Below are 72,089 nucleotides of genomic sequence, written 5' to 3'. Positions count from 1 at the left end.
AGCAATGAGCATGTGTATGGTTTCTCTGTCATAACGTAGAGGGAGCGCACAAGTCTGAGCACGCAAAAAAAATGCATGAAATTAAATTAAATGTATGCATTAACTACTGTAAGTCACTCTGGATAAGAGCGTCTGCTAAATGACTAAAATGTCAAATGTATACAATGTTGCACTTCACTAGCGATAGCTCAAGTCAAGACAGATAGAAAGGGAGGCAGACAGGAAGAGTAGAGAGATTAATGCGATTGAAAAACCAGAGTTTTCATCAGGATATTTTCTACTGTTTTCATTTGTTTTCGGCCTATTTTACTTAGTTGACGATGGAAGTTATAGGCATATATTGCTGCATTGGCCTATAAGCTATCTCTAAGTTCCATGTTCTAATTTCTTTAGCTGCCAATGGATCACAATGTATCAAGGTGTCCATGTGGCAAAGGCTGGTACTCTTGCATTAATTGAAATGTTTATTAACCACGTGATAGTAATTTTGAGAAACGAAAACCTTATCATTTAAATGAAGCTGTTCCACGAAAAATAACTGGCACGCAGATAGGTAGAAACGATAGGATAAATTGTAAGCCTCCCCAAACTTGAAACTCACGAGCTGCCTATGATCTTTATTATAACACACCAGAGGTCCCGTGAAAACTGATTCGTTCATGCTTCATAAACAACAGATGTAGATTAACAGTGAAATGGTTTCATACGGCCCTTCCCAACAATACAGAGAGAAATAATAGAAAAGTAATAACATCGTTATCAATTGATGGAAAGATATACACAAAGAAGTTCACTTTCACCTACAACTTCACAGTAAATTCAGTGAGCAATATTATAAAACCATGGGAAAAGTGGGTCAAATCTGTGTTGGCAAACAGGCAATCAGTGCAGCATAGTTGAACTTTGACCCCGAATCCCCCTGCTGTTTCTTCCCTCTCTAGGTGGTGTACTTCACAGCCACTTTCCCCTACCTGGTCCTCATCATCTACCTCATCCGTGGGGTCACCCTTCATGGAGCCATCAACGGTGTGAAGTACATGTTCACGCCCAAGGTATGAATGATTATATGAATGAAAGAATGTTATTGGTCAAATCTTATAGGTCACATACACATGGTTAGCAGATGTTATTGCGAGTGTAGCGAAATGCTTGTGCTTCTAGTACCGACAGTGCAGCAATATCTAACAAGTAATCTGAAATTCCACAACAACTACCTAATACACACAAATGTAAGTAAAGGGAGGGAATAAGAATATGTACATATAAATATATGGATGAGCAAAGAGAGAGCGTCATAGACGAGATGCAATAGATCTACGTTTTCACAGCCACGGTATGGTAGCTCACGTACATTGTTCTGTTCTGTTCAATCCTGCTCTACACGTGTGTGTGCCATTACTAATGTGTGTGTGTTTGCTGTCTCAGATGGAACAGCTGGCTAAGCCCACTACGTGGATCAACGCGGCCACTCAGATCTTCTTCTCTCTGGGCCTGGGCTTTGGATCCCTCATCGCCTTTGCCAGCTACAACCAGTACAACAACAACTTTGAGAAGCAGGCCATCGTTGTGTCCATGGTCAACAGTAGCACCTCCATCTTCGCCAGTATCGTCACCTTCTCCATCTATGGCTTTAAGGCCACCTTCAACTACGAGAGCTGCCTGGAGAGGTGAGGCCCTGGGTGGGGTCACGGTCTGGTTGGTTGTCTCAATGACTTTGGCATTGAACTTTCAACTCAGAGAAGTAGGTAACACCAGTCAGCAGCACTCATCCAGTACAAACGTAAACAATTCTAGGTCAAACATATACAATTAATTTAACGTCTGTAGACTGTAGCAGTTTCTGCAGACATACAGATGGAAGAGATGACAGGTGCTTGGACTGGGGAAAGCATTGGAATCTAGATCAGCAATGATAGGAATTATATAGGGGGCTAGATATACTGTATGATTCAGATCAGAAATGTCCTTTCCAGTGGCGTAGCATGCAGCCCCACTAGGCGGGGAGGACCCAACCAAAAAATGTCATAAGCCATGGCAAAATGTTTAGAATTACAGGAAATTAGCTATAAAACGGCTAAATCTTCTCTCAACCTCATGGCAAAATGCATAGAATTGGCCCCCCACCCCACTTTAAAAAAACTGTTTTCAGAGAAACTACGCTACACCACTTGTCTTTTTCATGACACTGACATTTCTCTTCTTCTCCCAGGGTGCGACTGCTGCTCCTGAACACCTTTGATCTAGCAGAGGACACCATCAGTCTGGAGAATGTCAACCACTGGATCGCTGAGCTGAACAGGACACACCCAGAACAGTTTGCCAGTCTGGGAAGTAGGCTGGAGACCTGTGACCTAGAGGCTGAACTAGACACGGTAGGTCCTAATAACACACAACTCAAATGAACTAGTAAACTCAAAAGGAAAACTTGTGCAAAATACTGATAAGACAACTTCATTTACTACTTCTCTTAATGCTCGATTCAATCTGAATCGCAGAAGTTCTGCGATAGAGCGAGATTGCCTTTAAATATCAATGTTCCCGCGTTCACGGTGACTGCATTCAGGGTAAATGCTGCATAAATCAGCTCAATCCGATCTTACCTTAAAATGTTTGCACTATAGCACAGAACTTCTGCAATATGGATGGAATCAAGCCCTTAATCTAACAAAATACCTCTGGTTTCCTGACAATATGTTATCATGTAGCAACAAAATAAATTAATTTCACTGTGAGGCAATAAAAACTTTACTCACCATTCTATAAATCTTTAATCTTTTAGTCATAGTTCAATGTCACCTATACAACTTTATTTGACTCTGTGGTGGTGGTAGTAAGATGTGGCAAATATCATTGGTTGTTGCAGTTACAATTAATGTTAATATTTAATTTAACGCTCTCCTGGATTTTCCATTTTGTCTTTAATAAACCATCCCACTTAAGTTTCCAATGGAGGAAAGCAAAACATGAAATACTGACTTTAGCCACTTTTGCACTATGCAGGACTGAATATCCACTAAGCTCTCTCTCTCTCTCTCCCCCTCCTCCCAGGCTGTTGAGGGTACAGGCCTGGCCTTCATAGTGTACAGTGAGGCCATTAAGAACATGCCCGTGTCTCAGCTGTGGTCTGTGCTCTACTTCATCATGCTGCTGCTGCTGGGCATGGGCAGTATGCTGGGCAACGTCATCGCCGTCATCACCCCCCTCAGTGACTTGAAGATCATCAGTCACTACATGAGCACCAAAACACTCAATGGTGAGAGAGAAGGGGTGATGAGGGTAAGGGTGGAAGGGGGGTTAGGGTTGAGCTAAGGTGTGGTCGTGAAGCTAGGTGTAGGGTTGTGGTTGAGGGTAAGAATTGAGCTAAGGTGTGAACATGAAGCTAGGGTTAGGGTTGACCCTTGACCTTTAGGTTGGTGTGTCTGTTCTGCCTGCTGCTTGAGTTAGGTGTGTGTGTGTGTGTCTACATATCACAGTCGTAGTAAATAAATGTTTTCTTAATAAAGAAGTTATCAGCAAAGTCAGTGCTAGTAGGAAAAGACAAGTGAAGTTTTTTTTGAATGTGTTATTTATTATCTTATTTAAGATATTATTTGATGAGATAGGTTTTCAGACATTTTCAGAAGATGGGCAGGGATTCTGCTGTCCTAACATCGAGGGAAGCTCCAATGGCAACCATTGGATTGCCAGGACAGAGATAAGCTTGGACTAGGCTGAGTGGGCCAATCCTCTAGGTTTGGTGTGTGTGTGTGTGTGACTAACAGGTGTGTTGTCATATCCTGTACGTCTGGTGTGTGTGACTAACAGGTGTGTTGTCATATCCTGTAGGTCTGGTGTGTGTGACTAACAGGTGTGTTGTCATATCCTGTAGGTCTGGTGTGTGTGACTAACAGGTGTGTTGTCATATCCTGTAGGTCTGGTGTGTCTATTCTGCCTGCTGCTTGGCCTGGGCTTCACCACCCGCTCTGGGAACTACTGGTTCACCATGTTCAACGACTATGGAGCCACCTTCTCTCTGCTCTTCATCGTGCTTATCGAAGTTATCACCGTCTGCTACATATATGGCATCAAAAGGTGTGTGTGTGTGCACAATATTGACAATGAAGAATGACTAATTTCAGAAGCTGTCTAAGCATCATCACCTTTGCTGTGTGAAATCAGAAAAACTAGCACATCTCGTCATATAGTACCTTATCTCAAAGAAACAATAGTTGAGCTGACATTATTTGAAACAGTTTCTACTTGAGAATGTGTAGCCCTACTGCAGTTGTGTTAGCAGCCAGTAGAGTTAAATCTTTAAAGTACCTCATAAAAGCTGTATTGTGTCCAGTAATGCCAAACAACACTTAGCATAATAATCATCCACAAATACCTCACATTCCTTTCACTCTTCTCTCAGGCTTTTAACTTGGCTGTACTGTAGTTTAAGTTGGGCTTGTACTGTTTATTAAAAGCAAAATGGCTTATGAAGCATATAAGCAATTTCTGATGAATGTTGAATGAATGTTTAAACTAAAATACCAAGGTTGTCTTTTGCCCATACAAAATATATGAAAGTATTTTAGGGAAGGGAAAGGGGATACCTAGTGAGTTGCACAACTGAATGCATGTATCTTCTGCATTCAACCCAACCCCTCTGAATCAGAGCGGTGCGGGGGGCTGCCTTAATGGACATAGTCATCATGTCAATGCTCCTGCAACCTTTCCCTCTCCAGGTTTGAGAAGGATGTAGAAGACATGTTAGGTCATCGTCTTAACTGGTACTGGAAGATCATGTTGGCAGGAGTCAGTCCCATGCTCCTCATTACACTGTTCATCTTCTACATCGTCAACTATATCCAGGGAGGAACGCCCACATACCAGGCCTGGAACAAAGAACTGGTAAGGCCTCTATCTCCAATATCTTATCAATACCCCTGTCATTACACTAACAAGCACTCGGCCCAAAAAAACTGGTAAGATAAGATAGTACTTTATTAATCCCCAAAGGGGGATTTGATTGTACCAGTCATACATGAATGAAAGAAAAGTACTGGAACAGAATATGCTGCTTCGGGTTTTATTCATGCACCCAGATACAATGTTGATCTCTGCCTGTCCTATTGTCTTCCCTCTCTTCCAGGGGAAGTCTGTGGTGACGGAGTATCCTCCCTACGCCCAAGCCTTCATCGGCCTCCTCCTAGCTTCCTCTGTCTGCTGTATCCCTTTGACAGCTCTCTACACCTACTGGAAGAAGAGGAACCTGGCCAGTGGGAAGAGAGAGCGCACTGTCAGCACTGTGTCAGCGTAAAGACCGACGTATTGGTTGACAGACGGAGTGACACAAGGCAGAGCTGCTACATTACAGCTCTGAGACTGACTGGACCCGCTAGTTATAGGATCGACTGATCGACAGCCTACCGTATGTATCATGGCTGTCTTAACAGAACCTCACTCTCCTGGTGCAGTGGTTCATGCCACACCACAAACCAAAGGCCCTGTTTCTCCCCCCGGCGCAGGCTGGCTCTGCCGCTGTGCTGCTGGTGGACAGACTGCCAGATCTGTACCTAGCATTAGGCCTAGTCGTCCTTTGGCAACTAACACTTACTGGGTGATAATAACTTTTGTTTTTTGTAGTTGTGGTTCTGAGCAGGGCTTAGAACTACATCCAAAATATTTCAGAAGTGAAGAACGAACAAATACAGTGAGGGAAAAGTATTTGATCCCCTGCTGATTTTGTACGTTTGCCTACTGACAAAGAAATGATCAGTCTATAATTTTAATGGTAGGTTTATTTGAACAGTGAGAGACAGAATAACAACAACAAAATCCAGAAAAACGCATGTCAAAAATGTTATAAAATGATTTACATTTTAATGAGGGAAATAAGTATTTGACCCCTCTGCAAAACATGACTTAGTACTTGGTGGCAAAACCCTTGTTGGCAATCACAGAGGTCAGACGTTTCTTGTAGTTGGCCACCAGGTTTGCACACATCTCAGGAGGGATTTTTTCCCATTCCTCTTTGCAGATCTTCTCCAAGTCATTAAGGTTTCGAGGCTGACATTTGGCAACTCAAACCTTCAGCTCCCTCCACAGATTTTCTATGGGATTAAGGTCTGGAGACTGGCTAGGCCACTCCAGGACCTTAATGTGCTTCTTCTTGAGCCACTCCTTTGTTGCCTTGGCCGTGTGTTTTGGGTCATTGTCACGCTGGAATCCACGACCCATTTTCAATGCCCTGGCTGAGGGAAGGAGGTTCTCGCCCAAGATTTGACGGTACATGGCCCCGTCCATTGTCCCTTTGATGCGGTGAAGTTGTCCTATCCCCTTAGCAGAAAAACACCCCCAAAGCTTCCACCTCCATGTTTGACGGTGGGGTTGGTGTTCTTGGGGTCATAGGCAGCATTCCTCCTCCTCCAAACACGGCAAGTTGAGTTGATGCCAAAGAGCTCCATTTTGGTCTCATCTGACCACAACACTTTCACCCAGTTGTCCTCTGAATCATTCAGATGTTCATTGGCAAACTTCAGACGGGCATGTATATGTGCTTTCTTGAGCAGGGGGACCTTGCGGGCGCTGCAGGATTTCAGTCCTTCACGGCGTAGTGTGTTACCAATTGTTTTCTTGGTGACCATGGTCCCAGCTGCCTTGAGATCATTGACAAGATCCTCCCGTGTAGTTCTGGGCTGATTCCTCACTGTTCTCATGATGATTGCAACTCCACAAGGTGAGATCTTGCATGGAGCCCCAGGCTGAGGGAGATTGACAGTTCTTTTGTGTTTCTTCCATTTGCGAATAATCGCACCAACTGTTGTCACCTTCTCACCAAGCTGCTTGGCGATGGTCTTGTAGCCCATTCTATCCTTGTGTAGGTCTACAATCTTGTCCCTGACATCCTTGAAGAGCTCTTTGGTCTTGGCCATGGTGGAGAGTTTGGAATCTGATGGATTGCTTCTGTGGACAGGTGTCTTTTATACAGGTAACAAACTGAGATTAGGAGCATTCCCTTTAAGAGTGTGCTCCTAATCTCAGCTCGTTACCTGTATAAAAGACACCTGATTGAGAGGGGGTCAAATACTTATTTCCCCTCATTAAAATGTAAATAATTTTATAACATTTTTGACATGTGTTTTTCTGGATATTTTTGTTATTATTCTGTCTCTCACTGTTCAAATAAACCTACCATTAAAATTATAGACTGATCATTTCTTTGTCAGTGGGCAAACGTACAAAATCAGCAGGGGATCAAATATCTTTATCCCTCACTGTACTCTTGTCAATGGCTTATTGTATTGTTTAAAGGCCCAGTGCAGTAAAAAATGTGATTTCCTGTGTTTTATACATATTTCCAGGCTATGAGGTTGGAATAGTACTGTGAAATTGGGAAAATTATTAATTATTATAATCCCCTTTTAGTGTAAGAGCTGTTTGCTGGGATGGAGCGTGGTTAATTAGTTAATAGACCAATAAGAAAGAGAGATCCAAACCTCTGCATATAACAGCTTAGTTTTCTGTTTTCCCCTCCCCACTCAGACCACTCCAAGACAGTCCTAGCAAAATTCTTGCTTGAGAAATTTCTCTTTGCTAAGAAGCTATTTTGGTTTCTTTTTGACCATTTTAAATGAAAACAATCACAGTAAGGTACTTAATTGTAACCCATAAATTATTTGATATTGAGATAAAAACGTCTGCATTGGACCTTTAATGTTTAGCTTTCAGTAGCAGATTTTTGAGACACAGTGTGTCAACCCTCTTTATTTAAAGCTCCACAAAATGTTTAAATGTTTTTTCCCTTAAATGTCAGTATGGTGAAGTATTTTGTATGCCATTAGTTTACTGTAGATATTCTGTAGATTACTCAATGAGTTGTGAGATATGTTGAGTGCCTGGATGTACAAGCAGACCTTCGTCTGACTCTGTTATGACTGAATACAGTCTGACTGGTGTCAAATGACCAAGAACAACTTGTAGCAATAGCTGTATGTGATAGTGTTTGCAAACATGCTGATAATTTCACATATAACAAACAAATCTCGATGACCAAGACCATATGGGCTTTGTTGTCAATCCACCATCAGTGACTTCTAACCAGGATCATACTCAGTGGGGTGCAATGTAACGGAATGTTCAGATAGATATATATTCTGTAGAACATACACTATTCTCTCTCTAATGGAATTGAAAATCATGTCACCTCTATAGGAAGCATTTCTTTCTGCAACATTCACAGAACTTTTCCCCTCCTGAATGCGTGAAAGTTTCTGTGCTCTTCTAAATAGAAAGTATTGTAGTGTTGCACTGCTGTCATAGAATACATATCAACTGGACTGAGGATACAGCCCAATGGCTATGCACCAATGTGCTGTGCATATTCACAAACAAAAACACAATGTAGGCCTACTCTTTTTACAGTCAAATGTATGGGTTTGCACAGAAACAATTGCCAAACATGTTGTGATACTGTGAGCATTTTTAATGGGAACAATTTGAAACAACTTTCACTGGGGACGGGGTGACATGCCCCCCCACATTCTGAAATTGCATTTATGTCCCCTGCCGGTTTTGTCATTGGAATGTGATACAAAATGAGGCAACTGTGTGCTTTAGGACCATGCAGAGACCTCCGAGCGGTCGGGTAGGCTGTTTGGAGTGTTTATTATGTTGAAAACAGGTTGGTGTTACTGTGAACCAAGTATTGGTGTGAACAATTATTATTTTAACTGTTGTACCACAATGATGTGTTTATGTTTTATAAGTAGTATTTTCTATGGTGAAATTATTAAAGACATGAAGACATTTTAACCATTGGTATGACTGAACAAGATACACATACAGCAGCCAGCCTGTTGCAAACCAGGCATTTCATTCAGTCCTACTTGCTAGTATCCAGCAAGGATGACACATTTCAATGGCATGAAATCTGGATTTTTTAAGTGCCTGGTTTGACAAACTATGTACTTTATAATACCATTGGATGTATAGACCACAGAACTATACTGAACAAAAATATAAATGCAACATGCAACAATTTCAAAGATTTTACTGAGTTACAGTTCATATAAGGAAATCAGTCAATTGAAATAAATAAATTAGGCCCTAATCTATGGATTTCATATGAATGGGCAAGGACACAGCCATTGGTGAGCCTGGGAGGGTATAGGCTCACCACTTGGGAGCCAGGCCCAGCCAATCAGAATGAGTTTTTCCCACAAAAGGGCTTTATTACAGACAGAAATTATCCTCAGCACCGCCTCAGACGATCCCGCAAGTGAAGAGGCCGGATGTGGTCCTGGGCTGGCGTGGTTACACGTGGCCTGCGGTTGTGAGGCCCATTGGACCTACTGCCAAATTCTATAAAATGACGTTGGATGTGGCTTATGGTAGAGAAATGGACATTAAATTCTCTGGCAACAGCTCTGGTGGACATTCCTGCAGTCAGCATACCAATTGCATGCTCCCTCAAAACTTGAGACATCTGTGACATTGTGTTGTGAGACAAAACTGCACATTTTTGAGTGGCTTTTTATTGTCCCCAGCAAAAGGTCCACCTGTGTAATGATCATGCTGTTTAATCAGCTTATTGATATGCCACACCTATCAGGTGGATGGATTATCTTGGCAAAGGAGAAATTCTCACTAACAGTGATGTAAACAAATTTGAGCACAACATTTGTGAGAAATAAGCTTTTTTTACATATGGAAAATATCTGGGATCTTTTATTTCAGCTCATGAAACATGGGACCAACACTTTACATGTTGTGTTTATATTTTTGTCCAGTATAGCATGAGATTATATTTCTATGGGATAGACATGGGCCATCCGAGAACCACCTGCATTAAATAGTGTGTTTGTCTGAAGTTAAGCACTTTTTTTCCTCTGTCAAAGACTGGAATGTAGTCTTGTCTTCAGCATAGTGAGCTGAGGTTTAGGGCTGAATATAACAGGGTCATTCTACAAATAGAGTGCCTTTTGCGTCTCTTTGATATTTTAAGTAGACATTTTAAAGCCTGCTATTTTAAACGAAGTGGCCTTTAATACAAACCACATGGAAAATGTAATATATCCTATTTTCTATATGAATAAATACTCGCTGAGGTGCCAAAAATCGTCATTTTGCCTTGCGCCACGTCATGTTTTTCTGACTTTGAAGATTTTAACACACTTAACCCCAAACTCTCTCCCCCATGTCACTGTAAAGCCCTAGATATTTTCTTGCATTAGTGATTCATTTACATTTGTCTCACATTTTAAGGTCAACCCTGTTATGTAAACTAGACACATTTTAATATGCTGAAAGTATTTCTATTAAAAGATATATTTTTTAATATTTTAATATTTTTACTGACACAAGCTATGGAAATGTACTGCATATGCTATGGAAATATACTGACAAGCTATGGAAATGTACTGCATATGCTATGGAAATATACTGACAAGCTATGGAAATGTACTGCATATGCTATGGAAATGTACTGGAGTGCTGACTGACATGCAGTTCACTTTCCCTTTGTATCGCTCCCTGTCTCTCTTCCTCCTCAAATATTGATTCCTCACATCACTGGAAGTTGTGAAGTGAGTGAGGACATGATCCAGCCATATCATGCAAGTTTCATATTGGCTGCAGATTCAACAGAGGAATAGCTGAGTATGCTAAAAAAATTTTTTGCTGAATATGGTCCAATAAGATATTTATTTATTAGGGCTCGATTCAAATCAGTAGCGCTGAAGAATTTCAATAGCACTATGGAGCTGAACTTTAGCGTTATGGGTTAAATCGAGCCCTTAATTAAGTTAATATTACCTGAAGAAATTTGATTCTTAACATAATTGTATACCAACTGGCCAATCACATCCAGGCCTGTTGTAAGGCAGACCCTCACCAGACATCAATGGCAACAACGTCGCCTATGGACACAAACCCACCGACGCTGGACCAGACAAGACTGGCAAAAAGTGCTCTTCACTGACAAGTCGCGGTTTTGTCTCGCCAGAGGTGATGGTCGGATTCACATTTATTGTTGAAGGAATGAGCGTTACACCGAGGCCTGTACTCTGGAGCGGGATCGATTTGGAGGTGGACGGTCCGTCATGGTCTGGGGCGGTGTGTCACAGCATCATCGGACTGAGCTTGTTGTCATTGCAGGCAATCTCAACCCTGTGTGTTACAGGGAAGACATCCTCCTCCCTCATGTGGTACCCTGCCTGCAGGCTCATCCTGACATGACCCTCCAGCATGACAATGCCACCAGCCATACTGCTCATTCTGTGCGTGATTTCCTGCAAGGCAGGAATGTCATTGTTCTGCCATGGCCAGCAAAGAGCCCGGATCTCAATCCCTTTGAGCAGGTCTGGGACCTGTTGGATGAGGGCTAGGGCCATTCCCCCAAGAAATGTCTGGGAACTTGCAGGTGCCTTGGTGGAAGAGTGGGGTAACATCTCACTGCAAGAACTGTCAAATCTGGTGCCGTCCATGAGGAGGAGATGCACTGCAGTACTTAATGCAGCTGGTGGCCACACCAGATACTGACTGTTACTTTTGATTTTGACCCCGCCTTTGTTCAGGGACACATTATTCAATTTCTGTTAGTCACATATCTGTGGAACTTGTTCAGTTTGTCACAGTTGAATCTTTTTATGTTCATACAAATATTTACACATGTTAAGTTTGCTGAAAATAAACGCAGTTGACAGTGAGAGGACATTTCTTTTTTTGCTGAGTTTAATATGACTAATACTACAGTAGAACAGTAGTCTGATAACTAACATAAAGCTGAGAGGGAATCTAATTTATGCCATTTTTACAAAATGTGCTCTCCAGCCATATTTCTGGAGTAAAAAAAACATATCAATCATAAATAATAATCTTGAATACTCCACAAGATGATTCAATAGATCTCTCAGTGTCTCTTTAGCCACCACACATTCCTTCTTTAATAATCCCACTTAAATTACACCAATAGAACAGTCTTAATGAGACAACCTCCAGCTGCTTGTACTCACCCCCCAGGCCCCTCAACCCACCATCTCAGCGCGTCAGCCCCCCAGTCGCCTTAGCCCCATCGCTCTGTTCAGCTGCCTCCTCAGCCTAATGTGGAGTGGCATTTGAAGCTTGTTTTTCCACCTACAATCTGAGAACTTGCTTACTGAACCCAAAGCCAACAAAAATGTCCATGAGGAATGGGGAAGAGTATAAATATAAACTTAACGAGTCACCAATCAATCATAATAGAAATTGTTTCATTAAAAACATTAATTGAGAGAGATAGGTGTTAAAGGAATATTTTGGGATTTTGGCAGAGGCCCTTTATCTAATTCTGTGTGCAGTTTGAAGGAAGTTGCTAACTTGCGCTAGCGCAATTGCTAACTAGTGTTAGCATAATGACCAGAAGTCTATGGTACAGTATCTACTAATGCTAGCAGATACCATAGACTTCCAGTCATTGCGCTAAAGCTAGTTAGCATTGGCTCACAAAACTACCTCCAACTTCCTGCATACTGGACAAGGAGACATAAAAATGGTATCTGCAAGTTAATCTGACTCTGGGGAAGATGATCATTGCCAAAATCCTGAAGTATCCCTTTAATTCTTAATTACGACAACTGTTGTGAAACACAAATTAAGGGAAGAGCTGTGTCTACTACCTAACTACCTACAGGGAAGGGAACACGAGTGGTTCTAAGGTACACTACCGTTCAAACGTTTGGGGTCACTTAGAAATGTCCTTGTTTTTGAAAGAAAATCACTTTTTTTGTAAAATAACATGAAATTGATTAGAAATACAGTGTAGACATTGTTATTGTAGTAAATGACTATTTTATGTCAATGACATGTTTACTTCGGATCAGCCTCACAGAATAGCACTAAAAACAAACAAGCAACCCAGAAAAGGACAAAACATAGCCATATTAACATATGTAGCCTGAGAAACAAGGTTCATAAAATTGACAACTTACTAACATTAGAAAACATTAATATTCTGTCCATCTCTGAAACAGACTTAGATAATCCCTTTGATGATCCAGTAAAAGCTATAGATGGTTATAGCATATACAGGAAAGATATGAATGCAAATGGTGAAGGTGTTGCTACAGTGCATTCAGACCCCTTGACTTTTTCAAAATGTTCTTATGTTACAGCCTTATTCTAAAATGGAATTTAAAAAAAATTCTCATCAATCTACACACAATACCCCATAATGACAAAGTGAAAAAAGTTTTTTTTAGACATTTTTGCTAATTTATTAAAAATAAAAAACAGAAATACCTTATTTACATAAGTATTTAGACACTTTGCTATGAGAATTGAAATTGAGATCAGGTACATCCTGTTTTCATTTATCATGATTTGGAAAGGGACACACCACTCTATATAAGGTCCCACAGTTGACAATGCAAAAACCAAGCCATGAGTTTGAAGGTATTGTCTGTAGAGCTCTGAGACAGGATTGTGTCAAGACACAGATCTGGGGATGGGTACCAAAATATTTCTGCAGCATTGAAGGTCCCCAAGAACACAGTGGCCTCCATCATTCTTAAATGGAAGAAGTTTGGAACCACCAACACTATTCCTAGAGCTGGCTGCCTGGCCCTTCTCCCCCAAAGCAATCGGGGGAGAAGGGCCTTGGTCAGGGAGGTGACTGTGATGGTCACTCTGACAGAGCTCCAGAGTTCTTCTGTGGAGATGGGAGAACCTTCCAGAAGGACAACCATCTCTGCAGCACTCCACCAATCAGGCCTTTATGGTAGAGTGGCCAGAAGGAAGCCACTCCTCAGTAAAAGGCACATGACAGCCAACTCGGAGTTTGCCAAAAGGCACCTAAAGGACTCTCAGAGCATGAGAAACAAGATGATCTGGTCTGATGAAAGCAAGATGGAGCTCTTTGTCCTGAATGCCAAGCGTCACATCTGGAGGAAACCAGGCACCATCTCTACGGTGAAGCATGGTGGTGGCAGCAACATTTACATTTGAGTCATTTAGCAGACGCTCTTATCCAGAGCGACTTAATGTATGTGAATGCATACATTTCATTTAAAAAAAATCCCCATATTGGTCCCCCGTGGGAATCGAACCCACAACCTGCTGTAGGGATTTTTTTCAGCGGCAGGGACGGGGAGACTAGCCAGGATCGAGGGAATGATGACCAGAGCAAAGTACAGAAGGATCCTTGGTGAAAACCTGCTCCAGAGCGCTCTGGACCTCAGACTAGGGCTGAAGGTTCACCTTTCAACAGGACAATGACCCTAAGCCCACAGCCAAAACAACTTAGGAGTGGCTTCAGTATATGTCTCTGAATGTCCTTGAATGGCCCAGCCAGAGCCCGGACTTGAACCCAATCGAACATCTCTGAAGAGACCTGTAAATAGCTGTGCAGCGACGCTCTCCATCCAACCTGACAGAGCTTAAGAGGATCTGCAGAAAAGAATGGGAGAAACTCCCCAAATACAGGTGTGTCAAGCTTATAGGGTCATACCCAGGAAGACTCGAGGCTGTAATTTCTGCCAAAGGTGCTTCAACAATGTAAAGGGTCTGAATACTTTGTAAATATGATATTTCAGTTAATAAAATAGATACATTTGCTAACATTTCCAAAAAACGGTTTTTGCTTGGTCATTATAGGGTATTGTGTGTATATTGATGAGGGGGAAAAAAATTGAATACATTTTAGAATAAGGCTGTAACGTAACAAAATGTGGAAAAAGTGACTGGTGTGAATACTTTACGAATGCACTGTAAACTAAAGTTAGCTAGCTAGGTGGCTTGCAGGAAAAATAACTTACTTAGCCACTGTATTTCAAATCAAATCTAATTTTATTGGTCACATACACATATTTAGCAGATGTTATTGTGGGTGTAGCGAAATGCTTGTGTTCTTAGCAGATTTGTCATCTGCCCTGTTGGTGCTGGCATCAGCTGTAGCCAAGCTTCTTCGTTTTGAATCCTCTTCACAATACTCCGGTTGAAACATGTATGGTTGAATGTTTCCATGTAGCTAATAGAACATAAAAAAATGCTTCATCGTCGAATTCGTGTTGATGAGAGGAATCACTTGAAGCCATTGCGGTCTTGTCAGTTCTTTCAGTTTTTCCCAAAGGATTGTGTCGTTAGTGTCCGCCTCCCTTTCAAAGAATTCCTCCGTGGGGGAGAGACAGTGCCAGAACACAAAGCACCTGTCCCACACCAGTTGTAGTCTTTCAGAGACTGAAAAAAAGGCGTCAGCTTGTATATTTAGCAATGAATCCACTGTTAGGAGCATCGCTGCAAGATATCCAACGGCTTTATCGAACAAGGACAACCATATCTATACACACAAAAACGTATAGTGCGATTAATATATTACACAGAGCCTTCGCGAAACGCCACAAAACAACATTACATTTATTTTCAGATCATCAATACACCGGAAGCCGTCTCCTGACCACCACTGCTCTAAGCCAGTTATTCACCATATTCACATAACGCTTTGTATTCAGGACATAAAGCTAATTTATTTGACACATTTTGGGCAGTTTAATTTTAGTGCCTTATTGCAAACAGTATGCATGTTTTGGAATATTTTTTTTCTGTACAAGCTTCCATCTTTTCACTCTGTCAATTAGGTTAGTATTGTAGAGTTTTCTCAGTTTTCTCGAATCACAGCCATTAACCTTTTACTACAGTGGGTTAAACCAGGGTCACACAGAGTTTCTTGGTAGTTTAAACAAATCTATTTTGAAACGAAAGTATACATCTCACACATGTTACGGGCTTAAAAAAGAAGACACCTGTACCATGTCAGATATAGAGTTGACATGTAATAAATGCTGAGTTTGCATCCCAATATTACACTTTGAATACATCACGGAAGACTGAAATAAGACAAAACCATTTCACATGGAAACACTGGATTTTCTGACAAAAAAAAGTTTATTCATTATGAAATTATGAAAAATATTAATAACATTCCCCCCCATGAGACCACTAGGTTATTTGACTGCAGTAAAGTGATACACTCTGTAACTGTTCCAAAGTCACCATTTGCCTCATGGTGAAATCCCTGCGCGGTTTCCTTCCTCTACGGCATATGAGTTAGGAAGGACGCCAGCATCTTTGTAGTCACTGGGTGTACATCTATCCTACCCTGCCTTTCTAAGGTCTTCGAAAGCCAAGTCAACAAACAGATTACCGACCATTTCGAATCCCACCGCACCTTCTCCGCTATGCAATCTGGTTTCAGAGCTGGTCATGGGTGCACCTCAGCCACGCTCAAGGTCCTAAACGATATCGTAACTGCCATCGATAAGAAACAATACTGTGCTGCCGTATTCATTGACCTGGCCAAGGCTTTCGACTCTGTCAATCACCACATCCTCATCGGCACACTCAACAGCCTTGGTTTCTCAAATGATTGCCCTGCCTGGTTCACCAACTACATCTGTGACAGAGTTCAATGTGTCAAATCGGATGGCCTGTTGTCCGGGCCTCTGGCAGTCTCTATGGGGGTGCCACAGGGTTCAATTCTTGGGCCAACTCTTTTTTCTGTATACATCAATGATGTCGCTCTTGCTGCTGTTGAGTCTGATCCACCTCTACGCAGACGACACCATTCTGTATACTTCTGGCCCTTCTTTGGACACTGTGTTAACAACCCTCCAGACGAGCTTCAATGCCATACAACTCTCCATCCGTGTCCTCCAACTGCTCTTAAATACAAGTAGAACTAAATGCATGCTCTTCAACCGATCGCTGCCTGCACCTGCCCGCCCGTCCAGCATCCCTACTCTGGACGGTTCTGACTTAGAATATGTGGACAACTACAAATACCTAGGTGTCTGGTTAGACTGTAAACTCTCCTTCCAGACTCACATCAAACATCTCCAATCCAAAGTTAAATCTAGAATTGGCTTCCTATTTCGCAACAAAGCATCCTTCACTCATGCTGCCAAATATACCCTCGTAAAACTGACCATCCTACAGATCCTCGACTTCGGCAATGTCATTTACAAAATATCCTCCAATACCCTACTCAATAAACTGGATGCAGTCTATCACAGTGCCATCCGTTTTGTCACCAAAGCCCCATATACTACCCACCACTGCGACCTGTACGCTCTCGTTGGCTGGCCCTTGCTTCATACTCGTCGCCAAACCCACTGGCTCTACAAGACCCTGCTAGGTAAAGTCCCCCCTTATCTCAGCTCACTGGTCACCATAGCAGGACCCACCTATAGCACGCGCTCCAGCAGGTATATCTCTCTGGTCACCCCCAAAGCCAATTCCTCCTTTGGCCGTCTCGCCTTCCAGTTCTCTGCTGCCAATGACTGGAACGAACTACAAAAATCTCTGAAACTCGAAACACTTATCTCCCTCACTAGCTTTAAGCACCAGCTGTCAGAGCAGCTCACAGATCATTGCACCTGTACATAGCCCATCTATAATTTAGCCCAAACAACTACCTCTTCCCTTACTGTATTTATTTATTTAGCTCCTTTGCACCCCATTATTTCTATTTCTACTTTGCACTTTCTTCCACTACAAATCTACCATTCCAGTGTTTTACTTGCTATATTGTATTTACTTTGCCACCATGGCCTTTTTTGCCTTTAGCTCCCTTATCTCTCCTCATTTGCTCACATTGTATATAGACTTATTGTTCTACTGTATTATTGACTAAGTTTGTTTTACTCCATGTGTAACTCTGTGTTGTTGTATGTGTCGAACTGCTTTGCTTTATCTTGGCCAGGTCGTAATTCTAAATGAGAACTTGTTCTCAACTTGCCTACCTGGTTAAATAAAGGTGAAATAAAAATAAATAACAATAAACCCGTCCGTTGGGCCCTACCCAGGTCAGGGCCTACTAGGGACACCAGGTGCCATAGACCTACACAGAATGCAAAGATCCAAAAAAACAGAAAGGTCCAATGAAATGTGTTAGGTGAATAAATATGACTCAGTTCTGTCAATAGGGCTGAAAGTTCCAACAGAATCACCTACAGTATATTGACAACTGCCCTTAATGAGTATATCATTATTCAAAACTATTTTCTTGACAGTTTTTCCCTAGGTGGCATAGTGCCACAAAGCGGCACCCGCCCGTACTAGTGCTGGCACACACAACAGAAAGTACTTGCATTTTTTTTTACAAAATGTGCATACTTTAGTTTGTAGGATGTGCATGTACAGACTGCTCTTGTGGTTATTCTCACCATCTATGATGCCTTGAGGCTCATACCTGAAAGGTGACGTTTAACAGTCAATTATATTCAGTGATCAGTATCCAGTCATATGGTCAATCTCATTAGATTGTTTTCTTGAATATACTTTTCCCCTGGGAAATGTCAACCAACTATCAAAGTATTTTTGAAATACACAGGACAAAGTTTTTTTAAATGGTGTCCAGCAAACAATTTTGTATTCAGTGCATTTCAGTCACAGAAAAAGACAGGTTTAATTTTTTCATGTGACTATTACACATTTTGAGTAAATAATTTGCATCTATTAAATAATAATCTGTAATAGTGTGTGGCAGAGTCAATAGTGTGTGATTGCGGCCCGCAACTCGAGTCGTTCCTGCATGTTGGCATTCCTGAATCTGCTCCCCGTTGAGCATCCCATTGGTTCCTGCACGTGACTTTTGTATAAGTAACCCTTTTTTATATTCTGGATTTCCCCTGACCATCTATGTGATTAAAATGTGGGTCAAAATGGAAATAAAATTATATATTTTTTTTAGGCTATGCCATCATGGTAGTATAATTAAAAGGTTAAAGGTAGACAGCGAAATTACTTTGCCATTACCAGAACCGCAGATATTGAGAAGAGTTTGATGCAAGACTTCGCTCTTACACAGTCACACAGTATCTGCACGGGTTCCCTTCACAGCATAGAAGTTGAGCCTTGCGTTTCAACACTCTTAGCTATCGTGGAAATTGACCCACTATGCTGTTTATTTTCTGCATCCATGTCACTTTGCTGAGTCGACCTTTAATGTGTAATGTTTTATCTGTTGATGTGTTGGATCGCAGATGTAACAGATATACCAGCCACCCCACCCCTCTTCATCCAAGCTGTGATGAAAACTGTGATAAACAGACGCCCTCGCTGGAACATTACTGGAGTACTAGCTAGCTCACAGTGTCATTTGCTCCCGCCTGCCGAGCACCTGCCCTGGCCGTAACGTTAACAGAACTGCTGTTTAGCAGTGTTCGGCAGGCGGGGGTGAAGGACACTCCCTTTGTCTTACACGGAACCCAAACCGCGTCGCTATCGTGCATAAATGTATTTTGTCCCCCTAAACCAAACGCGATCAGGACAGGCAGGTATCAAAACAAACTCTGAACCAATTACGTTAATTTGGGGACAGGTCGAAAAGCATTAAACATGTATGGCTAGTTAGCTTGCACTTGCTAGCTAATTTGTCCTATTTAGCTAGCTTGCTGTTGCTAGCTAATTTGTCCTGGGATATAAACATTGAGTTGTTATTTTACCTGAAATGCACAAGCTCCTCTACTTCGCCAATTAATCTACACATAAAACGACCAACTGAATCGTTTCTAGTCATCTCTCCTCCTTCCAGGCTTTTTCATCTTTGTATTTATATGGGGATTGGCATCTACATTTTCATAGTATTACCACGACTACCGGCAAAACAGTTCTACTTTCAATCACCCACGTGGGTATAACCAATGAGGAGATGCAACGTGGATACCTGCTTCTATAAACCAATGAGAAGATGGGAGAGGCAGGACTTTCAGCGCGATCTGCGTCAGAAACAGAAATTAGTTCTATTTTAGCCCAACGCTCGTTGGGGTCCGAGAGCAGTGTGGGTGCAATAATTGAATAACATGGATTTCAAAATTTATTTTGCGATGCTTGCGCATGCGACGTGTCCGGTCTAGTCAGCATCTGAGCTGTTGGCTTCTGAGCCCTCACCCGCTGATTCTACTTTGGTCTGACCCACTACAAGCGGTCCGGCAAGAACCAGGCAGATTTGTCCATATCCAGAGTTTTATTATCTTAGTCACCACCTCACAGTTGCACAGACACACACAGATTTGCATCAGCAGCAAGAGCGACATCATTGATGTATACAGAGAAAAGAGTTGGCCCAAGAATTGAACCCTGTGGCACCCCCATAGAGACTGCCAGAGGCCTGGACAACAGGCCATCCGATTTGACACATTGAACTCTGTCAGAGAAGTAGTTGGTGAACCAGGCGAGGCAATCATTTGAGAAACCAAGGCTATTGAGTCTGCCGATGAGGATGTGGTGATTGACAGAGTCGAAAGCCTTGGCCAGGTCAATGAATACGGCAGCACAGTATTGTTTCTTATCGATGGCGGTTACGATATCGTTTAGGACTTTGAGCGTGGCTGAGGTGCACCCATGACCAGCTCTGAAACCAGATTGCATAGCGGAGAAGGTGCGGTGGGATTCGAAATGGTCGGTAATCTGTTTGTTGACTTGGCTTTCGAAGACCTTAGAAAGGCAGGGTAGGATAGATATAGGTCTGTAGCAGTTTGGGTCAAGAGTGTCCCCTCCTTTGAAGAGGGGGATGACAGCAGCTGCTTTCCAATCTTTTGGAATCTCAGACAACACAAAAGAGAAGTTGAACAGGCTAGTAATAGGGGTTGCAACAATTTCGGCAGATCATTTTAGAAAGAAAGGGTCCAGATTGTCTAGCCCGGCTGATTTGTAGGTGTCCAGATTTTGCAGCTCTTTCAGAACATCAGCTGACTGGATTTGGGAGAAGGAGAAATGGGGAAGGCTTGGGCGAGTAGCTGTGGGGGGTGCAGTGCTGTTGACCGCGGTAGGGGTAGCCAGATGGAAAGCATGGCCAGCCGTAGAAAAATGCTTATTGAAATTCTCAATTATTATCAATTATGGATTTATCGGAGGTGACAGAGTTTCCTATCCTCAGTGCAGTGGGCAGCTGGGAGGAGGTGTTCTTATTCTCCATGGACTTTACAGTGTCCCAGAACTTTTTTGAGTTTGTGTTGCAGGAAGCAAATTTCTGCTTGAAAAAGCTAGCCTTGGCTTTTCTAACTGCCTGTGTATATCGATTTCTAACTTCCCTGAAAAGTTGCATATCACGGGGGCTGTTCGATGCTAATGCAGAACGCCACAGGATGCTTTTGTGTTGATTAAGGGCAGTCAGGTCTGGAGAGAACCAAGGGCTATATCTGTTCCTGGTTCTAAATTTCTTGAATGGGGCATGCTTATTTAAGATGGTGAGGAAGGCATTTAAAAAAAATAACCAGGCATCCTCTACTGATGGGATGAGGTCAATATCCTTCCAGGATACCCGGGCCAGGTCGATTAGAAAGGCTTGCTCAATGAAATGTTTCTGGGAGCGTTTGACAGTGATGAGTGGAGGTCGTTTGACCGCTGACCCATTACGGATGCAGGCAATGAGGCAGTGATCGCTGAGATCTTGGTTGAAAACAGCAGAGGTGTATTTAGAGGGCAAGTTGGTTAGGTTGATATCTATGAGGGTGCCCGTGTTTATGGCTTTGGGGTGGTACCTGGTAGGTTCATTGATCATTTGTGTGAGATTGAGGGCATCAAGTTTAGATTGTAGGATGGCTAGGGTGTTAAGCATGTCCCAGTTTAGGTCACACCTAGCAGCACGAGCTCTGAAGATAGATGGGGGGCAATCAGTTCACATATGGTGTCCAGAGCACAGCTGGGGGCAGAGAGTGGTCTATAGCAGGCGGCAACAGTGAGAGACTTGTTTTTAGAGAGATGTATTTTTAAAAGTAGAAGTTCAAATTGTTTGGGTACAGACCTGGATAGTAGGACAGAACTCTGCAGGCTTTCTCTGCAGTAGATTGCAACACCGCCCCCTTTGGACATTCTATCTTGTCTGAAAATGTTGTAGTTAGGGATGGAGATTTCAGAGTTTTTGGTGGACTTCCTAAGCCAGGATTCAGACACGGCTAGTACATCCGGGTTGGCAGAGTGTGCTAAAGCAGTGAATAAAACAAACTTAGGGAGAAGGCTTCTAATGTTAACATGCATGAAACCAAGGCTATTACGGTTACAGAAGTCATCAAAAGAGAGCGCCTGTGGAATAGGAGTGGAGCTAGGCACTGCAGGGCCTGGATTCACTGCTACATCACCAGAGGAACAGAGGAGGAGTAGGATAAGGGTACGGCTAAAAGCTATGAGAATTGGTCGTCTATGACGTCCAGAATGGAGAGTAAAAGGAGCAGGTTTCTGAGGGCGATAAAAAAAAACGTCAAGGTATAATGTACAGACAAAGGTATGGTAGGATGTGAATACAGTGGAGGTAAACCTAGGCATTTAGTGATGATGAGAGAGATATTGTCTCGTTGAAACATCATTGAAACCAGAAGATGTCATAGCATGTGTGGGTGGTGGAACTGAAAGGTTGCATAAGGTATAATGAGCAGGGCTAGAGGCTCTACAGTGAAATAAGCCAATAAACACTAACCAGAACAGCAATGGACAAGGCATATTGACATTAAGGAGAGGCATGCTTAGCTGAGTGATCATAAGTGTCCCGTGAGATTCAGACAGCTAGACGGGCCATAGGTAGCAGCTAGCTGGCGGAAGATGGAGGGAGGTCTGTTTTTAGCCACCTGGTGCGTTTCCATCTGTAGATTAGTGGGGTTCCGTGTGGTAGGGGGGACCAGTGCAATTGGCAAAATAGTTATAGTTATAGTGGCCCAAGAAAATTGTCCGATAGCTGTCTTATCGGCTGCTATCTGAATAGGTCTAACGATTAGCGGGCCGCAGATGGGCATTCAGGTTACGTCGCGATGGAGGGGACATGTTGGATAACTCCCTCGGGCAGATAACGTCGGTAGTCCAGTCGTGAAGGCCCGATGGGGCTCCGCATCGGCAGTAAAACGGGTCCGGATAGGTGATTGTAGCCCAGGAGTGGCTGATGGAACTCTTCAGCTGGCTAGCTCCGGAATAATTGATGTTAGCTCCGGGACCGACGTTAGCCAATAGTCACTCAGGAAGCCGCTAGCTAGCTGCAAGATCCAGGTGTAAATGTCCAGAGCCTGCGGTAGAAATCCGGGGATATGGAGAGAAAATAGGTCCGGTATGCTCTGGTCTGAGTCGCGCTGTACAAAACTGGTGATCGCTTTTCGCGCTAAGGGATAGCTGATGACCGCCAACCGTGGCTAGCTCAACTCCAACGTTAGCCAGTGAACTGGCCAACCTCTGGCTAACCGCTGGATAGCTTGTTGTGGATTTCAGATTTGAGGTAAATAATATATTTTTTTTTAAATTGGTGAGGCGAGTGTTTTGAGGTTGAGTTTTTAGAAAAAAATATATATAAAGATATGCAAAGAAAAGATGTAAATTATATATATATATATACACATGGGACACGACAAAGACATCTGACTGCTACGCCATCTTGGCTTTTCTGACGTGTGTGTGGGGTTAGACAAGAACAGGCATATAGTCACAATTTTAGAGATTGGGCCAATTGCAACCACTATTGACCGCCCTATTACAGTGAGGTGATCCATTAATATAGGCTAAGATCACCCACACAGCTGATCTCAATGATTTTAAAATTGCCACCGCTCCAAAGCCCCATTTATAGCTTACCTGATGCTAACATGTGTCCTTTGTCCTGATCTTGTCCATATTCTGATTGTGCCCACATTTTTAGACAGGTGTAGATGATTAAAAGACTCATTGTGATCCTAACCACCTCTGGAGGTAGTCAGGCACGGATTGTCTGGATATCTTTACAAGTGTAGACAGATCTGGATAGAGAAACCACTTAAATAATCATTATCCCGCCCTCTAAAATCAGACTTATGACATCAATGTATGTTTTAAAATAAATAAAAACATTTATGAAAGAATAGTATACATATATTTGGATACAGGGAGGGACCATGAAAAATTGTGCATACTCAGAATGTGCACAAGATCAGGAGACAGGAATAAACCAGGTATAAACAGGGATCAAAACCATTGCACTCGCCTTTCTTCCAAAACATTTTAGCTCTAAAACTAACCTTGGTATACAGTGCATTCAGAAAGGATTCAGACCCCTTCCCTTTTTCCACATTTTATGTTACAACCTTATTCTAAAATGATTAAATAAATACATTTTTTCCCCTCAATCTGCACACATCACCCCATAATGACAAAGCAAAAACAGGTTTTTAGAAATGTTTGCAAATGTATTAAAAACAAATACCCTATTGTTATTTCTTCCACAATGTTCACTTTAAAACAAACCTTAATATAGATGATGGGAATTACAGCTAAAGCAGGCTGGACATGCACAGACTCAAACTATAGTATGAGCATCTAGTTCCAAAATCCATCCTTGATCCCTCATCCATCCTTGATCCCTCATTGAAAACATCATGTATAGAGAGATGTAGGCCGACTGTATGACACCAGGACAATGGATATAATGAGGAGTTTTGTTATAAAGCTGATAAGACAGCCTGTCTTCAACCCTGTAGAATGACCATTACTCTTCAAAAAGGCAAAACAGCATAGCCAATTGAATCAAGGATGCTGATGAGAAGTGATCCTATTAGATCTTATGAGGAACGTAAAAGCCTTACATAGTGTATAAAAGTTCTGAAAAGAAATCGGACAATGATTAACCATTATCTAATAAAGAATACACTTGCTAAAATGGACTGCTACACAAGTTCATAAACTACCCCCTAAAGGAAGGAAGGACATTGTTTCTTATTACGGTACCAATAGTATGCTCCATATTGTCACTTAAAACTTAACTAAACCAGAAAACACTATGGACAATAAATAGGCTACATTTCATGTAAAATAACCATTCTTATAGAACAATATTAGGAAATGGAACAGAATGACTGATGATACATTTATTACACATTTCTTGAACACAATGATGTTTAAAGTGACAAAAAAAACACAATAACAAATTAATTTCCTGGAAAATAACTGACCCAAAATAAATCCTCTGAAACAAAACAAGTGACAATAATCTAGGCCTATAAAAAAATTAAAACTGTGGTCCAGCTTGTTTTCTTCATACTGCATTGAGTCAACAGTAGCAACCCATTTTCATTGGTAAAGCAGTCAAACCAAAAAGATTTGTCTAAAACTGCTCAAAAATTACTCAGCTTAAATAGCACAATCATTTGTATTGATCATTTTGCGCATCATTCTTACAAGCATACAATGCTTTGTCATTACATTAAATTGTATCTAGGCTTACATGGCACCTAAATCATCTGTTTAAAAACACAGATCAGCAAGAGACACTATGCTGGCTGATTCTAGAATTTGATAGGCTTATGGCTGATAATGCACAGTGGAATGTACTGTTGTCCATTGGCATGGCAGCCGATGTGTACCGAGGGTTATGCTTTATCATAGTAACCATACACCGATGTATTATTTGACCACTACATTTAAAGTTATAGGACATAAGTACTCTCATTGTAATTTTGCACCACCACAGTTGAAGTGGAAAGACACATAAGCGGCAATATAATTCATTTAATATTAACAATATTATACTTTTTTCTTAACATTCTCAGATCAGCAAGTGCCACTCCGGCAGCAGGTAAGATAAGTGTGATCCTGTTATGATTATGTACACTATACACCAGGGTTGGGCTCAACTTAATTTCAATTCAGGAGGTAAACTGAAATTCCCATTCCAATTAAACATGTTCTCAATGCTTTTCAATGAGAATAATGTTGTGAATTGGAATTTAATTCCTGAATTGACTGAATTTAAATGGAATTGGCCCCAATCCTGCTACTAAACACCCCGTCTCTTATAATGACCTGTGGTAAGGAAGCAGAATTTGACTTGGGGCTAGTGCTACAGTGCAGCCAATAATCAAAGGATAAATAATATAGAGAAAGATTGTGTAAGAGAGAGCAACAGTTCACATTCCCATCCAGAGACACACTAAAACACTTAGAAATCGTCATGGAGACAAGTGGCATTTAAAGTCCCCAATGCCCCATGAGACATTGGTTCGTTTAAAATGCCCAGTTCAGTCAAAAACTAGATTTTCCCGTGTTTCATATACATTTCCAGGTTGGAAATAATACTGTGAAATTATAATGCTCTTTTGTATTTGAAAAGACCGCCTGAAATTTCAGGCTGTTTTGGTGGGATGGAGTTTTGACCTGCCTGGGGACATCACCAGACGGTAAAAATTAGTTAAAAGATGAATAACAAAGATTTCCAAACATCTCTGCCAATAACAGCTAGCTCAGCTTTCCCCTCCCCCAAAACCATTCCCAGACAATTATTTTATTTTTGACCATTTTAATTGAAAACAATAACAGTAAGGTACTTAATTGTTACCCAGAAATGACTTGATATTGAGATAGAAATGGCTGCATTGGACCTTTAAATCCATGCTTCATTATTAGCCTAGGTCTGGGCCTCCCAGTCTACTGGTCAAAGACAGATCCTACTCACTATAGTATATAGTTTGATGCTCTCTCACACCTTTTGGTTGTTAGAAACTAATGAGGATTTGTCTTTCCAGCTGTTTCATGAAGCTTTCCATACCTGGGAAGACTAGACAGCCAGACAGACCACACAGACAAACATCCCTCTCGTCACATCTCAGAGGAATCCTCATGTGAAACCCTTTGAGGGTCTGTCTGTGCACTCAGAAGTGCAGTGAGCGAGAATAGTATGGCCAGTTACAATGGCATTAATGGTGGTGGGACACCCTAACTAAAGTTCCCTATTGAAACAGTTCAGCCCATTCTCTCCCCAACTATTGGCCAGCTAGAACATTCTCTCAACAACCACTGGCCAGCTAGCATGTTCTCTTCCTGCCTATTGGCCAGCTAGAACATTCCCTCCCCAACCATTGGCCAGCAAGCACATTCTCTCCATGACTATTGGTGACCTAGTTTTGGGATCATGGCTTGGGCTGGGCTGACAGACAGCCACCCAATAGGTCAGCTATCACACTACGTTCAGATTGACCACTCAGGGGCAATGACACTGAAACAATATGGCAACCAACAGAGCAAATATGACATGATGTCGCTAGAAGGCGACAAATCAACAAAAAAGGCAAGATTTTTTTTAAAGTAGGTCCCTTGGCAGGTTGCTATGGCAACAACAGCAGTGCCAATTCATATGCATTCCGTGCAGCGGGGTAACTGTGTTACCGTAGTGGGGTATTGTATCATAAAATCAGACTGTTTTCAGATTATACAGTCAGTCTATGGACAAGGGTAGGGATCTTCCCTAGCCCCACAGCCCAAACAATGTGCTTAGTGGTGTGGACAGCAGCAGGCCAGTGCAGAGCGAGTCCCTACATCATACACCTGGCCTTTCTCTCACCCCACCCTCACCCTCCTCTTCCTCATGCCATTGGCTCAGTAATCAGTACAGGCTCCAGGCCCGCTGATGCTGAGGGTACGATGACGAAGAAGAGTGGGATGAAGTGGAAGAGGAGAAGTCTGTGGGGCGTAGCTGCTTTCCACACGCACACATTCAGTCCATCTTCTCCTTCTGGACCAGCTTGGGCGCGTCTACAAACTCCCGACCATTGAAGAGGATGACGCCGGCCGTCACGAAGCTAGCTGTGCCCCAGAACAGCACATACGCCAGGGTCTCCGTCCACGTGTCACCTGAGGGGGACACACAGAGGGTGACTACGGGTAATAGCTAAGTACCGAAAAAGTACCGATCGATAGCACATACTTGCCTAGTCAATACCAGTGGAAACAGTGTTGTAAAACTAAGTACTGCAAAATGTGTTTATGGACCAAATCTTAAGTTGAGATCGGTGCAGGTGTAACTAGAATTTTCAAACAACTTCCATGCCCCTATTAGGATTCAATGCAGAATTGACAAGGGATTCCACTGCTGTCTTACCAGCCATGAGGAGGCAGATGATACACATGGAGAATGCCACAACCATGATAATGGGCAACTAGAGGGGGAGAGGGGAAACAGGAGTTAAATAAGATAACGGAATCTCAATCTACGCCTGTGACTGAAACCAACATATTGTAGCCAATCAGTACACATAGCACTGATCAGGCCTAGCCAATCAGATCTCACCGTGAGGAACTTCCAGTCTTTGGTCTCATGAAGGGGTGTGGTCATGTCTGCCTCGTCAATGGAATAGTTACCCAGGAACAGATCAATGGAGTCCTGATGATCAGGAGAGATGTCTCAATTATCAGTTACCACACACTTAGTCACATTTACAAAAACATGACTAATAACTGCCGCACACGCACAATAGACACACACACACACACCTGTCTGAAGCCATCTGAGAAGTTGTTCTTGTAGTATCTGATCATGGAGTTCCAGCCGTCCATCACCAGCCCCCATTGTGTCCTCTTCCCTGTTCTGAGACATGAGCAATGCTTCAGTCATCCCTGTCATAATAATCTCTCACACACACTACAAATAATCATCGACGTCATCCTCCACCCTTTCCTGAGCCCGCTCTTACTCAGTTGTGCTCCTGGTTATCACAAAGGTCACGAGCAAAACATCCTACTCCTCCCTGTTCTAAGGGCACCAGTCCATTCAATACTCAATACTCATCACCAAAACCAGTACAATGTTTTTATGTAGTTCATAGCCAATAATGCATGGCCAACTTCATGGGTGTGTGGGGTGTGACTGACAGTGGGATGGTACTGTGCCAGCAGAAAGACAACTAGGTCTCTGTCATTGTATAATAGACAAGTTCTATTGGAATCCATAATATCCTCCTACAGCCAGGTGAACTCAGTGACTTCCTGATGGAATGGAGTGCGTTTCTATGAAGAGAGCCATTCCTGTGCCCTAGTTTGCTAATCACTAGATTAGCAAGAAACCCATGAGCCCCTCTCTCTCACCTTGTGAAGTCTGTCTTCAAGGCCCCTGTGCCAGCATACTGCTTGGCACACGCATTGGCATTGTCTGCCCATGCTGCAGCGAGCAAGGGTGAGAGAGGGAAAGGGGTGTGGAAGAAAAAGAAAAACAACATATTTAGTCATTGGAAAAAGGGGAGGATTTCAATCATGTTAAACCATTGTGTTGGAATAATCTCATAAGGAAGACAATGCTGTGCTTGTGCTGGCAGAGGGGTAGGAAAGTGTGCAGATTTCAGCTGAGGATTACCATTTTTGTAGATCTTCTCGAAGTCGGCCTGATCTTCAATCCTCTGGCCCATGTGGAGAACTCCCAGTCGCTGCAGATAAACAAAGATGTGTGGTGAGATACTGCAGTGACCTGACCACAGGGGGCAAGGTGGAACCAAGATGGTCGCCATCAGATTCAGCACTGTTGTTTACCAGAAAGACCTTGATGCAACTGCACCTTCATCACCCTGTGGGTCAACCAGCAGCCTAACTACTACACTATTAATACATGTTTCAATGACAGTTTAACCCACAGTGCTAAAACAGTTGAATAAAGCACAATGGTACCTGAAGTATTTATTGTACCTGGGTGAGATGAGACCTGACCTTTTTACAGTCCACATAGGGTCAGATAACTAAATAGCCCACAGTCAAAGTCCACAGAGACAGCAGCTTTAGTCAGAGGCCTTCAACATAGAGTTTGGGTTTTCCAGACTCTGTTTTGTCTGTTGCTCATTTGCAAATGTGGGTCAAGTGAGTTGAAGTAGTATAAGTTGTGAAACGTATGACTTTGTCAAGTCAAAGGTCTATGTTAGGTCAAATGGAGGAGCTCCTCCTAAAATGTAGTTTGCCATTAAGATTTTTACCATTGCTTTTACAGAATGTAAAAGGGAGGCTAGGTCTACACCTTTAATGAACAGTAAAACTCCTGAGGTGGAACGTGACATTACTCATTATGTCAAAGACAGAGTGTGTCTAGAAGTGGAAGTGTATAGATCAGGGATGTCAAACTCATTCCATGGAGGGCCTAGTGTCTGCTGGGTTTTGTTTTTTCCTTTCAATTAAGACCTTGACAACCAGGTGTGGAGAGTTCATTACTAGTTAGTGACCTTAATTCATCAATCAAGTACAAGGGAGGAGAGAACCCGCTGCCACTTGGCCCTCCGTGGAATGAGTTTGACACCTGTGGTCTAGATGGATGTGGTAGGGGTGTCTAGAACTAGTGGGAGTGTCATATATATATATATATATATATAAATAAAATGGACATGTCTAGTCAGTGTGGGCGTGTCTGGTTGGTGGTTCCCACCTCCAGCTGTGACTGCAGTGAGCGTCGTGCCAGCAGACTCTGGATGACGTTGGTACGGTCCAGACAGTCCATGCAGTTACTGCGGAACATCCCTTCCTGTTGCACCAGAACGTTCCCATCCACATCAACCAGGAAGTACCTGACCAACCAATCAAACAATTTGATTCCTATTTGATTTTACAATAACATTTGTCACAAAACAAATCAGCAAACGACAGAGAGATGAACACCCCCCCCAAAAAACAAAGCACACAAAGACAGAATAACATGGCCGGCCATGCAGACTAAATACTTACCCATACTCATCCTGCATCTCTGTCACCATATCGACTAAGATTTGCAGGCGATGCCACCTCATCCGACTGCATTCCTTGTGGAAGTCAAACGCTATGTACCTAGAGGTACACAGTACAGGGAGAAATGTTAAGTAAAATCCAATTAAATAATTTTCTTTAAGGGGTTAGTTGGAGTTCCACGGCTTTAGACAGAATGTTCACCCCTAAAATAAATACATTGATGACGTTAGATGAAGACGGGCATAGTGGGATCAGAATGAATGATGGGGAAAAAGCTATAGTCCTTACTTGACCATGCGGTTGCCCAAGCTGGACACCATTTTGTCAAAAGCCTGTTCCAATTGCTTCTCTGAGCCTTTCTGGTCGATCAGATTTAAAATCACTTGCTTTCCATAAATAATGATCTGCGAGTCAAAATGCCTTTGGAAGCCATCCAGCTGTGAAAGCAGGACAGGACAATAAAGGTAAGAAAGACTTTATGACTCAGTATAGTAATACTCAATATCATATACCTCTACTGTAATTAAATGACTACTTCTACTGTACATTAAAATGTTTTTCTGTTTGAACATGAAATAAAAAATATGAATATTGTAACAGGTAGCTTACATGGTCGATGGTTTTGCTGATCTGAGGTTTTGGTTTGTACTTGAGGTTGGGTCTTTGGGACCAGTAGAAGGGGATGGAGCCTCGGGTCTGAACGAATGAGGCCTTGCCCCCGCTGTACTGGACAATCTGCTCCGTCTCCACAAAGTTAGCTGCATGACCCTCTGAGTCAATGCCTGATGGACCAAATAGACATTATGTAATGATCTGTTTGAATGAGGAGTGTTTGACAGTAAAACTATAAAGAAGTGGACAGGCCAATATTATCGGCAAAGGGCTGGTGTGTGTGCAGGGTTTTGTTCCAACCCAGCTGTAAAACACCTGATTCCACGAATCAAAATATTGATTGAAGACCCAGCTAGCATTTAACGTTCTGAGAACCATGTGTCTTAGAGTTTGGTGAGAGTGTGGTTGTCCTATGGTTATTTTGCAAAAAACCTTCCCACAACTTTCCGGGAATGGTGCAGGACAGGTCATTGCTTGGAAAATTCTCAGCACATTTAAAAATAAAAAAAATAAAAGAGGATTTACTTGGTATTTCATTACCTTAACAGAACATTTCCTAAAAGTTCAAACATGGTTACAATGAATTTCAATGTTTAATGTTCTAGGAACGTTCTCCAAGTGGTTTGAAATTGGGAATAATTCTAATTATAAACTAAAATGAACAACTTTGTATTTGTTACAAAAATATATGGCATGCTAGCTTCATCCTGGTGGCGCAGTGGACTAATTCCATTGATCAAGAACAGAAGAGCATAGGTTTGAATCTCACCTACGCCATGCCACAATAAAAGAAACAAGTTTGAATGATTAATGCCTAAGCATATGAATTTCCATGTGTCGTCCTATCTGTGCACTAAACAGTTAACCCAAAACTAAGATAGCAGTGTTAAAAGTCCAATTGAGACATTTGCTCAGAACGTTAATAAAACCTAACAGGAAAACTTTCAGGGAACCATAGTAAAACATTCTCAAAACCTCCCTGCAAACAAAAAATGTACATTGATGACAGCTTTGCACAGCCTTGTCATTCTCTCAACCAGCTTATGAGGTAGTCACCTGGAATGCATTTCAAGTAACAGGTGTGCCTTGTTAATTTGTGGAATTTCTTTCCTTCTTAATGCGTTTGAGCTAATCAGTTGTGTTGTGACAAGGTAGGGGTGGTATACAGAAGATAGGCCTATTTGGTAAAATACCAAGTCCATATCATGGCAAGAACAGCTCAAATAAGCAAAGAGAAACGACTGTCCATCAATACTTTAAGACATGAAGATCAGTTAATGCGGAAAATTAAGAACTTTGAAAGTTTCTTCAAGTGCAGTCGCCAAAACCAGCAAGCGCTATGATGAAACTGGCTCTCATGAGGACCACCACAGGAAAGTAAGACCCAAAGTTACCTCTGCTGCAGAGAAAGTTAGAGTTAACAGCAGCTCAGAAATTGCTGCCCAAATAAATGCTTCAGAGTTAAAGTAACAGACACATCTCAACGTAAACTGTTCAGAGGAGACTGCGTGAATCAGGACTTCAAGGTCAAATTGCTGCAAAGAAACCACTACTAAAAGACATCAATGAGAAGGAGACATGCTTGCGCCAAGAAACACAAGCAATGGACATTAGACCAGTAGAAATCTGTCTTTTGGTCTGATGAGTCCAAATTTCAGATTTTTGGTTCCAACCTCTGTGTCTATGTGAGACGCAGAGTAGGTGAACGGATGATCTCTGCATGTGTGGGCCCCACCGTAAAGCATGGAGGAGGTGTGATGGTGTGGGAGTGCTTTGCTGGTGACACTGTCGTGATTTATTTAGAATTCAAGGTCACACTTAACCAGCATGGCTACCACAGCATTCTGCAGCGATACACCATCCCATCTGGTTTGTGCTTAGTGGGACTATCTTTTTTTTTTTTTTAACAGAACAATGACCCAATACACCTCCAGGCTGTGTAAGGGCTATTTGACCAAGAAGGAGTGACGGAGTGCTGCATCAGATGATCTGGCCTCCACAATCACCGAACCTCAACCCAATTGAGATGGTTTGGACCGCAGAGTGAAGGAAAAACAGCCAACAAGTGCTCAGCATATGTGGGCACTCCTTCAAGACTGTTGGAAAAGCATTCCTCATGAAGCTGGTTGAGAGAATGCCAAGAGTGTGCAAAGCTGTCATCAAGGCAAAGGGTGGCTACTTTTAAGAATCAAAATTCTATTTTGATTTGTTTAACACTTTTTTGGTTATTACATGATTCCATGTGTTACTTCATAGTTTATGTCTTCACTATTATTCTACAATAAGGAAAAACCCTTGAAAGAGTAGGCGTGTCCAAACTTTTGACTGGTACTGTATATATTACTGTTTGGCTGGAACAAAACCCCCTGCACCCACACCGGTCCACTGTGGAAAAGATTGTCCATCATCCCCACTCTAGTCAGAAAGCTCCAGTTAGATGTGCTGGTGGCTGTGGAGTCAGTCACCTCTGACGTAGTAACGTACTCCAGCCCTGAAGCAGCTCCGCCTGGAGATGATGTTCCAGTCAAAGATCTTCCCATTGATGCAGCAGGACTTCATAATGATGACTGGACAACACATGGTCAGGGATAACACGGTCTTAACCTTTAAAGCCTAACTTTACCTCCTGAATTCAACCTTTCTCTGCCTCCTTTTCAGAAAATGTTTTGGAGTGTTGTGATGTTTAGAAAAGTGGGCTCTATCATATAATGTCAATGGATCCACTTTCCATTGTCTGTAAATACAATATCCCTAATTTCTCAATTATAAAGCGACCTGTATGAATCTCTAGCTCCCCCTTGTGGCTAAAGGAGCAAACCACAAGTTCAGTTCTATTGATATACATGGTGTGTATGTTTTTCTCAGGGAAAAGAATGACAAGACTAATCCAGAGTAATGAGGGAATCACTAGCTGGTTTACATCCAGTCACTCAGACTGATAAACCCCATGCAAAATATGAACGTGAAAATGACCATGTGATCTAGTGTGTTGTGCACACATGCAACTGATCACAGAGGGTAGATTTCCAACTATTTACAGATTACAGGGTTTAAACTGCAATGCTGTTTAACAGTTCAGTCACTCTAAACAACCGCCCTGTCAATGACCTCTCTCACATGGGCAATATCTGTTGTCTTACAGGAAGTGGTAATGAGGTCTTCCTGTTTATGAGAATTAAAGAGTGGGAAAAGTCTTAATCTGGAGTTTGTAACAACAACAACAAAAAAGCATGAAAGGATACAGCCGTGGACAACTGGGTAAGCAAACCTGTGCAGCTGTCAAGAGAAGAACAGAGACAATGCAGTTTAGAAAGATCATAAGATCTGTACTGGAGCGTATTCATTTTATATTTACCACAAGTGGTTAACATGTCAGTTCTGTCCTTACCTCTGGCTGTGGCATGAATTCTCTCAACAGGTGACCATTCCACACAAACCGTTGATCTGCCTAAAAACGAGGGCAAGAAAACGACACATCTTTATCATACCATTCAACTTGTTTCCACATGCCCTGCATAGGAAATGTCTGCATCTGTACAGGACACAAGTACAAACACATTACTCGTGTTTTCATGAATGTATCTCCAAATGGAAACATGTTTTTACATTATTTTCCTCCCTCACATACATACATACATACATACATACATACATACATACATCCCCTCATTCTCTCACCCTTTCCAGCAGGCTCATCTCCTGGAACTCAGGGCTGGTGTTGGCAAGTCTCTGCAGAGTGTGGGTCAGGTCGTAGTCTGTAGCAAAGTAGAAGCCGTCTGTGAGCAGAACACTGTTGATCATGGACAGGAAGGCTTTGTTGTCCTGCATCTGATGAGGTCAGAGGTCAAAGACAGGTCAGGTGGCAGGTTGAACAAGGAAAGTAGAGAGGTCAAAGGTGAGAGGTCAGGAGGAAGGTTGAAGAAGAATTTAGGTGGAACGATGGTTAGAAAGTATCAGATGACCACTATCCTTCTAAAATAATATATACAAGGAATCTAAACTTATATACTATAAATAACATCTCCTCCACCAGTACTGCAACGAGAAGCCAACATAGAGATGCTCACTAATAAAGAAACACTTGTCTAGACTTGGGGTCAGAACAGAGTGTTCTTGTAACAGCTACATGGTGATGATACCATCTGAATGCAGTACTTGTTCTGTCTGTGAGAAGGGGTCTCTTTCTCTTTGCCCTTCACATACACTTGACTGTCTACAGACACACTGTCTGTCGTTGACCGGCTCCATAGCCAATTCAACACATGGCATCTATGTCAGCTCAGATGCCTAGCATTCTTAGTCCAATATGCTGCTTTCGTATTGGTCAGGCTAGGGTTTTCCACTGGTCAGCATCCACATCAAAACAACCCACTGTCATTAACAAGGAATCATTGTGAAACACTCTCTCCTTGGCCTGAAACATCCACAGTCATGTTGAGCTTGGGTGCTTGTGGGCTCGCACTGGGGCCCCAACTCACACCTCCCTACCTGGTTGTCTGTCAGGTGCAGCACAGTCTTCTTGTAAGAGATAACATCAAAGTCCATAGCCTTCCACACGGCATGGCCCAACAGGTCACCCACCTTCTTCTTCTTTGTGATAACGATGAGGTACGTGCCTGGGGAGGGTAGGCAGAGGGGCACAGGTGTCGCTAAAGTAAACACTCTGTTGAGAACATTTGTGTGTACACAGGTAAAGTCTTCTCAATGGATAATTTTACAGAGTGCAAGATTGAACCTACCTGCCACCAGACGGATAGTTCCCATGATCCCACATATTGGCCTGGTGACCGCATGGGGAGGAATGTCCTTCCTCACTAGAGGGACAAAGACAAATAATCATCATTTTTTTAAACATTTTAGTCATTTTAGCAGACACACTTATCCAGAGTGACTTACAGTAGGGAGTGCATACATTTTCATACTGGTCTCCCATGGGAATCAAACCCACAACTCTGCCATTGCAAGTACAGTGCTCTACCAACTGAGCCTCATCATTTTTTCATTGCCTTTATGATCACAAACCACCATTCGCTCATCTTTCAGTTCGCTGCAGCTAGCGACTGGAATGAGCTGCAACAAACACTCAAACTGGACAGTTTTATCTCTTCATTCAAAAACTCAATCATGGACACTCTTACTGACAGCTGTGGCTGCTTTGCGTGGTGTATTGTTGTCTCTACCTTCTTGCCCTTTGTGCTGTTGTCTGTGCCCAACAATGTTTGTACCATTTTGTGCTGCTACCATGTTGTGTTGCTACCATGCTGTGTTGTCATGTGTTGCTGCCATGCTATGTTGTCGTCTTAGGTCTCTCTTTATGTAGTGTTGTGTTTGGTAGGCCGTCATTGTAAATAAGAATGTGTTCTTAACTGACTTGCCTAGTTAAATAAAAAATATATACAATGGACTTGGTCAGCATAAGACAGTATTATGCCATGATGATATAACACACACACACACACACACACACACACACACACACACACACACACACACACACACACACACACACACACACACACAAACACACAAACATACCAGTGAGGATCATTTCTGTGGACACCCTGTCAATGGACAGTACATCATTGGAGCCGTCATCACAAGCCTCAATGTAAAACTTCTCTGGGGTAGTGTGCCTATGGGGTGGGGTGGGGTGGGGTGGGGGGGCACAGAGGAGGGAGATACAAAATCAGTGACCTTGGCATGGTGACGCCTTATACAATGGGAAAACATTGGCTTGATTTGGCAAACGCTCAACTTAGTTAGTGGCTAACGTCACCACAAGCTAGCACACACATACTAGCTACTCACTAGCTGGCTCAGTGGCTAACTAACGTTAACAGCTAAGCTAACTATTTTTTAGCTAGCTAGCTGCTTGCTTCATCAACAAGATCGATTGAATTCTACCACTCATTAAATCGAAAGGCAGATGGCTAAATAAGTACTGTTACGGACAACACAACTACACATCCTTGACATGACTGTAAGCTAGCTACAATACTGTAAACTGAAACAAATCCCGTATACGAATGACTGCAGCCTGTAATTGCTGTTGAACGTTAGCTAACTAGTTTATCATCTGCTAGCTAGCTCTAGTCTTACACCTACGGCAATTTTCTCTCATCAAAATATGGCAACGTTTTCAGAAAAGTTGTACTAGCTAGCTTCTGAAAATAAAAGACTGAAACGATATATATTTTCAAGACTTACAGGTTGAATTTCTCGTAGGCGGTCGCCATCTTTAGAGGTCTGACCTAGTGACGTGTCAATGAATGTGCACATTGTATATTATGGCTGGACCGGAGTTCGCGTCCAGGGCCAGACATTTAGCGTCGTAGTAAATTTGCAAACTATGATAAAGTATAGGCATAGGCAATTTATTATGTATCACACACAAATACATTATTTGATCAGAGTTACAATTTAATAATCGTACTATTATTCTACAGATCCTCATATCAGATCATGAAAACTTTATAAGCCAACAGTCCCCGTACCACTTTCAGCGGGCTAGTGGCGCAATGGATAACGCGTCTGACTACGGATCAGAAGATTCTAGGTTCGACTCCTGGCTAGCTCGGTTATTTTTTTCTCTCCGGATCTTCTCTGATATTTTTTCTCCGAAGTTGAACCTATATGTTGTTTGTTGTCACGATGAAGGAAGACATTATTCTTTGTTTCGATGGTATCATGACTTGTTTGATTGAACCGCGAGTTTGTTGAAAAAACATCGCTGTCTGGTCTAACGTTACTGCACATATTAAAGTTGATCAAACTTTTGTATTCTATATGTTTGTGTGTCCTAATAGCCTCAAAGGGACAATCAGCAGTTGATATATCCATACATTAATGCTCTGTACAAATTGATTCTTGAAGAATATAATTTATATTCTTCAAGAATCAATGGGAATCAATCAATTTATATAACTGTCGTACCCCATCAGAACCAAAAATATAAGCTTATTTTACTCAATGTTTTTAAAAACAAAGTAAACGTTAATAAACACTGTGTAGCCTCAAAACATGGATAAAAACACATTTTGCATCCATAGCTATGTCTATGAATATGAGAGGGATTGCATTTCTCCAGCCAAATCCCTCAGTTTTTTACTGAAACAGTGGTGGGGGGGGCGCTTAGTTGTCGTTGCAACTGCTGATTGGCCCTTTAAGGCTACATTTATTCGGATTATCCTAAATACCTGTGTAAAGATATACCTACCACAGGTGTGCAAAAGCTTTTGTTGTATACAGGCTACTTGTTCATGAAGAAGAGAGACAATTTGACAATCTATTACAATGCATTTCTTTTTGTTAAATATTTGATATGGACATCTCTCAAATCATTTTTTAAAATACAGAAAACTACTGGAATACTTCACATATGTCATATACTTTGAACAAATGATTAATGACCATGGGATTTTTTTTAAACAAGGATAAATATAATAAATCATGAAATATGATAGACTAAGCCTACTGAAACTTAATCATTTAGAGTCACTTTTTTATCACTGCAAACCAAAATGGGATGTCAGGGTTTGTTCATAGATATTGAATTCGGGGGTTTATTGGAATAGAATAAACCTAGTTATCTATTTACTTAGGTGGTAATTGTGTGCAGGGATTTTGGAAACATTGTTGACCCAGACATAACATAACTGCCATATTTGGGTTAATAATCTAATAGAAAGTATATTCTAGGAGTTGTGTGTGACAGAGGACAGTAGGAATATTAGCCCAGTATCAGTGTTGTGAACAGAACATCCAGGGTTCATTTAACAATAGAAATGTAATACTAATACAACATTATTCCCACTGACATGGAATAATAAAGGACCATGTACAGTTTGTGTATTAAATTGCTAATTTAGACTTTCTAGACACTGCCTGCATATTAGCTAAAATGAGTAATGAAAGTATTTCTAGTAAAAAATGTAATGGAAACACACCTTCATAACCCACACACAGAGACATACAACAAAACTGGGCAATTGCTCTATTAAGCTATGCAAATTATTTCTACTGTATCAGTATCTACAAATACATTGATTAAAACTGAGCAACTGAAATTGGTGGCACACAAAGGGGAAAATGAAGATCAAGATATTTACACAAGCACATGAAATGCATATTTATTTACACACAATGCACCTAATTGAGACTATAAATTGGATTGTTATAATTCCATGCTTAATTGTTTTGGTATCAGTCATTAAAATACAACTGTGCTTTGGCATTGGTTTTTAAATATATATATATTTAAAATAAAAAGTGTGTTATTTCCAGAGTATTAACATTCGTGTCAGATGAAAGTTTAACACTTTACAACTAATAAACAATGTCTTCAATAGAGAAATAGATTTTTCCATAAAAAATAATAACAGGTCTATCTGATTTACAAGCACACTCCCACACATGCACACACGCAATCAATCAATCAATCAACCAATCAACCAATCACACAATTAACCCTAACAGAGACCTCACTTACATCAGAGATGTACAGTAAAGGCACACATTATCATTCAAACCATTATAGACAGCTTTTTTTGGCAGATTGGTTGTGGTTGGTTATTGGCAGTTAGTTCAGAGGGCCACCTGGTGGCACCATGCACTAGATCCTAAAACTAGAACTGGTGCTGGTAGGAGGCAGCGGTGGGCGAGGCGCAGCCCGGCTCGATGTGCTTCAGGTGGCAGGCGTGGCAGAGGAGGTGGCCGTTCAGCGGGTAGCAGCGGTGCACCTCCTCGTCGTTCAGCTCCATCTGACAGTCCTACAAACCAACACAGAGAGATGAGGAAGACAAGAGGGAAAAGCCTATAAAATAAATCTAATAACACTTGAACATTACCCCAAAAGGTGATTGTGATTCCATCTACATCTATCTGATTCTATGGGATCTGAACTGCAAAATATGCATTCAAAACGCTGGTTTAAAATACACATTTGTCTATATTCCAGAGGTATAGCTATCTATGCCAGCAAGGTGAATTGTCGGCCATTCTCTCCTCCAATGTAAACATCTTTGAGAAGAACAAAACCTTGTCAAAGGCGAAAGAACTTGAAGGGATTCTTGAAATCCCCTTGAATTGCCCAGCAGGCTTGACAGACTAAACACTGTATGAGAAGGGCAGTGGGTGTCCTCTTGTCCTCTTTCCACTCCTATTAATTGTTTAACTGGCTTCCACAGTGGAGCTATTCAGAGAGAGAGATCCTCAAAAGCTCTCGTCTCCACTCGGCTTACTGCTGTTTGTTTTCAAGTGTTCTCCGAACTCCATAAGTCAATCAAATGCTGTTGAGGCGGGAGTCAGGAGAAGAGGCACTTGAGGAGAATCATCAGACAGTGTTGACGAGCGAAGCAAATGTGCTTGAGCTCCTCTTTCTAGCTCGCAATTACTACCAAGACTGTAATTAAGCACTGGAACCACCTTGTCTATGATCTGTGCGCAGTAAATAGCCTTCCAGAATCTCTCTAATGTTTATTTTAAAAGACTAAATGATGACTGAAATATGGAGTTCTTGATATGATGAGAAGGCTGACATATGGTATAGGATCTACCCCCTGGTATTTAAGCACATTCATGTGGAGAAATAATGAGGCATTTTATAGTGGATATACATACTAAGACGCCAGCTTTAACATTTAGTCTTGTCACCAACAACACAGAACATCCAGTCTCTACAAGGATATAGGGAAAACAACAAGGAAATAGGAAAGGGAATTTGTATCTTAATGTTTACCCACTTCACAGTGATAGCACTCTACGTGGTAGTCTTTATCCATGGATACCACTCGGATGGTTTCATCAGAGCCCTGTGGAGACAAACAGACAGCCTTTTCAGTGTCCACTGAACCAGAGTAGCTATCAGTATAGGCTGGACCGGTTAATTTAAAACAGTTAAACATGGCGTGCATGGCCCGGACAACTCTCCATTTTTCCCTGCGGCCAATGTCAGGTGTGGGAGAAATATGTGACAGGTGGCTCTGTTCAGTGAACTTTTAAAATTAGATATAAAAAATGTAGACATTTAGCAGCCTCTCTTATCCAGAGCGATTTACAGTTAGTGCATCTTAAGATAGTTGAGACCATAGAGATCCTATTCAATGATTCTATGGGTGAGACAACCACTTATCACAGTCATAGTATGTATATTATCCATCATTAGTTATCAGCAAAGTTGTTTTGTTTGTTGGTTTATGGACAAAACCATAAGTAGATGTTGGCAGATCAGTGCATTCAATTCAGAGCACTTTTCATCTTCTGCAGGTGCAGGTGACAGTGGGAAATGCATCCGCCAATCAGAGTCCTGTAACCAAAGAGATCCTATTCAAATGGGATTCTATAGGTCGTTATCAATAAAACGTTTGATTTGCCTGCTGGGGGGCAAGGAGACGCCCAGCTCCACTAAAACCATTGACAACTACATGCTGTTTTTAAGGGGTTGTTAAATGTTATAACTATTTGGTTTTAATACATCACCTTGAAGAGCATAGTCAGAACTACAGTTCAGATTACTCCACATTTAGCTCTATCATCAGAGTTATACAGCAAGTAACTGCATGCTTGTCATGATCAGTAAACGTCAATTGATCATGTATTTTCAGATTCGTGAGGGTAGCCGATCCATTTGGCATGTAGCTAGCTGTTGAAAAGGGTTAATGTTAGCTAACTTCACTAGGTAGGTCTACGTTGGTTGGAGAAAAAAGTACATAAGGTCTACTTACCACTATGTTTAGCCAAGTGTACAAAGTTTGTACCTGTGGCTTGCAAAGTAAGTCATTATCAGCTAACAATAGGCTTACATCGGCAAATGCGCCCTTCTGCTGTTTGACAAGCAGAGCCCACAAAGGATGGGAAATTAACCGAAACCTCTCATTCTTGTAAGGTATAATTCACTTATATTTTAGATCACTCAAATATCCAATTAATTGTGTCCAATATTGAGAGATATCGTGGGGCTACCCCCATGCCTTATTGTGACGTTTTATTGATAACAACCTATATGTAATTCTATGCCTCTAATAGCATGTATTATGATGTCACAACACCAAAATGATGGAATCCATCAGTGACATAATCATAACAATGACAGAAGTCAACACTCAAATGATAGATTGACCACCACTAACTTGAGATCTCCACCTTCAGAGAGGACTGTTGAGATCCTTAGATAGCCAACAGTACATTTGTTTTTACATGCTGAGCATCAATTGATAAAAATATCCCTTTGCGTTATAGGCCTCTGTCCATTTCTTTTTCATTTAGCCTGATTCTTTTTCAGCTATAGTTAGCCGTGATTGCTAACAGGTACAGTAAGCTAATTACTGCTGTAATTATCAACCAGCAGGCAAGCTAATTAGGCTTTGTCCTGACATCCATGTGTCCTTTTATTTCCAACCTTTACAAACTACAACACTTGAAATAGGCCTACAAATATGTCTTTGACACCTGGCTGTTTTCTCAGGTGAAGGTTCACAGTAATGTCCAGAATTCTAGTGTTGGCCAAAGGACACGTTTCTACACAACATATGGCTAACCAACAGTCAGCTTCTGACAGACAGTCTGGGTTCAGCCTGCTACAGCTTCAAAGGGCAGGTACTACAGCTGGAATGTTCCATATATATCAGACTTTCACCAATTATTACTGTCATCACACAAGCTATTCATCATGGACATGTGGTTATATACCATTGTTATGTGATAATAAAGTAAGGCTTGTCAGAACTGACATTATGATAGAATTAACTATTCAGCTAACTGACTTCTTATATTCTATATCAGCCAGACACACTCAGCAGGAGGGTACATGGAAGATCTTCAGTTATCTATCAACTCATTTAAAACCAGTTATACACATTAAATACAAGCTATTCTAAACTCTCCCCCTTGTACTGCACTGTGGTCCCCTTCTACAAATCACCTGCTAGTATGCATGAATTTATCTGGCCTTTTTCATGACAACGTACATCCACGTCCAACACAAACTGCACCCCTGCTCTGAATTCTACCCTTATAGCCTCAGTGAGGGGCAACATTCCTGTCGAGTCAACTCTAATTTAGGATTTTTTTTTAAGAGGGAGGGATAACGTTTAGGGTAACAGTCATGCACTGAGTGAGGCGTAGGCTGCAGTGCCTGCATCTGAACCACACACCAAAATAGGCAAACAACACCCCTCCCAAAACCACCCCACGTAGGCCTACACACAGAGGTCTCCAATAGAAGCCCAGCCCCGAATCTACACCTCAGTGGATGGTGTCCTAGTAGGGCCTCTGGTTCAAATAGTGCTCTTTCAGATACTTTGATAGTTTGACTGAGCCTGAATGGAGTGCCAGTGTAACAGTGTAGGTTCCGTCCCTCTCTTCGCCCCAACCCGGGCTCGAACCAGGGACCCTTGCACACATCAACAACTGACACCCCACGAAGCATCGTTACCCATCGTGCCACAAAAGCCACGGCCCTTGCAACACAAGGGGAAACCTTACTTCAAGTCTCAGAGCGAGTGACGTCACTGATTGAAATGCTATTAGCGCGCACCACCGCTAACTAACTAGCCATTTCACATCGGTTACACTCACCCCCCCTTTGACCTCCTCCTTTTCCGCAGCAACCAATGATCCGGGTCACGGCACCAATGTAGGTTCCGTCCCTCTCTTCGCCCCAACCCGGGCTCGAACCAGGGACCCTTGCACACATCAACAACTGACACCCCACGAAGCATCGTTACCCATCGTGCCACAAAAGCCACGGCCCTTGCAACACAAGGGGAAACCTTACTTCAAGTCTCAGAGCGAGTGACGTCACTGATTGAAATGCTATTAGCGCGCACCACCGCTAACTAACTAGCCATTTCACATCGGTTACACTAGATTGTCTGGGTTTTCTTTTTTGGGCCTTTTCCATTGGTTCCATTGTGCCAGCTCAATCAAGCACTAAATAAATAAATAAAATGTTTGGGGGGGGATGTCTGCTGACCTGCGTGTAACTATGACAGCCATTACAACAAGAGATGTTCCCAGGTCTGTTATCAGGTTGGTTTATTGTTTCAGCCCAGACCTTAGACTGAGTAAATAGCTGTGAAAACGGATGTCTTCCTGAATCCTGACTGCAGCTTGCTTGGCTCAGGAGAGAGTGAGACTTCAGAGACGAGTTCCAAATGTTTAATGAGGGAAAGCTGATCATCATGCCTGAGATCCCTTTCAAGTCCCTCTACATCCAAACAGTTGCTTAAAGGGATACCTGCTCATATGCAACATATTAAAACACAGCACACCCCTTCCTCCTCCTCCTTCTCTTGCACTAGAGTCTGACCTAGGATAGTAGCATACTTGATGTTTGCTACTGCCTCAGTAGGATTCTTGATCGTTTCCTACTGCCTCAGTAGGATTCTTGATCGTTTCCTACTGCCTCAATAGGATTCTTGATCGTTTGCTTCTGCCTCAGTAGGATACTTGATCGTTTGCTTCTGCCTCAGTAGGATTCTTGATCGTTTCCTACTGCCTCAGTAGGATTCCTGATCGTTTCCTACTGCCTCAGTAGGATTCTTGATGTTTGCTACTGCCTCAGTAGGATTCTTGATCGTTTTCTACTGCCTCAGTAGGAATCTTGATGTTTGCTACTGCCTCAGTAGGAATCTTGATGTTTGCTACTGCCTCAGTAGGATTCTTGATCGTTTCCTACAGCCTCAGTAGGATTCTTGATCGTTTTCTACTGCCTCAGTAGGATTCTTGATCGTTTTCTACTGCCTCAGTAGGAATCTTGATGTTTGCTACTGCCTCAGTAGGAATCTTGATGTTTGCTACTGCCTCAGTAGGATTCTTGATCGTTTTCTACTGCCTCAGTAGGATTCTTGATCGTTTTCTACTGCCTCAGTAGGAATCTTGATGTTTGCTACTGTCTCAGTAGGATTCTTGATCGTTTCTACTGCCTCAGTAGGAATCTTGATGTTTGCTACTGCCTCAGTAGGAATCTTGATGTTTGCTACTGCCTCAGTAGGATTCTTGATCGTTTCCTACTGCCTCAGTAGGATTCTTGATCGTTTTCTACTGCCTCAGTAGGATTCTTGATCGTTTTCTACTGCCTCAGTAGGAATCTTGATGTTTGCTACTGCCTCAGTAGGAATCTTGATGTTTGCTACTGCCTCAGTAGGATTCTTGATCGTTTCCTACTGCCTCAGTATGATTCTTGATCGTTTTCTACTGCCTCAGTAGGAATCTTGATGTTTGCTACTGCCTCAGTAGGACACTTGATCGTTTGATATGCCAGAGGAACTCTCTCCTCACATCTGGTTCCTGTCTCAGGTTCAACACTGGGGTTGGTTATCAATTTTACCCTGAGGGATTCAGGTCAGGGGTTGCAATGTGACTGTCTATATCGACATGGGATGGGAGTGGAAGTGTTTGCATCGTAAACCATAATATATGCCTGAACATTTTGATTATCATTCATCATTACTACGGACAGGAGTTCTTCCTGTTGAAATCACTTTGCAGACAGGAACCCTTCCAGGCCCTGTTCATTGTACTATTAGTCAACCGATCAATTTGGTATTTTTATCATACATGACATGCAGATGATCAGAAAAACACCTATTTTATGGTTGTATACATGTAAGTCCTTAGGCTATTACTTGAAGATGTTGTGTTCAAAGAGAACGTACCTCTGAAGGCAGAATGGGCTGGTTACATGCTGCACATTTGGGGGCCAAGACCCTGAGAAAACGAGAGAACAACGAAGATAAATCAATTGATAGAAATAATAACAGTTTCAGACTGAAAATATGTCTGGTTTATACTGATTCCCTACAGAAAGACCACCAGGCTTGACATAGATACAGCACTTATATCTGTTACTTTTTTTTCAGGTTAATACTTCTAACACTTCCTCTCTTTCACCAGTCCCCCCTTTGCCCATTCTCTCCTCCTTTGCCCATTCTCTCCTCCTTTGCCCATTCTCTCCTCCTTTGCCCATTCTCTCCTTCTTTCCTACTCTCTCCCCTTCAGTGTGTGTGTGCATGAGAGCGTTGAGACTGCTAAGGAGAGGTGGTGAGTCTCCAGGTCTGCAGATGTGCTGGCTCAGCCTCACACGTGATTCAACCAATCCAGAAAAATACATTCATTCTTTCCCCACACACACAGACACACACACCGTGTGCAGCTGGCTGGCACCTGAATGTCTGAGTCTGTAAAACAAAGGACCTCTCAGTGTAGTGGGCATGACTAGGTCTGATTGAGAAACCACACACATTTCTTGTCCTAGATATATGCGTAATAGGGAGACAACACAAAACTACATAAAGAGAGACCTAAGACAACAACATAGCAAGGAAGCAACACATGACAACACAGCATGGTAGCAACACAACATAACAACAACATGGTAGCAACACAATATGGTAGCAGAATAAAACATGGTACAAACATTGTTGGGCACAGACAACAGCACAAAGGGCAAGAAGGTAGAGACAACAATACACCACGCAAAGCAGCCACAACTGTCAGTAAGAGTGTCCATGATTGAGTCTTTGAATGAAGAGATAAAACTGTCCAGTTTGAGTGTTTGTTGCAGCTCGTTCCAGTCGCTAGCTGCAGCGACCTGAAAAGACGAGCGACCTGGGATGTGTGTGCTTTGGGGACCTTTAACAGAATGTGACTGGCAGAACGGGTGTTTTTATGTGGAGGATGAGGGCAGCAGTAGATATCTCAGATGGGGGGAGTGAGGCCTAAGAGGGTTTGAGCATTGATTGATGTCATACCTTGTCCATAGACTGCCTATAGGTTAAGGAAATCAATGTGTCATTTTGTAATTTGGGGGAACTATCCCTTTAATCAAAGCAACAGTATGCTAGTGAATGAATGCTAGTGACGATGAATCATGAATAAGCGGGAAAATACATCTGGTGGCTTCAGTACAGTGAGCTCTGATTGCTCTAACATAAGGCCCATGGCTCTTACTTTCCCCATGTCAGTATAGTGGGCTGTTGCCCTGGTCTGGCCGGCTGCTGTGGATTCCATTGTGGCCAGATTCCTGATTCAGTGTGTTTGTTGTGCTTGGCTGAGGTGACCCCATGCTGCTACTCCCTTTGCTCTTCCACAGGACACTCATCCCTTCCTACCTAACATCTCCTCTCTCCCCCTTCCTCTCCACGTGATCCTGCTATGTCCAAATGGAACTGCCGCTGACTTCTGTTATAGCAACATGACTTCAGGCCTTATTGTTAGCGCCAGTTAAACTAATATGTTTATGTTTTGCAGTGTTCATAACAGTTGTACCCATGTACCTGTGGTAGTCTTTGACACAGTAAATCTTGTTCTCTGTGTCCACAGTGAAGGGCACTCCGTCCAGACTGTCGTTACAGATGACACAACGGAAACAGCCAGGGTGGTAGGACTTCCCAAGGGCCTGCAGGATCTATAGAGGTGGAGGGGGGAGAGATAGAAAGAGAGAGGGGAGAGAGAGAGATAGAGAAGGGGAGAGAGGAAGAGAGAGAGAGAGAGGGTGGATGGAGAGAGACAGAAAGAGAGAGGGGAGAGAGAGAGAGAGCGAGAGAAGGGGAGTGAAAGAGAGAGAGAGAGAATTTCAATGCTTTATCATATCTAACAAGTAGTGGATCGCTGATCACTCATCCACGGAGCATAGAGTTGACTGTCTTACAGTGAGTTAGTAGCTGAGGGAAGCAGTGTGTTGGAGAGAGAGACAGTGATAATAGGGAAACAGAGCTGTCCCCCCCTGCTACAGCTCTGTATGGTTAACATATGTAAAGCTATGTCATGGTAAATCCTTCATGTGTTACTACACCTGCTGATGACTACTGGACTTGGGTTTTACATTCTCTCTTTGTGTCCTGGTTTTACCCTAGTGTGTGTGTGTGTGTGTGTGTGTGTGTGTGTGTGTGTGTGTGTGTGTGTGTGTGTGTGTGTGTGTGTGTGTGTGTGTGTGTGCTCAAACCACCACTTCCTCCTAAGCTTTCTCCAGATGTGCCCACAGGAAGTTCTCTGCGGGAGGAATGACTCCATGTTTCTGCTGCTCCACACACTGATGTAGGGCACACACACACACACACACACACACACACACACACACACACACACACACACACACACTCACACTCACACACTCACACACTCACACACTCACACTCACACTCACCATATCCATGATCAGATGTCCACATGCGTTACACTTGTCTGCAGACTGCTGGAATCCAGAATACTGGAACAGGCAGAGAAGCGGGGAGGACAGTGAGGTAACGACTACTACATCCTCTCATAGGAAACTGCTGGCATCTAAGACTGACTCCTAGTCTCTTCTCATATGAGCCCAGTCCACCTCATATGATACTTGGGGGAATTCTCCCACATCAACTTAATGTTTAATTAGGGATAAATACAACCATGTCCAGAAACAGTCCTCTAATACCAGGTGAGATAAGTTAGACTCATTAGCAGCACAGAGACAGTAGGACAACTGATTTAATCGACTAGTAACAGACAAACTGTAATGTAATGGAGCGTGTTGTTGTGACAGGGCAGCTGAGGTAAACATGGGTCCTCCTGCTTGTCCTTCTTTATACAAGGTGTCACTGTGCAATGCCCAGGGGCGTATGCCTCTAAAACATGGATAAGTACAAGCTCCAGTTACCCAACCCCCCTCCCTAATGCCCCTACAGGAGTAAACTGATCCAGAATCCCTTAGAAACTTGAACCTGGGCCACGAGGTGAAGAAATCAAATTTAAACTATAATCTGGAGTCCAGAGGTCACGGTCACATATAGTCACGGTAGCACACAGCGGAAGACACATATCTGCTGTCAGAAATATAGATAATACTCTATTCACATACTGCTAAACTATGCAGGGTTCTAGAAACAGTCTCCAGACGGACTACTTACCAGAAAGTCCTCTTCACAGAACACCTTCCCACCGACGTAGTAAAATGCTTTTCCCCGAAGCCTTCTGCCTGGGACAAAGAACAGAGAGATGGGCTTTTAGAATATAAACTTAACTGAAACAACACTGAACAGTTTGGGCTGGGTCCAACCATGAGATCAAACTGTCTGACCATGATTAGACCAAACATTACTTTTACCAAATTGCAGCAGATCACACGGGATGCATCTGGGAGTATTCGGAGAGATGTGTGAACTCCATATGAAATCCTAGCCTGGTCTCAGATCTATTTAACAGCACAAACTGATCTGGGACCAGGCTAATGAGCCCTATACATCTCCCCCAAGTCACACCAGAAGAATGCCCAGAAGCGCTGTGGTAACTTATTTCAGTTCAAAGGCTACAGAACGTCAGACAGAATCCATTAAGTCTTGCTAATTCCCAGACACCAACTCAAATAAACACTGAGTCTAATACTGTAGCAGCCTCTTGATTTAATCTGCTTCAGAGAGAGACTGGCCTGGTTGGGCAGCTTTCTGCTGCACTGGGAACTACTGGGAACACACATGGGACCTCGCTGAGACAATCACTAGCACATGAGGAGAAAATGGTGTGATTGAATACAATGACTAAACAGAGCGTAACTGATTAAAACAGAGTTCTCTAATGGTTTGCTTCACGTGGCAAAGAGAGAGAGACAGAGAGTGAGAGAGAGAGAGAGAGACAGAGAGAGAGACAGAGAGAGAGAGAGAGAGAGAGAGAGAGACAGAGAGAGAGACAGAGACAGAGAGAGAGAGAGAGACAGAGAGAGAGACAGAGACAGAGAGAGAGAGAGAGAGAGAGAGAGAGAGAGAGAGAGAGACAGAGAGTGAGAGAGAGAGAGACAGAGAGAGAGAGAGACAGAGAGAGAGAGAGAGACAGAGAGAGAGACAGAGACAGAGAGAGAGAGAGAGACCCAGGCCTCAGGCCCAGAGGCAGCGCTAGCTCTTCTTCTTTCCCTCTTCTTTCCTGCTTTCTGTCTGTTCTCTCCGAGATCACTCCACACACCGAGAGCACATCCTGTCTGTCTGAATCCCCCTCTCCTCCTCTCCTTCATAATATACCCTCTTCTCTTCTCCCCTCCCTCCATTCCTACAGCCCATCCCACAGGAAGGGGAAACATTCCACACATTTTCAGGGAGGAGGTGAAGGAGGGATGGGGAGAGAGGGAGGGAGGAGGGAGAGAGAGAGGAAGGGGTTAACACTAGTGAATGGGAGTCTTCTTCATCTCCTGGCTGCCACAGAGCTATTAGCTACACACGCTAGACTAATCAAAAATGGCGGAAGGCGAGCAGAGCGATAGTGCTAAAAGAATCACTAACCGATTAGGAACTAATATGTTTTATTCAGAGGTCTCATTGTCAGAGATGGCTGGCTGAGGGAATGGGGGTCTTAACACAACAGGCCTGGGATGGAGAGAAGAGCAGAGCACCGATTGTAATGATACCAGTGGTGACCTGATCATGGCATTGAGGGGGCAGCAGAGTTCAGACAAACAGCTAGGGCACACTGTAGCAAAACCTTTTGCAATGGAAAACGGACATGTGTGTTCTTATTGGACAGTCAGGTAGTTTTGGCCAATAAGAACACTGAAGTTCAGGAAGTACCTCCCCGTTTCCCCTGAGTTTCAAAAGATTTTCTCCCCTACTGAACATGACCCTAGTGACCCCTAAGACTTTCCACTGATTCCTCCTCTCTGGTACTTTAACTCTAAATCCGCGATAAACCCAGAACCCACATTATCCTAAAAACATCTAATGCCATATGGGACCCTCTCAGGGGTAACAATAATAGACACTAAATCCCAGCAGAGCTCCTAAAAGCCCACAGCAGCCATCTGAAGGGTTTGCTCCTCTTAAGGACATGGATAGAGCCAAACAATGAGACATCCTGTACTGTACTTCTATCAAGGCTTTGAACCTACGCATGCAGTAGCATTATGAAACTGGCCAAGCTTCCTGGCAGAACTCAGCACTAACGGTCTTATCATGTACAACATTTCATTGAATTACATTGAACTGATTTGAATGGAATGTAACATTCCTTTGTAATAAGTGCCATATGACATGCCTATCCTCGTACGTCAGCGGGATAAACTGACAATATCAAGGTCAGAAAGGCAATCGTTACAACAACAAAAAGACAACCATCTCTGCATCAGGAAAAGGTGCAAAATAGTCCCTTGAATAATCATAATTTAATAACCCTATTTTCCCCTTCATTTCCCTCAGGAAGAAAGAAAAGAGTGATGGGTGGAATGGGGGATGAACACTTCTTCACATTCCTGTCTTTTTGGAGAGAGAGAGAGAGAGAGAGAGAGAGAGAGAGAGAGAGAGAGAGAGAGAGAGAGAGAGAGAGAGAGAGAGAAAGAAGGCAGGGAGCCTTGTGAGACGATAAGATGAATGAATGTCCGAAGAAGACTGTGCTGACAGTAATGAAAGAGTTACAGAAGAATGATGACTATGTCCCCCTAATATAAATAATAAATGCCTCAGAGACAGAAAACACACACAGGCCTGGGCTGTTTTCTAGTGAAAACGTTCTTTAATACCTCAAGGTTGATTCTAAGATCTATCTGTCCACTTCTCCAACACCTTTCATTAATTATGTACAAGTCTGTCTATTACTGTACTATAAACACTAGCAAACTAGGAAGACAATCACAAGCGCTATGTGAGAAATGCACAGATCAGATGCCATCACAGCAAAAGAGAATGGACCACATTTCACATGTACTGAAAACATTCATAATACCCATAACCCACTCTTCCTTAGAAAAGCTGTAATGGTTCAACAAGTATGTGAATTTAGATTCATTGAGTTGAATCCTTTCTAATCCTTATTTCCCCAGCACAATAACATATGTCCAATAGGGCCTATAAGTGTTAACTTGGAGGACATTGTTACTCACAGCAATGTCCTCCCTTACCTCAATCACATTTATCAGATGTAGAGTGTGGACACAGGGACAGGGTAGGGTGTTTTAGCTTCACAAACTATCCACCATCTAAGAGTGCCAGCAATAAAACCACAGCAGTTTTCAGATCACTAACGTCACATCCAATCCATGCTTGTGTTCTATAACGACAGAAGATTAGTTGGAGAGGCTGATGTTGTAAGCTGGGTTGGGATTGGTTGGGCTCAGGACACAGCAACAATTACACTTCTGTTCTCACAAAAAAACAACCCACCTCCAGTCTCACCTCAGCCAAAAGCTCTAGTCCAACCCACCTCCAGTCTCACCTCAGCCAAAAGCTCTAGTCCAACCCACCTCCAGTCTCACCTCAGCCAAAAGCTCTAGTCCAACCCACCTCCAGTCTCATCTCAGCCAAAAGCTCTAGTCCAACCCACCTCCAGTCTCACCTCAGCCAAAAGCTCTAGTCCAACCCCCTCCAGTCTCACCTCAGCCAAAAGCTCTCGTCCAAACCACCCCCTGTCTCACCTCAGCCAAAAGCTCTAGTCCAACCCACCTCTAGTCTCATCTCAGCCAAAAGCTCTAGTCCAACCCACCTCCAGTCTCACCTCGGCCAAAAGCTCTAGTCCAACCCACCTCCAGTCTCACCTCAGCCAAAAGCTCTAGTCCAACCCACCTCCAGTCTCACCTCAGCCAAAAGCTCTAGTCCAACCCACCTCCAGTCTCACCTCAGCCAAAAGCTCTAGTCCAACCCACCTCCAGTCTCACCTCGGCCAAAAGCTCTAGTCCAACCCACCTCCAGTCTCATCTCAGCCAAAAGCTCTAGTCCAACCCACCTCCAGTCTCACCTCGGCCAAAAGCTCTAGTCCAACCCACCTCCAGTCTCACCTCAGCCAAAAGCTCTAGTCCAGTGGTTCCCAAACTTTTTATATTCCCGTACCCCTTCAAACATTCAACCTCCAGCTGCTTACCCCCTCTAGCACCAGGGTCAGCGCACTCTCAAATGTCGGTTTTGCCATCATTGTAAGCCTGCCACACACACACTATACAATACATTTATTAAACATAAGAATGAGTGTGAGTATTTGTCACATCCCCGCTCATGGGAAGTGACAAAGACCAGGACCAGGGCACAAATAATAATATAATAATAATCAATCAGTTTGCTTTTATTAAGCCATCTTACATATAAAACCTTATTTGTTCATCTAAAATTATGAATAACTCACCACAGATTAATGAGAAGGGTGTGCTTGAAAGGATGCACATAACTCTGCAATGTTGGGTTGTATTGGACAGAGTCTCAGTCTTAAATCATTTTCCACACACAGTCTGTGCCTGTATTTAGTTTTCATTCTAGTGAGGGCCGAGAATCCACTCTCACAGAGGTACATGGTTGCAAAGGGTATCAGTGTCTTAACAGTGCGATTTGCCAAGGCAAGAAACTCTGAGCGCAGCCCAATCCATAAATCTGGCAGTGGCTTCTGATTAAATTAAATTTTCTCAGGACCGCATGTTGCAATTTCGATGAGGCTCTCGTTCAGATATCGGTAAGTGGACTGGAGGTAGGGCATGAAAGGGATAACGAATCCAGTTGTTTGAGTCGTCCGTTTCGGGAAAGTACTTGCGTAATTGGGCACCCAGCTCACTCAGGTGATTCACTATATCACATTTGACATTTTCCGTAAGCTTGAGTTCATTTGCACACAAAAAAACCTCATACAATGATGGAAAGACCTGTGTGTTGTCCTTGTTAATGCAGACAGAAAAGAGCTCCAACTTCTTAATCATAGCACCAATTTTATCCCGCACATTGAATATAGTTGCGGAGAGTCCCTGTAATCCTAGATTCAGATCATTCAGGCGAGAATAAACATCACCCAGATAGGCCAGTCGTGTGAGAAACTCGTCATCATGCAAGCGGTCAGACAAGTGAAAATCATGGTTAGTAAAGAAAACTTTAAGCTTGTCTCTCAATTTTAAAAAACGTGTCAATACTTTGCCTCTTGATAACCAGTGTACGGTTAAATTTGTTAAGCAAGGCCCCTGAACTCTTGTGTATTTTCTGCATTATGCAATGATGTTGGTCGCTGCCCATATCATTGCATAATGCAGAAAATACACAAGAGTTCAGGGGCCTTGCTTAACAAAGTTAACCATTTTCACTGTAGTGTCCAAAATGTCTTTCAAGCTGTCAGGCATTCCCTTGGCAGCAAGAGCCTCTCGGTGGATGCTGCAGTGTACCCAAGTGGCATCGGGAGCAACTGCTTGCACGTGCGTTACCACTCCACTATGTCTCCCTGTCATGGATTTTGCGCCATCAGTATAGATACCAACACATCTTGACCACTATAGTCCATTTGATGTCACAAAGATGTCCAGTACTTTAAAAACATCCTCTCATGTTGTCCTGGTTTCCAGAAGAGGATGTCTTGCTTAATTGACCCCCCATAAACGTAACGGACATATACCAGGAGCTGTGCCAGGCCCGCCACGTCTGTTGATTCATCCAGCTGTAACGCATATAATTCACTGGCTTGTATGCGAAGCAGTAATTATTTCAAAACATCTCCTGCCATGTTACACGTACCCCAGTTTGGCAGTACCTGCTCTAGTCCACACACACAATACGCTACTCTCCACTTGATCAAATCATGCCAAATCAAGTTCCATTGGGAAAAGTTGGGAGATGACTGCCTAACTGTGTGTCGTGAGGGCACATTTAGACTCAACGTTTGTGAGAAAGGGCCTCTTTATTGAGGGAGACAAAGACAACACTTATTTAGACGCAAATATCTCTAGTCGTGCTGGTATTAAAGGTGCTCCATTCTCTCTGGTCCAAAGTTGTATGATGGACATTTGAATGAGAATGATGGTGCAAAATAAAATTAATGGTGGCAAAAAAATCTTAGGCGTCATGGCGATCAAAACCACTTGCATGTAATTTCTTGTCCAGTGTGTTTTTTTACCTTTATTTAACTAGGCAAGTCAGTTAAGAACAAATTCTTATTTACAATGACGGCCTTGGAACAGTGGGTTAACTGCCTTATTCAGGGGCAGAACGACAGATTTTTACCTTGTCAGCTCAGGATTTGATCTTGCAACCTTTCGGTTACTAGTCCAATGCTCTAACCAATAGGCTACCTGCCGGCCCATTGCTTCCAAGCCACCTAGTCTGCTGATCTGCTCTGAGGCTGAGATATGTAATCCCCCACAATCCTTCACTCTCATTCTCACCTACCCTGGGCTTTAGCATCCTGCTGAAGCTTTACTGTCTCCGCTCACTTTCTGGTTTCGTTGTGCCTTCTAACAGCCCTTTCTCTTGACCAACAGATTATTGTCATAGACTACCCGGAAGCCCACTCTATAGCCCACTTTAGACCTGGAAGTCCTTCTCCTCTTTTACAAACAAGCCCATATCTCCCCTGGGTGAAGGGGAGTTCTAGGGGGTTAAAGGGGGTTGAGTGGGGTTTTGGGCTGCTGTGTGCTGGTGCTTTAAAGAGGCATGCTTGTGACCTTTCTAGAATCTGCTTTAACTGGAACCTTCTGTGAGCGATGCGTCTTCTGTCCTAGACATGCAGCTTGAACTATACTCCTGCCTAACAAAGGATGCACCCCTTGCCTCCACCCCTACCTCCACCCTGCCTCCCCCTGCCTCCACCCTGCCTCCCCCTACCTCCACCCTTGCCTCCCCCTACCTCCACCCTGCCTCCCCTACCTCCACCCTGCCTCCCCCCTACCTCCACCCTGCCTCCCCCTACCCCCACCCTGCCTGTCTCCCAGGCACCTTGAGGAAGGGGGGAGACATTCCCCTTTAAGTATTTTAAGTTCTTAAAGATTCTGTTATGCAACAAAAGAACCATGAAGGTGGTAGAGGGGTTAAGGGGGAGGGAGAGTCTGCTTAACAAGACCGTTGCTGTGTGTGTGTGTGTGTGTGTGTGTGTGTGTGTGTGTGTGTGTGTGTGTGTGTGTGTGTGTGTGTGTGTGTTCCGGCGTAGGTGGAACTTGACAGTGTGTGGTAGGTAGTTCTGAATGGTCCTGCTGTCCTGCCCAGTGCACTCCTACCTCCCTGGATCCAACTGGCATAACACCAGTCTGTGTCCTCTCCTCGGACTCCCACCCCGAGGCCCCCTACGCATGCATTCCTCCCCGGCCCGGTCCCTCTCCCTGTGGAGCCGGCCGCAGCCTCTGTGCCCTCAGATGGAGAAGGGTGTGGGAGGTATGCAGGCAGAGTGTATCCACCTAGCTCCCCCAGTTTAGACCCCACCAGCCTCCCTAACTCTCTCCCTTCCGTGGCTCTTCTTTTTAGTGCCTCACACAGTCACACTCTCTCTCTCTCTCATACACACACAAGCACATGCACGCACATACACACACAAACGGTTGGGAAGATAAAGGACAACACAGGGTGTGTTAATCAGCGATGGTAGAGCATGAGCTTTCAGGTCAGGGGTCAGGAGGCCTCACACTGCCCTCTAATGGGCATGGGCAGAGGTCACAGATCATCTCCACAGGGGGATTTTAATTGGTCGATTCATCTATAGATACCAGAGCAGCAACCATCTAGACAGGATGGCTCTGGAATCCCTCTGAAGTTCTAGTAAGGAGATCACAGTGAAAAGACAGGGCCAAGCTCATTTATGGGAGAAGCCAAGGTCAGGGGAGGTGAGGAGACAGACAGGCAAGGGCAGGGGGAAGCAAATTTGTTGCAGCCAGGGAACCATCCAAGCTGAACATCACTAAATCAGTGAGACACTGAACCATAAAGTTGGTGAACTACTGAATCACATCGATTGATTTGATGAATCAATGAGCCACTAAACTGCATCTGCGGTGATCTAGCTTCATGTCCCAGGGTCTGTGTGTTCTGATGTGGATTCTCTTCTCTTTGTGTGGGCTGAATGAGAGACTGACACACCCCGAAACTAAACACCACAGTTCCTTGGTTGTAATCATGGAGCTGACGGTGTGTGTATATATGTGTAGTATTGTGCGTGTGTGTGTGTGTGTGTGTGTGTGTGTGTGTGTGTGTGTGTGTGTGTGTGTGTGTGTGTGTGTGTGTGTGTGTGTGTGTGTGTGTGTGTGTGTGTGTGTGTGTGTGTGTGTGCCTGGAGCGGGGGATGAGTGTCAGAGAGATGATGTGACAGTTCCATTTAGTTGAACAGGAACTCAGCATACAATACAACTCACAGCAACATGATCTGACATGAGCTACATGGGAGCCTGTTCAACACACTGGGTGGACTAGGTCAGGGTTTCCCAAACTGGGTCCTGGGGCCCCCACGTCTGGGTGCACGCTGTGGTTTTTGCCCTAGCACTACACAGCTGATTCAAACTACCAACTGATCATTACGTTTTTATTATTTGAATTAGCTGTGTATTGCTCGGGCAAAAAAACAAATGAGCACTCAGAGTCACCTAGGACCGAGTTTGAGAAACCCTGGACCCTAGGTGACTGTGTGTGTGTGTGTGTGTGTGTGTGTGTGTGTGTGTGTGTGTGTGTGTGTGTGTGTGTGTGTGTGTGTGTGTGTGTGTGTGTGTGTGTTCGCACGTACTTACATGCATGTACACAGAAGGTGAGGAAAGAGTGAGGGAGGCAGGTTGGGTTTGTGTATATAGATCAGTAGGTTTGGGGGGTGGCTGACGTGGTAGTGGTTGTGGTCATGGTAGTGGTTGTGGTCATGGTAGTGGTCGTGGCCAATGGCGCGGTCTCCTTAGAGGCCGATTTTTAGATGCCGTCCTCTTGGCCGCAGAGACAACATGTTGCTGTTTTATAGCTAATTTCCTGCAATTCTACACATTTTGCCATGAGGCAAAGAGAACATTTTTACAGTTTTAAAACTAGTTTCCTGCAATTTTACACATTTTGTCATGGGTCTGAAAGACTGTCGTAGTACTTACTGCAGGCGCTGCAGGTGAAGCAGACATCATGATAGAGGCTTCCCATAGCCTGGCAGGCCTCAGTGGCTCCGTACACCGCCTTGTTACACTTCACACAGCTCCCTGGAACACAACACAACAGCCTTGTTACACTTCACACAGCTCCCTGGAACACAATACAACAGCCTTGTTACACTTCACACAGCTCCCTGGAACACAACACAACAGCCTTGTTACACTTCACACAGCTTCCTGGAACACAACACGACAGCCTTGTTACACTTCACACAGCTCCCTGGAACACAACACAACAGCCTTGTTACACTTCACACAGCTCCCTGGAACACAACACGACAGCCTTGTTACACTTCACACAGCTCCCTGGAACACAACACGACAGCCTTGTTACACTTCACACAGCTCCCTGGAACACAACAGCCTTGTTACACTTCACACAGCTCCCTGGAACACAACACAACAGCCTTGTTACACTTCACACAGCTCCCTGGAACACAACACAACAGCCTTGTTACACTTCACACAGCTCCCTGGAACACAACACGACAGCCAGGTCAGAGACATGAACTAGAGGTAGAACGATTATGATTTTTTTTCAACGCCGATACCGATACCGATTATTAGAGTGCCAAAAACCCGATACCGATTAATCGGCCGATATATTATATATATATATATATATATATATATATATATATTGTAATAATGACAATTACAACAATACTGAATGAACAATGAACACTTAGTTTAACTTAATATAATAGATAAATAACATCTATTTAGTCTCAAATAAATAATGACACATGTTCAATTTGGTTGAAATAATGCAAAAACACAGTGTTGGAGAAGAAAGCAAAAGCGCAATATGTGCCATGTAAAAAAGCTAACGTTTAAGTTCCTTGCTCAGAACATATGAAAGCTGGTGGTTCAATATTCCCAGTTCTTCAATATTCCCAGTTAAGAAGTTTTAGGTTGTAGTTATTATAGGAATTATGACGCGTCGACTTTCTCTATACCATTTGTATTTCATATACCTTTGACTATTGGATGTTCTAATAGGCACTTTAGTATTGCCAGCCTAATCTCAGGAGTTGATAGGCTTGAAGTCATAAACAGCACTGTGATTCAAGCATTGCTTGGAGCTGCTGGCAAACGCAGTAAAGTTTGAATGAATGCTTACGAGCCTGCTGCTGCCTACCACTGCTCAGTCAGACTGCTCTATCAAATATCAAATCATAGACTTAATTATGATATAATAAACACAGAAATACAAGCCTTTGGTAATTAATATGGTCAAATCCGGAAACTATCATTTCGAAAACAAAAAGTTTTTTCTTTCAGTGAAATACGGAACCGTTCCGCATCCCTAAGTCTAAATATTGCTGTTACATTGCACAACCGTCAATGTTATGTCATAATTATGTAAAATTCTGGCAAATTAGTTCGCAACGAGCCAGGCGGCCCAAACTGTTGCATATACCCTGACTCTGCGTGTAATAAACGCAAGAGAAGTGACACAATTTCCCTAGTTAATATTGCCTGCTAACATGAATTTCTTTTAACTAAATATGCAGATTAAAAAATATATACTTCTGTGTAATGATTTTAAGAAAGGCATTGATGTTTATGGTTAGGTACATTCGTGCAACGATTGTGCTTTTTTCGCAAATGCACTTTTGTTAAAACATCACCCGTTTGGTGAAGTAGGCTGTGATTTGATGATAAATTAACAAGCACCGCATTGATTATATGCAAAGCAGGACAAGCTAGTTAACCTAGTAATATCATCAAACATGTGTAGTTAACTAGTGATTATGTGAATATTGATTGTTTTCATAAGGTAAGTTTAATGCTAGCTAGCAACTTACCTTTGCTCCTTGCTGCACTCGCGTAACAGGTAGTCAGCCTGCCACTCAGTTTACTTGTGGAATGCAATGTAATCAGCCATAATCGGTGTCCAAAAATGCAGATTACCCATTGTTATGAAAACTTAAAATCGGCCCTAATTAATCGTCCACGCCGATTAATCGGTCGACCTCTAACACACTGTGCCACCATCATGTACTTGGGCACCACTACTGTCTCAGTCATAAGCAGTTGTCCTGTTAGAATAGAAAGTTAGAATTGTACGCATTCCATAACACAGATAAAAACATTCTGATTAAGAGGCTGGATCCATAACAAGTAGCCTGATAAAACCAGACACAAACAATGGAATGAAAAAAGCCTAACAACAGTCAAAGGAAATGAGTTAGCCATGCTGTATCATTGAAAGGGGAAATATATTCCAATCTGCTTGTTTGGTTTGGCTCTGGGCTAGAGGAGTCTGTCACATGAACACAGTGATAAAAGACCTGTTCCTACCAAATGCTGCTCCCTGCACACACTGCTGCTAGACAGACGGCACGCACGCACACACACACACACACACACACACACACACACACACACACACACACACACACACACACACACACACACACACACACACACACACACACACACACACACACACACAGACGCACACACACACACACTGTTCTACACACTTTAGCCAGACTGAAAGATACACACACAAACGTCCCTTTCGCCCTCCCCCTTTATAGACCAGCAGTCAGACAGGACAGGAAGTGAGAGGTTGGTAGTAGAGACAGACAGACAGACAAGAGAAGGAAAGAGAGAGAAAGGAGTGAGAGAGAAAGAGGAGAACGGGATAGAAAAGTAAGAGACTGTAATGCAAGTTGGAGAGCTGTCCCAGCTGATGTGTATACCTGTGGTGGGTGAGGTTCAGTAGTTCATATGGGCCAACTGTGATTGGGTTGTCACCCAGAACATGCCATGTCTTAATCAATGCATCATGTTGGGTCTTCACAGCCAGTGGTTTGTTCTGTCATCCTCTTCAATCATGCATGTGCATGCTGCAGTGCATAGCAACGCACACACACACACAGCTAATCATGCACTATAATCCAGTCAGCAGACAGGCAGCGGAGGTGGAAAGTTCCATAGACTGATAGAGTGTGAGAGAGCGAGAGAAAGAACGAGAAAGAGAGCAAGAGAGAGTCCAGTGAAAACAGAAAGAGTTTGTGTCATGTGTCTCTGAGGTGTTTTGTGTGCTGAGGTCTTCTGACTGAGCTGAGAGGTCGGCAGTGTGCTGAGAGAGATGTGGTAACAGAACAACATGAGCCCACAGCAGCATGGCCTGGCACTGTGCTGAAACAACAGTGTTACACACACAACATTGCCCAGGGGGACGAAGACCACGCCAGGCACAGTACCACCTCGCCTGGCCACTCACAAAGAAGCTTCTGTCTCTGGCCTGCTCTCCTGCAGACAGACATCCCCAGGCACTACGTCTGTGCGCCTCCTCCCCTAACCCCCTAACCATTTGCAACGCATCCACAGACGAGAGACAACATTAAGTTCACCTCTTCATACTGTAACACAATATAGAGCTATACACAGTTTATTAGGTACACCACCCCATTCACGAAAATGGTTCGCTCCTACAGATAGTGGGTGACGTGGCCGTGGCTTGCTATATAAAGCAGGTAGACAGGCATTCAGTTAGTTTGATCGAACGGGCAAAATGAGTGACCTAAGCAACTTTGAGCATGGTATGATAGTCGGTGCCAGGCTCGCTAGTTCCAGTATCTCAGAACGGGCCGGCCTCCTGGACTTTTCATGCAGGACAGTGTCTAGGTTTACAGAGAACCACACGGGGTTCCACTCATATTAACTAAAAACAAGAAGAAGTGGCTCCAGTGGGCACGGGACCACCAACACTGGACAACTGAGGAGTGGAAAAACATTTCCTTGTCTGACAAATCCCAGTTCCTGTTGCGTCATGCTGGTGGCAGAGTCAGGATTTGGCGTAAGCAGCGTGACTCCATGTACCCATCCTGCCTCGTGTTAATGGTACAGGCTGGTGGTGTAATGGTGTGGGGAATGTTTTCCTGGCACATGTTAGGTCCCTTGAAACCAATTGAGCAATGTTTCATTGCCCCAAAGAATTCAGGCTGTTCTGGAAGCAAAGGGGGGTCCGACCCGGTACTAGATGGGTGTACTTAATAAACTGAACGTACACTGAGTGTACAAAACATTAAGAACACCTGCTCTTTCCATGACATAGACTGACCAGGTGAATCCAGGTGAAAGGTATGATCCCTTATTGATGTCACTTTTTTCATCCACTTCATTCAGTGTAGATGAAAGGGAGATGACAGGTTAAAGAAGGATTTTTGAGACACGGATTGTGTATGTGTGCCATTCAGAGGGTGAATGGGCAAGACATGAAAATTGAAGTGCCTTTGAACGGGGTATGGTAGCAGGTGCCAGGCACATCGGTTTGTGTCAATAACTGCAACACTACTTGGTTTTTCCATGCTTAAGAATAGTCCACCACGAAAGGACATCAAGCCAACTTGACACAACTGTGGGAAGCATTTGAGTCAAAATGGACCAGCATCCATGTGGAACGCTTTCAACACCTTGTGGGGGGGGGGGGTTCAACCCATTATTAGGAAGGTGTTCCTAATGTTTAGTATACTCAGTGTATATACCTAATTGAATCAACATCTCCTGTTAACTACAACACAGTCCTCTAGTCTGGCTTTATAACCTGTGACTGGCTTTAAGCCATTTGTCATGCCTATTATGACTCTACCTCTGATACTGTAACACAATACAGGAATTCCTCTGATACTGTAACACAATACAGGAATACCTCTGATACTGTAACGATACAGGAATACCTCTGATACTGTAACACAATACAGGAATACCTCTGATACTGTAACGATACAGGAATACCTCTGATACTGTAACACAATACAGGAATACCTCTGATACTGTAACGATACAGGAATACCTCTGATACTGTAAAACAATATAGGAATACCTCTGATACTGTAACACAATATAGGAATGAGCTATATATACACCTTATTGAATTAACCCTCCCCTCAAAATGACAATAAACCACTGTAGCCTACAGCACAGCCGCATTTACCTATCCCCTTATATAACAATGTATGGAGATTAAAGGCCTACATCTCTCATCATGTGTTCCTCCGTCCTCTCCTCTCCTCTCCTCCAAACCATCTTGCCTCAACCCTGGAATTCTAGGTTCAATCCATCATTAGACAGACTGACAGACAGTCAGTTCTACTGTATGGACTCAATAGGGTTGGGTTTGTTTATCACAACTTTGGTTTTACTTGGTGAAATTTCAAAACAGAGAATTGTATGATTTTCTACCAGAGTTGAAAGTCACAGCTGTTGTTTGTAATGCACATGCCATTGAAACTGTAGAATGCACTGAAAAGTAAGAGGGCTACATAAACAACCAAACAAACTGGTTCCTGTTTAGGACAAAATTCTTAGGTAAAGAAGCAACATTTTCCTCCCTGATTACAGTCCCATATTCCAAAACCCCTGTGATTTTATAGGGGAGTGCTTTCTTTAAGTTACGAGGGCATGGGTGAGGGGGGAATGGAATCAAAACACAGAGCCAAAATTTCACCCCCCTCACTTCACCCCCCAAACACCAGCCCAGCAGTCAAAACGTCTGCCTCTACTGCTTCCCAATGGCTCACAACAAGCCTCTTCATTTACCTCCACAATCTCTGACAGGAACCTGATATTATGGTAGTTGACTTGTCATGTTAGAAGCCAAATAAGACTACTGCACTTAGTAATAGTTCTTATAGTAGTACTAGTTTGTGTGTGTGTGTGTATCATATGGAAGTATTAGAATCCAAGGCTAGGACATTATGAAATCACATCAACACTGGTCCCACCCAAAACAACAGCCTAGCATCACAAAAACATTCTCTCACTACACTAACACACATTTACTTATACAACCAATCAAACACTGAAGCAAGGCCCCAGGCCCAGACACAGAGAGAGATAACGAGGGAGGAGAGAGAGATGCACACACACACACACACACACACACACACACAAAGGCTTCCTGCCGGACTTGTCAGGGGTACAGATTGAGTGCCAAAGCAGAAGCCAAGACACCCTGGGAAGAGTTAAGGTAAACTGTCCAGTCCACAGACAGACTACAGCCTGATAGGAGAAGGCCATCCTTAATCACAACACAATACAAAGCACTCAACCTCTACTATCTGTGTGTGTGTGTGTGGGGGGGGGGGTCCCCTCCACCCTCTGTCCTGTCCCACCACTCACCCTTCCTGTCTGACCTCCCACCCATAAATCTATTCTCCGCTCTGCCTCTTTCCCTGCTCTACCTCCCTCTCGCTCTCTCTCACAGCCAAAGACGCGACAAAAGGTTCTATAAATTAACCTGACGTACCTTCTGCTAATCTAATCATTTATGAAACTAAGTGTGCTCCCCACCCGCTCTTTATATTCGTCAGCCTCGTCCCGTCCTCCAGACATTCCTCTGTGTTCCCCCGGTGCAGCCGTTTGGCACCACACTCAGTTTCCCAGAACATCCAGCTGCAGCTCTGCCAATCAGAGCAGAGTGTGTATGATATGAGACCCCAGCCCTAGCTGGCTGGAACTCCCTAGGCATGGATCTGAAATGGCACCCTATCCCCTATACAGTGCACTACTATATGGGCCCTGGTCACAAGTAGTGCACTAAATAGGCAATAGGGTATCATTTTGGAAGTGACCCATATGAGCCTTTAGGATGGCCACACTAATCACCCTTTTACATGAACCTACTAAATCACTAGGTATATGCCCCCAGTTTAAATATGGCTTACATACTTAATACTCTATAGTCACACTGGTCAATAATATACTGTATCATACAAATTAGGCAATCCTTTAATAAATGACACCAAATATTGAACTGATAACCCTGGAATAGAACATCATTCCCATAGTATTATGGTTCTTCATTTAGCCATAGTTTAGCTTGGTAGAGAGGAGTAACTCAACACAATCTGGCCTTAATGACCATGTACTCTTATAATCTTCCCCCGACACAGCCACCCCTCGGAGCCTGGTTCCTCTCTACGTTTCTTCCTAGGACCCTGGCTTTCTAGGGAGTTTCTCCTAGCCACTGTGCTTCTGCATCTGCATTGCTTGCTGTTTGAGCATCCAGACCTATGGATCAGGCTGAGAGAATACTCCTCTCCTTTCAGTGGAAAAAGCAGGTCAGGGATGGAGCTTCTCTTTCAGTTCAGTATGTAGACCAGGCCAGGAACTGCATCTGTCTGGCGCGACAGCATGACGCAGAAAATGAGTGTGTGCTGGGTGTGTGTGCTGTGAGCGTGTCAGCATTACAGTATTGTCATACACAAACGTTCTACCATCTTCCACTGCGGCCCCCCACAGGAATCTCTATAACATGTTAACATGTGTGCTTATGAATCTGTGTGGGTCTGTTCAGCATGACAGCGACATGTCCCAGAACATCTTCCCTTACATACTGAATGAGTGGACCCATGGGGGGCTGGGACGGGAATTACAATCCTGACTGACGTTCCTCGTTCCTGCAGGAAATTCCTTTTACGTGGTGGCAGTGAGATGCTTTATGACCGCTGGACAAGTGCACGCTATGTGTTCCTCTCTCTCTCGTTGTTCCTCTCTCTCTCGTTGTTCCTCTCTCTCTCGTTGTTCCTCTCTCTCTCGTTGTTCCTCTCTCTCTCGTTGTTCCTCTCTCTCTCGTTGTTCCTCTCTCTCTCGTTGTTCCTCTCTCTCTCGTTGTTCCTCTCTCTCTCGTTGTTCCTCTCTCTCTCGTTGTTCCTCTCTCTCTCGTTGTTCCTCTCTCTCTCGTTGTTCCTCTCTCTCTCGTTGTTCCTCTCTCTCTCTCGTTGTTCCTCTCTCTCTCTCGTTGTTCCTCTCTCTCTCTCGTTGTTCCTCTCTCTCTCTCGTTGTTCCTCTCTCTCTCTCGTTGTTCCTCTCTCTCTCTCGTTGTTCCTCTCTCTCTCGTTGTTCCTCTCTCTCTCGTTGTTCCTCTCTCTCTCTCGTTGTTCCTCTCTCTCTCTCGTTGTTCCTCTCTCTCTCGTTGTTCCTCTCTCTCTCGTTGTTCCTCTCTCTCTCTCGTTGTTCCTCTCTCTCTCTCGTTGTTCCTCTCTCTCTCTCGTTGTTCCTCTCTCTCTCGTTGTTCCTCTCTCTCTCGTTGTTCCTCTCTCTCTCGCTCTCTCTCGGCTGGACGTCCCGTTTTGATGACTGGCCTTGCCTCAACATACCGAACCCAAGCTTCCATGTGAACTAAACTTTCTCCCAAATCAACATTGCCATTCACACACAAGTCTTAATAATGACTGTACATACATAGTAGTACATACTTAGGACAAGGAGTTAGAACCTTGTCATAACCTATGACAACCAGCATCTGTAGTTTTTCCTGAAAGGGTCATCTGGTGAGGAGGAAAAACTCCTGGCCTTACCCACAGGACATAGTATACTGTACCCATATTTCCCATGGGTACCGTGTCAGTGTGAGTAACAGGACTAGCCTGGAACTGGGCTCTCAGTGCAGAGTAATAAACACCTTGTCAGCAGTTTCTAACTGCAGCACACAGAGTACAGGTCTGGTACAGTACAACAGTACAGCATATATAGCTGGGGGAAAGACAGCCAAGCACTTATTTTCTCTCCCTTATTTCCAGATAACAATTTCCAGAGAGCACGCAAACTGGGTGCTGCGTGGCACTAGCTTAATAAAAGGAGCAGAAAGCAATGCTCTTGGGCCTTTTACGAATCTGTTTCTGCTGACCAGTTGAATTCCTCCTCCTGCCCTACCTCTTTCTCTCTTCTCCTCCTGCCCTACCTCTTTCTCTCTTCTCCTCCTGCCCGACCTCTTTCTCTCTTCTCCTCCTGCCCGACCTCTTTCTCTTCTCCTCCTGCCCTACCTCTTTCTCTCTTCTCCTCCTGCCCTACCTCTTTCTCTCTTCTCCTCCTGCCCGACCTCTTTCTCTCTTCTCCTCCTGCCCTACCTCTTTCTCTCTTCTCCTCATGCCCGACCTCTTTCTCTCTTCTCCTCCTGCCCTACCTCTTTCTCTCTTCTCCTCCTGCCCGACCTCTTTCTCTCTTCTCCTCCTGCCCGACCTCTTTCTCTCTTCTCCTCCTGCCCTACCTCTTTCTCTCTTCTCCTCCTGCCCTACCTCTTTCTCTCTTCTCCTCCTGCCCTACCTCTTTCTCTCTTCTCCTCCTGCCCTACCTCTTTCTCTCTTCTCCTCCTGCCCGACCTCTTTCTCTCTTCTCCTCCTGCCTGACCTCTTTCTCTCTTCTCCTCCTGCCCTACCTCTTTCTCTCTTCTCCTCCTGCCCTACCTCTTTCTCTCTTCTCCTCCTGCCTGACCTCTTTCTCTCTTCTCCTCCTACCCGACCTCTTTCTCTCTTCTCCTCCTGCCCGACCTCTTTCTCTCTTCTCCTCCTGCCCGACCTCTTTCTCTCTTCTCCTCCTGCCCGACCTCTTTCTCTCTTCTCCTCCTGCCCGACCTCTTTCTCTCTTCTCCTCCTGCCCGACCTCTTTCTCTCTTCTCCTCCTGCCCTACCTCTTTCTCTCTTCTCCTCCTGCCCTACCTCTTTCTCTCTTCTCCTCCTGCCTGACCTCTTTCTCTCTTCTCCTCCTACCCGACCTCTTTCTCTCTTCTCCTCCTGCCCTACCTCTTTCTCTCTTCTCCTCCTGCCCGACCTCTTTCTCTCTTCTCCTCCTGCCCGACCTCTTTCTCTCTTCTCCTCCTGCCCGACCTCTTTCTCTCTTCTCCTCCTGCCCGACCTCTTTCTCTCTTCTCCTCCTGCCCGACCTCTTTCTCTCTTCTCCTCCTGCCCGATCTCTTTCTCTCTTCTCCTCCTGCCTGACCTCTTTCTCTCTTCTCCTCCTACCCGACCTCTTTCTCTCTTCTCCTCCTGCCTGACCTCTTTCTCTCTTCTCCTCCTGCCCGACCTCTTTCTCTCTTCTCCTCCTGCCCGACCTCTTTCTCTCTTCTCCTCCTGCCCGACCTCTTTCTCTCTTCTCCTCCTACCCGACCTCTTTCTCTCTTCTCCTCCTGCCCGACCTCTTTCTCTCTTCTCCTCCTGCCCGACCTCTTTCTCTCTTCTCCTCCTGCCCTACCTCTTTCTCTCTTCTCCTCCTGCCTGACCTCTTTCTCTCTTCTCCTCCTGCCCGACCTCTTTCTCTCTTCTCCTCCTGCCCGACCTCTTTCTCTCTTCTCCTCCTGCCCGACCTCTTTCTCTCTTCTCCTCCTGCCCGACCTCTTTCTCTCTTCTCCTCCTGCCCGACCTCTTTCTCTCTTCTCCTCCTGCCAGACCTCTTTCTCTCTTCTCCTCCTGCCTGACCTCTTTCTCTCTTCTCCTCCTGCCCGACCTCTTTCTCTCTTCTCCTCCTGCCCGACCTCTTTCTCTCTTCTCCTCCTGCCCGACCTCTTTCTCTCTTCTCCTCCTGCCTGACCTCTTTCTCTCTTCTCCTCCTACCCGACCTCTTTCTCTCTTCTCCTCCTGCCCGACCTCTTTCTCTCTTCTCCTCCTGCCCGACCTCTTTCTCTCTTCTCCTCCTGCCCGACCTCTTTCTCTCTTCTCCTCCTGCCCGACCTCTTTCTCTCTTCTCCTCCTGCCCGACCTCTTTCTCTCTCACTCTCTCCTTTTCCTCTTTCTTTCTTCCTCAATGCTTTTCTCATCTGTAGATCAGCCCCACCAAACATGTGCTCTTTCACTTCCACTTCCCCTGTTGCACACATTGGGCACAAATGTTATATTCAATAGTTATTTCTGCATTAAAAGGGAAGAGAGTAAATTTACTCGTAACCAGTTATATATTCATCTGTACTTAAACTAAACAAGAGACTGATGTCATGTATCCTAGGGCAGCTACAGGCTACATGGAAAAACACTAACAGGTGCTGTTATTCAGTTGTCATTGTCTGTATTCCCCAGACTGTGGCTGCATCAAAAGGTGGGTGTGTGTGTGCCTGTGTGCCTTTGTGTGTATATGGATGCATGTGTGTGTGCGAGCATGCACAGGGCGGTTTAGAGCAAGAATGTGCAAGCCCGGGTCTGTGCTCGGCCATGTGATATTATTTGGAAAGACTGAGTAAAACAGCAAAACACATGACAAGAGAATGGATGTGATCGGGGAGAGAATGGATGTGATCGGGGAGAGAATGGATGTGATCGGGGAGAGAATGGATGTGATAGGGGAGAGAATGGATGTGATCGGGGAGAGAATGGATGTGATCGGGGAGAGAATGGATGTGATCGGGGAGAGAATGGATGTGATCGGGGAGAGAATGTCTGTCTGTCTGTCTGTCTGTCTGTCTGTCTGTCTGTCTGTCGAGTTCAACACTGAACAACAGTATCTGCCATGATGATCAGAAACATACACACAGACAGAATTACCGCTAGGATGCCCTCACAACTATTCCACTTGATCTGGCATGAGAAAACCAACACATACACAAAGACAAGGTTAAATGAACGAGGTGAAAAGTTTTGAACAGTGGGCCATTTTCGCACTGTGACCCACACAGAGAAATAGTGAATTTGATTAAAGAGAGACACCAGGTCGATGAAAATGTCAAACTAAGCTTACCGAAGAAGTCTGCCTTTGGCTGGGCGTCCATCTCCTTCTCCAGACGCTTGGTCAGGGCTTCTAATTTGATCTCGGCGGCAGACGGCCCCTGCTCCGGCTGGACATGGAGAGTCTGGCAGGGCAGTTTGAGAGACTGGGGCTGGGGTTGGAGCTGGCAAGCCTCACCACCAGAGGACAGCTGGCTGTCTAGGCCAGAGGGCACATCCACCCCCATGGCCACTTGCCTGCCCTGGGCCTGGCCTACACCTTGACCCTGGCCAAAGCTTCTAGAGACACTGGTTCCAGAGGGAGAGGCAGAGGCAGGGAAGTAAGCTCCAGTGGTGGCTTTGGGCTGGGCTGTCTCAGATGGGGGTGCAGGTGGGGCTGGGACAGCCACTTGAGCAGGGGTGGGGCTGGGGGTGAGAGCCACAGGACTCTGAGAGAGCCCATTCTGGCCTAGATTTCCCTGGTTGGCGGTTGGTCTTGGGGCCATGGAGGGTGCTGCTGAGTAAGGGCCTGTTGGCGGTGTAACAGGGGCAGGTTGGGGAGACAGATGCTGGTACAGGTCAACACCGCCAGTGAAGGCACTCAGAGGGAGCGGTGCTAACAGGTCTGGGTTCCCCAAGCTCCGCATCCAGTCTGCTGCAGCCCCAGCATCAGCCACCATGGGGGGTCTCTGCCGCACTAGTAGAGTGGCAGCCTTGCTCTGGTGCAGTCTAGTGGGGCTTGGAGATGGTAGGCTGTCGGAGAAGGAGGGAGATGGTGAGTGGTGTGGGGGCTGCTGAGATGGGCTGCACATAAGCCCTGATGATCCACCAGGGCTGGAAGAGTAAGAGGCCCAAGTGCCAGAGGGACTGGCAGGGTGAACAGAAGCATGTGTGCGTGCGTTCCCTGGGCTGGTGGGACTCAAGGCGTGGTGGTAAGAATGCGGCTCAAAACGCTCCTTGTTATCATAATTGTTTCCGTAGCTGTATGGCTGTTGACTGGGTGAATGGTGTTTCAGAACGTCATAGGGCGCGTACTGACTCGCGGCACTGGCGGTGCCTGGCATAGGGCCAGAGAGTATGGGAGGCTTGGCAGCAGCTTCTCCTGCCTGTCTGTAGCTATTGATAGGCGGCCTGTCTTTGGTGTAAAACGTGCTGTCTGCCGCTCTGTTGTGACCCCCGTTCATTCTCACTGCCAAATTGTTTTTGGCAATTTCCTCTTGCTGTTTCTGTATGTGGATTTTTGTCATTTTGGAGGCAAAAACCCTCCTAGTTTCTTCAAAGTCGGAGTTGTTCCCTGCATCCCTCTTCATTCGGAACAACCCGTCCCTAGATGCCTCATACATATTGAGGTCTTCTAAAAATTTACTTGCCTCAAGATCCAAATCGTCGTATTTATCCATCTTGAAGTGAATTACAAAATGTGTATAAACTATGATCTGATTTAAGGTTCGAGCCACAACTTTCACAAAAAAAACGTTCTGTCCAAAATAAAATAAAAAGTATGCTAGCCAATAAAAACAATGTTAACCACAGTAAACAACTGAAACGAAAGGATTAAATCCAAACCCTCGTCACTCCCAAAGTAAAATATTACCAGTCTACTGTCCAGTCCAGGCAGCGGAGAGAGAGCACTGTCAAGCGGTATTCTGACGTGGAGATCCCGACACGAAGTTAAAGTACAGTTTCTCCCGTAATGTGTCAGCTATCCCGCGGAAGCAATTATGCCTAGGCCTACTCCGGAATGGATAAAGATCCGAATAATAGCGAGAAGAAGCTCCGTTATCTCCTCCGTGAGCCAGCTGACTCTGCTCGCAACAGGATACTGTCTGGTTATAAAGTCAGATCAGATAGCCTACGACCCCAGCCTGCGCCCCCTTTCCGAACTTCACTATGGCGCTCACTGCCGAAGCCTCCATTCAAAAAACGTTGTTTGCAACTTTGTAGCGAATGCATGAGTTCCAAACTTCTCCCGCAAGTTGCTAAACAAATTCCAGTGGGGTCCTATCACAACGCTAATTTAGCTCACCAATAATTGAACAGTTATTACAAGTGCGTACGGCAAAATATACTGAACTAAAGCAAACCTCTTGGTCCGAGTGTGGATAGTGTGGAGTCGACCGTGGGATTAGGGAGCGCTGTTTGTTTTTAAAGGCGCAGTGTTCACTTCATTATGGGGTAGATTTTGAGGCACGATATCCGGACCCCCAGATAACTCAAGGCACATAGCATAGCAAACATTTACCTTTAGGCTTTTAATCACACATTGTTTATTGATATACTTACTGTATACCCACAATCTCTTTGGCTACCTTGTTGGTGCAGAACCAACTGAATTAAAGTTCATTATGAATCAACAGTGTAATAGCTAAGGAATCATGCAGGGTTACAAAGTGTGATTTGCAGTCTAAATTAGTCCCTAAAAAAAAATTGGCCACATATGGTTATTGTGGATTTATACATTCAGAAGACTCAAGTTCATATGATGTGCTGACAGATGCGTATCGGCTGCTTTGACATGTTCACATCTTGTTTAAGTAAAAGAAAAAGTGTCATGTTTTCAAGTTTTTTCAGGGAGTCCAGAGCAGAGCAGGCCACCCACCCCGCTTATTCAATGGAAGGGAAGACCATGGCATATTGGTTAATAATTACTGATGACTATATTCTGTCCCCTCTACTGTCGTGGATGTGTGATGTCACTCATTCCCCTCTAACCAGGTGCACGATGGAAAATAAACAGGCTTTGACCTCCCAGCGCCCAGAGGCTCCAAGAAACCAGAAAGTTGGTGGGAGGAGAGGGAGGGCAGGGGTAGTGCTAAGATCATAGACTGTATGAGCCTGAGCTA

At 43.7% G+C, this 72,089-nt stretch overlaps 3 protein-coding genes and 1 non-coding gene across 4 annotated transcripts in view; 2 read left to right on the top strand and 2 right to left on the bottom strand.

Annotated features, from left to right (window-relative positions):
- Positions 1–5,650, top strand: part of LOC115181711 (sodium- and chloride-dependent transporter XTRP3) — a 21,718-nt gene extending 16,068 nt beyond the window's left edge. The window contains exons 6-12 of the mRNA XM_029743542.1: positions 942–1,052; positions 1,426–1,667; positions 2,210–2,372; positions 3,049–3,253; positions 3,912–4,071; positions 4,713–4,878; positions 5,120–5,650. Of these exons, the coding sequence (XP_029599402.1) occupies positions 942–1,052; positions 1,426–1,667; positions 2,210–2,372; positions 3,049–3,253; positions 3,912–4,071; positions 4,713–4,878; positions 5,120–5,287 (1,215 nt within the window). The 3' untranslated portion in view covers positions 5,288–5,650. The remainder of the gene's footprint in view (positions 1–941; positions 1,053–1,425; positions 1,668–2,209; positions 2,373–3,048; positions 3,254–3,911; positions 4,072–4,712; positions 4,879–5,119) is intronic.
- A 19,150-nt stretch (positions 5,651–24,800) lies between these two features.
- Positions 24,801–37,286, bottom strand: LOC115181702 (phosphatidylinositide phosphatase SAC1-B). Its single transcript, XM_029743532.1, has 18 exons — positions 37,234–37,286; positions 36,562–36,659; positions 35,766–35,840; positions 35,515–35,642; positions 34,705–34,854; positions 34,415–34,474; positions 34,269–34,302; positions 33,492–33,593; positions 31,024–31,196; positions 30,703–30,851; positions 30,415–30,513; positions 30,119–30,257; positions 29,069–29,138; positions 28,804–28,876; positions 28,213–28,306; positions 28,010–28,102; positions 27,821–27,878; positions 24,801–27,573 (listed from the first exon to the last, which is right to left on the bottom strand). Exons 1-18 carry the CDS (start codon positions 37,260–37,262, stop codon positions 27,437–27,439), a joined length of 1,761 nt encoding a protein of 586 aa, XP_029599392.1. The 5' UTR covers positions 37,263–37,286; the 3' UTR covers positions 24,801–27,436.
- A 244-nt stretch (positions 37,287–37,530) lies between these two features.
- On the top strand, positions 37,531–37,603 carry trnar-acg (transfer RNA arginine (anticodon ACG)). Its single transcript has one exon. It is a non-coding gene; the product is annotated as a tRNA-Arg (tRNA).
- Positions 37,604–39,127: 1,524 nt separating this feature from the next.
- LOC115181690 (LIM domain-containing protein 1) lies at positions 39,128–71,371 on the bottom strand. Its single transcript, XM_029743526.1, has 8 exons — positions 69,281–71,371; positions 57,764–57,865; positions 48,912–48,979; positions 48,170–48,232; positions 47,301–47,431; positions 45,681–45,732; positions 40,767–40,835; positions 39,128–39,794 (listed from the first exon to the last, which is right to left on the bottom strand). Exons 1-8 carry the CDS (start codon positions 70,644–70,646, stop codon positions 39,651–39,653), a joined length of 1,995 nt encoding a protein of 664 aa, XP_029599386.1. The 5' UTR covers positions 70,647–71,371; the 3' UTR covers positions 39,128–39,650.
- Positions 71,372–72,089: the final 718 nt, after the last annotated feature.

Source organism: Salmo trutta, chromosome 3, assembly GCF_901001165.1.
Source record: "Salmo trutta chromosome 3, fSalTru1.1, whole genome shotgun sequence".
NCBI classification, from domain to species: Eukaryota; Metazoa; Chordata; class Actinopteri; order Salmoniformes; family Salmonidae; genus Salmo; species Salmo trutta.
This window is presented reverse-complemented; position numbering and strand designations above follow the sequence as displayed.

Excerpts from the sequence above, each read along its gene's own strand:
- LOC115181690 (XM_029743526.1), bottom strand. The coding sequence starts at position 70,646 with ATGGATAAATACGACGATTTGGATCTTGAGGCAAGTAAATTTTTAGAA. Across the intron at positions 47,432-48,169 it reads GACATCTGATCATGGATATG|ATCCTGCAGGCCCTTGGGAA; the intron begins GTGAGTGTGAGT and ends CCACCTCTATAG. Across the intron at positions 40,836-45,680 it reads AGCCCATTCTGCCTTCAGAG|GGCTCTGATGAAACCATCCG; the intron begins GTACGTTCTCTT and ends TTGTCTCCACAG.
- LOC115181702 (XM_029743532.1), bottom strand. The coding sequence starts at position 37,262 with ATGGCGACCGCCTACGAGAAATTCAACCT. Across the intron at positions 30,514-30,702 it reads TTGGGCAACCGCATGGTCAA|GTACATAGCGTTTGACTTCC; the intron begins GTAAGGACTATA and ends GTGTACCTCTAG. Across the intron at positions 30,258-30,414 it reads GAGATGCAGGATGAGTATGG|GTACTTCCTGGTTGATGTGG; the intron begins GTAAGTATTTAG and ends TTGGTTGGTCAG.